General features: G+C 51.3%; 1 long non-coding RNA gene across 1 annotated transcript; it reads right to left on the bottom strand.

Moving 5' to 3' along the window:
• Positions 1-32,366: 32,366 nt before the first annotated feature.
• On the bottom strand, positions 32,367-33,574 carry LOC141047940 (uncharacterized). Its single transcript, XR_012219928.1, has 3 exons — positions 33,462-33,574; positions 33,268-33,368; positions 32,367-32,766 (listed from the first exon to the last, which is right to left on the bottom strand). It is a non-coding gene; the product is annotated as an uncharacterized lncRNA (long non-coding RNA).
• Positions 33,575-72,089: the final 38,515 nt, after the last annotated feature.

Here is a 72,089-nt window from a genome sequence, read left to right as displayed (position 1 = left end):
GAAAGAGCGGTACACTGGGTGGCAGAGGATCTTGGAGAGGGAAAGAGCGGGACACTGGGTGGCAGAGGATCTTGGAGAGGGAAAGAGCGGGACACTGGGTGGCAGAGGATCTTGGAGAGGGAAAGAGCGGGACACTGGGTGGCAGAGGATCTTGGAGAGGGAAAGAGCGGGACACTGGGTGGCAGAGGATCTTGGAGAGGGAAAGAGCGGGACACTGGGTGGCAGTGAATCTTAGAGGGAAGAAGAGCTGGATACTGGGTGGCAGTGGCTCTTGGAGGTCAAAAGAGCGAGACACTGGGTAGCAGTGGATCTTAGAAGTCAGAAGAGCGGGACACTGGGTGGCAGAGAATCTTGGAGGGGAGAAGAGCGGGACACTGGGTGGCAGTGGATCGTGGAGGGATGAATAGCGGGACACTGAGTGGCAGTGGCTCTTGGAGGGATGAAGAGCAGGACACTGGGCGGCAGTGGATCTTTGAGGGGAAAAAAGCGGGACACTGGGTGCCAGTGGATCTTGGAGGGAAGAAGAGCGGGACACTGGGTGGCAGTGGATCTTGGAGGGAAGAAGAGCGGGACACTGGGTGGCAGTGGATCTTGGAGGGATGAAGAGCGGGACACTGAGTCACAGTGGATCTTGGAGGGAAGAAGAGCGGGACGCAGGGTGGCAGTGGAACTTGGAGAGGAGAAGAGCAGGACACTGGGTGGCAGTGGATCTGGGAGGGATGAAGAGCGGGACACTGGGCGGCAGTGGATCTTTGAGCAGAGAATAGCGGGACACTGAGTGGCAGTGGCTCTTGGAGGGATGAAGAGCAGGACACTGGGCGGCAGTGGATCTTGGAGGGAAGAAGAGCGGGACACTGGGTGCCAGTGGATCATGGAGGGAAGAAGAGCGGGACACTGGGTGACAGTGGATCTTGGAGGGAAGAAGAGCGGGACACTGGGTGACAGTGGATCTTGGAGGAGAAAAAAGCAGGACACTGGGTGGCAGTGAATCTTGGAGGGAAGAAGAGCGGGACACTGGGTGGCAGTGGATCTTGGAGGGAAGAAGAGCGGGACACTGGGTGGCAGAGGATCTTTGAGGGGAAATAAGCGGGACACTGAGTGGCAGTGGATCTTGGAGGGAAGAAGAGCGGGACACTGGGTGACAGGATCTTTGAGGGGAAATAAGCCGGACACTGGGTGGCAGTGGATCTGGGAGGGATGAAGAGCGGGACACTGGGCGGCAGTGGATCTTTGAGTGGAGAGGATCTTGGAGAGGGAAAGCGGTACACTGGGTGGCAGAGGATCTTGGAGAGGGAAAGAGTGGTACACTGGGTGGCAGAGGATCTTGGAGAGGGAAAGAGCGGGACACTGGGTGGCAGAGGATCTTGGAGAGGGAAAGAGCGGTACACTGGGTGGCAGAGGATCTTGGAGAGGGAAAGAGCGGTACACTGGGTGGCAGAGGATCTTGGAGAGGGAAAGAGCGGTACACTGGGTGGCAGAGGATCTTGGAGAGGGAAAGAGCGGGACACTGGGTGGCAGAGGATCTTGGAGAGGGAAAGAGCGGGACACTGGGTGGCAGAGGATCTTGGAGAGGGAAAGAGCGGGACACTGGGTGGCAGAGGATCTTGGAGAGGGAAAGAGCGGGACACTGGGTGGCAGAGGATCTTGGAGAGGGAAAGAGCGGGACACTGGGTGGTAGAGGATCTTGGAAGGGAGAAGAGCGGGACACTAGGTGGCAGTGGATCTTGGAGGTCAAAAGAGCAGGACACTGGGTAGCAGTGGATCTTGGAGGGAAGAAGAGCGGGACACTGGGTGGCAGAGGATCTTGGAGAGGGAAAGAGCGGGACACTGGGTGGCAGAGGATCTTGGAGAAGGAAAGAGTGGGACACTGGGTGGTAGAGGATCTGGGAGGGGAGAAGAGCAGGACACTAGGTGGCAGTGGATCTTGGAGGTCAAAAGAGCGGGACGCTGTGTGGCAGTGGATCTTGGAGGGATGAAGAGCAGGACACTGGGCAGCAGTGGATCTTGGAGAGGAAAATAGCGGGACACTGGGTGGCAGTGGATCTTGGAGGGAAGAAGAGTTGGACACTGGGTGGCAGTGGATCTTAAAGGGAAGAAGAGCGGTACATTGGGTGGCAGTGGATCTTGGAGCGGAAAAAAGCGGTACACTGGGTGGCAGTGGATCTTGGAGGGGAGAACGACGGGACACTGGGTGGCAGTGGATCTTTGAGGGGAGAATAGCAGGACACTGGGAGGCAGTGGATGATGGAGGGGAAAAAAGCGGGACATTGGGTGGCAGTGGATCTTGGAGGGAGGAAGAGCGGGACACTGGGTGGCAGTGGATCTTGGAGGGGAAAAAGCGCGACACTGGGTGGCAGTGGATCTTGAAGGGGAAAAAAGCAGAACACGGTGGCAGTGGATCTTGAAGGGAAGAAGAGCGGGACACTGGGTGGCAGTGGATCTTAGAGGGAAGAAGAGCGGGACACTGGGTGGCAGTGGATCTTGGAGGGAAGAAGAGCAGGACACTGGGTGGCAGTAGATCTTGGAGGGATGAAGAGTGGGACACTGGGAGGCAGTGGATGATGGAGGGGAAAAAAGCAGCACATTGGGTGGCAGTGGATCTTGGAGGGAGGAAGAGCGCGACACTGGGTGGCAGTGGATCTTGGAGGGGAAAAAAGCAGAACACTGGGTGGCAGTGTATCTTGAAGGGAACAAGAGCGGGACACTGAGTGGCAGTGGATCTTAGAGGGAAGAAGAGCGGGACACTGGGTGGCAGAGGATCTTGGAGGGAAGAAGAGCAGGACACTGGGTGGCAGAGGATCTTTGAGGGGAGAATAACAGGACACTGGGCGGCGGTGGATCTTGGAGGGACGAAGAGCGGGAGACTGGGCGGCGGTGGATCTTGGAGGGACGAAGAGCGGGAGACTGGGTGGCAGTGAATCTTAGAGGGAAGAAGAGCGGGACACTGGCTGGCAGTGGATCTTAGAGGGAAGAAGAGCGGGACACTGGGTGGCAGTGGATCTTGGAGGGGGAAAAACGAGACACTGGGTGGCAGTGGATCTTGGAGGGAAGAAGAGCTGGACACTGGGTGGCTGTGGATCTTAAAGGGAAGAAGAGAGGGACACTGAGTGGCAGAGGATCTTGGAGGGAAGAAGAGCAAGACACTGGGTGGCAGAGGATCTTGGAGGGGAGAAGAGCGGGACACTGGGTGGCAGTGGATCTTTGAGGGGAGAATAGCAGGACACTGGGTGGCAGTAGATCTTGGAGGGATGAAGAGTGGGACACTGGGAGGCAGTGGATGATGGAGGGGAAAAAAGCGGGACATTGGGTGGCAGTGGATCTTGGAGGAGAAAAAAGCAGGACACTGGGTGGCAGTGAATCTTGGAGGGAAGAAGAGCGGGACACTGGGTGGCAGTGGATCTTGGAGGGTAGAAGAGCGGGACACTGGGTGGCAGAGGATCTTTGAGGGGAAATAAGCGGGACACTGAGTGGCAGTGGATCTTGGAGGGAAGAAGAGCGGGACACTGGGTGACAGTGGATCTTGGAGGAGAAAAAAGCAGGACACTGGGTGGCAGTGAATCTTGGAGGGAAGAAGAGCGGGACACTGGGTGGCAGTGGATCTTGGAGGGAAGAAGAGCGGGACACTGGGTGGCAGAGGATCTTTGAGGGGAAATAAGCGGGACACTGGGTGGCAGTGGATCTGGGAGGGATGAAGAGCGGGACACTGGGCGGCAGTGGATCTTGGAGGGAAGAAGAGCGGGACACTGGGCGGCAGTGGATCTTTGAGTGGAGAATAGCGGAACACTGAGTGGCAGTGGATCTTGGAGGGATGAAGAGCAGGACACTGGGCGGCAGTGGATCTTGGAGGGAAGAAGAGCGGGACACTGGGTGGCAGTGGATCTTGGAGGGAAGAAGAGCGGGACACTGGGTGGCAGAGGATCTTTGAGGGGAAATAAGCGGAACACTGAGTGGCAGTGGATCTTGGAGGGAAGAAGAGCGGGACACTGGGTGACAGGATCTTTGAGGGGAAATAAGCCGGACACTGGGTGGCAGTGGATCTGGGAGGGATGAAGAGCGGGACACTGGGCGGCAGTGGATCTTTGAGTGGAGAGGATCTTGGAGAGGGAAAGCGGTACACTGGGTGGCAGAGGATCTTGGAGAGGGAAAGAGCGGTACACTGGGTGGCAGAGGATCTTGGAGAGGGAAAGAGCGGGACACTGGGTGGCAGAGGAAAACAGCGGGACACTGGGTGGCAGAGGATCTTGGAGAGGGAAAGAGCGGGACACTGGGTGGCAGAGGATCTTGGAGAGGGAAAGAGCGGGACACTGGGTGGCAGAGGATCTTGGAGAGGGAAAGAGCGGTACACTGGGTGGCAGAGGATCTTGGAGAGGGAAAGAGCGGGACACTGGGTGGCAGAGGAAAAGAGCGGGACACTGGGTGGCAGAGGATCTTGGAGAGGGAAAGAGCGGGACACTGGGTGGCAGAGGATCTTGGAGAGGGAAAGAGCGGTACACTGGGTGGCAGAGGATCTTGGAGAGGGAAAGAGCGGTACACTGGGTGGCAGAGGATCTTGGAGAGGGAAAGAGCGGTACACTGGGTGGCAGAGGATCTTGGAGAGGGAAAGAGCGATACACTGGGTGGCAGAGGATCTTGGAGAGGGAAAGAGCGGGACACTGGGTGGCAGAGGATCTTGGAGAGGGAAAGAGCGGGACACTGGGTGGCAGAGGATCTTGGAGAGGGAAAGAGCGGGACACTGGGTGGTAGAGGATCTTGGAAGGGAGAAAAGCGGGACACTAGGTGGCAGTGGATCTTGGAGGTCAAAAGAGCAGGACACTGGGTAGCAGTGGATCTTGGAGGGAAGAAGAGCGGGACACTAGGTAGCAGTGGGTCTTGGAGGGAAGAAGAGCGGGACACTGGGTGGCAGAGGATCTTGGAGAGGGAAAGAGCGGGACACTGGGTGGCAGAGGATCTTGGAGAAGGAAAGAGTGGGACACTGGGTGGTAGAGGATCTTGGAGGGGAGAAGAGCAGGACACTAGGTGGCAGTGGATCTTGGAGGTCAAAAGAGCGGGACGCTGTGTGGCAGTGGATCTTGGAGGGATGAAGAGCAGGACACTCGTCGGCAGTGGATCTTGGAGGGGAAAAAAGCGGGACACTGGGTGGCAGTGGATCTTGGAGGGAAGAAGAGTTGGACACTGGATGGCAGTGGATCTTAAAGGGAAGAAGAGCGGTACATTGGGTGGCAGTGGATCTTGGAGCGGAAAAAAGCGGTACACTGGGTGGCAGTGGATCTTGGAGGGGAGAACGACGGGACACTGGGTGGCAGTGGATCTTTGAGGGGAGAATAGCAGGACACTGGGTGGCAGTAGATCTTAGAGGGATGAAGAGTGGGACACTGGGAGGCAGTGGATGATGGAGGGGAAAAAAGCGGGACATTGGGTGGCAGTGGATCTTGGAGGGAGGAAGAGCGGGACACTGGGTGGCAGTGGATCTTGGAGGGGAAAAAGCGCGACACTGGGTGGCAGTGGATCTTGAAGGGGAAAAAAGCAGAACACTGGGTGGCAGTGGATCTTGAAGGGAAGAAGAGCGGGACACTGGGTGGCAGTGGATCTTGGAGCGGAAAAAAGCGGAACACTGGGTGGCAGTGGATCTTGGAGGGGAGAAGAACGGGACACTGGGTGGCAGTGGATCTTTGAGGGGAGAATAGCAGGACACTGGGTGGCAGTAGATCTTGGAGGGATGAAGAGTGGGACACTGGGAGGCAGTGGATGATGGAGGGGAAAAAAGCAGGACATTGGGTGGCAGTGGATCTTGGAGGGAGGAAGAGCGCGACACTGGGTGGCAGTGGATCTTGGAGGGGAAAAAAGCAGAACACTGGGTGGCAGTGGATCTTGAAGGGAACAAGAGCGGGACACTGAGTGGCAGTGGATCTTAGAGGGAAGAAGAGCGGGACACTGGGTGGCAGAGGATCTTGGAGGGAAGAAGAGCAGGACACTGGGTGGCAGAGGATCTTTGAGGGGAGAATAACAGGACACTGGGCGGCGGTGGATCTTGGAGGGACGAAGAGCGGGAGACTGGGTGGCAGTGAATCTTAGAGGGAAGAAGAGCGGGACACAGGGTGGCAGTGGATCTTGGAGGGAAGAAGAGCTGGACACTGGGTGGCTGTGGATCTTAAAGGGAAGAAGAGAGGGACACTGAGTGGCAGAGGATCTTGGAGGGAAGAAGAGCAAGACACTGGGTGGCAGTGGATCTTGGAGGGGAAAAAGCGCGACACTGGGTGGCAGTGGATCTTGGAGGGGAAAAAAGCAGAACGCTGGGTGGCAGTGGATCTTGAAGGGAAGAAGAGCGGGACACTGAGTGGCAGTGGATCTTAGAGGGAAGAAGAGCGGGACACTGGCTGGCAGTGGATCTTAGAGGGAAGAAGAGCGGGACACTGGGTGGCAGAGGATCTTGGAGGGAAGAAGAGCGGGACACTGGGTGGCAGAGGATCTTTGAGGGTAGAATAGCGGGACACTGGGCGGCGGTGGATCTTGGAGGGAAGAAGAGCGGGACACTGGGTGGCAGTGAATCTTAGAGGGAAGAAGAGCTGGATACTGGGTGGCAGTGGCTCTTGGAGGTCAAAAGAGCGAGACACTGGGTAGCAGTGGATCTTAGAAGTCAGAAGAGCGGGACACTGGGTGGCAGAGAATCTTGGAGGGGAGAAGAGCGGGACACTGGGTGGCAGTGGATCGTGGAGGGATGAATAGCGGGACACTGAGTGGCAGTGGCTCTTGGAGGGATGAAGAGCAGGACACTGGGCGGCAGTGGATCTTTGAGGGGAAAAAAGCGGGACACTGGGTGCCAGTGGATCTTGGAGGGAAGAAGAGCGGGACACTGGGTGGCAGTGGATCTTGGAGGGAAGAAGAGCGGGACACTGGGTGGCAGTGGATCTTGGAGGGATGAAGAGCGGGACACTGGGTGGCAGAGGATCTTTGAGGGGAAAAAAGCGGAACACTGAGTGGCAGTGGATCTTGGAGGGAAGAAGAGCGGGACACTGGGTGACAGGATCTTTGAGGGGAAATAAGCCGGACACTGGGTGGCAGTGGATCTGGGAGGGATGAAGAGCGGGACACTGGGCGGCAGTGGATCTTTGAGTGGAGAGGATCTTGGAGAGGGAAAGCGGTACACTGGGTGGCAGAGGATCTTGGAGAGGGAAAGAGCGGTACACTGGGTGGCAGAGGATCTTGGAGAGGGAAAGAGCGGTACACTGGGTGGCAGAGGATCTTGGAGAGGGAAAGAGCGGTACACTGGGTGGCAGAGGATCTTGGAGAGGGAAAGAGCGGGACACTGGGTGGCAGAGGATCTTGGAGAGGGAAAGAGCGGGACACTGGGTGGCAGAGGATCTTGGAGAGGGAAAGAGCGGGACACTGGGTGGCAGAGGATCTTGGAGAGGGAAAGAGCGGGACACTGGGTGGCAGAGGATCTTGGAGAGGGAAAGAGCGGGACACTGGGTGGTAGAGGATCTTGGAAGGGAGAAGAGCGGGACACTAGGTGGCAGTGGATCTTGGAGGTCAAAAGAGCAGGACACTGGGTAGCAGTGGATCTTGGAGGGAAGAAGAGCGGGACACTGGGTGGCAGAGGATCTTGGAGAGGGAAAGAGCGGGACACTGGGTGGCAGAGGATCTTGGAGAAGGAAAGAGTGGGACACTGGGTGGTAGAGGATCTGGGAGGGGAGAAGAGCAGGACACTAGGTGGCAGTGGATCTTGGAGGTCAAAAGAGCGGGACGCTGTGTGGCAGTGGATCTTGGAGGGATGAAGAGCAGGACACTGGGCAGCAGTGGATCTTGGAGAGGAAAAAAGCGGGACACTGGGTGGCAGTTTATCTTGGAGGGAAGAAGAGTTGGACACTGGGTGGCAGTGGATCTTAAAGGGAAGAAGAGCGGTACATTGGGTGGCAGTGGATCTTGGAGCGGAAAAAAGCGGTACACTGGGTGGCAGTGGATCTTGGAGGGGAGAACGACGGGACACTGGGTGGCAGTGGATCTTTGAGGGGAGAATAGCAGGACACTGGGAGGCAGTGGATGATGGAGGGGAAAAAAGCGGGACATTGGGTGGCAGTGGATCTTGGAGGGAGGAAGAGCGGGACACTGGGTGGCAGTGGATCTTGGAGGGGAAAAAGCGCGACACTGGGTGGCAGTGGATCTTGAAGGGGAAAAAAGCAGAACACGGTGGCAGTGGATCTTGAAGGGAAGAAGAGCGGGACACTGGGTGGCAGTGGATCTTAGAGGGAAGAAGAGCGGGACACTGGGTGGCAGTGGATCTTGGAGGGAAGAAGAGCAGGACACTGGGTGGCAGTAGATCTTGGAGGGATGAAGAGTGGGACACTGGGAGGCAGTGGATGATGGAGGGGAAAAAAGCAGCACATTGGGTGGCAGTGGATCTTGGAGGGAGGAAGAGCGCGACACTGGGTGGCAGTGGATCTTGGAGGGGAAAAAAGCAGAACACTGGGTGGCAGTGTATCTTGAAGGGAACAAGAGCGGGACACTGAGTGGCAGTGGATCTTAGAGGGAAGAAGAGCGGGACACTGGGTGGCAGAGGATCTTGGAGGGAAGAAGAGCAGGACACTGGGTGGCAGAGGATCTTTGAGGGGAGAATAACAGGACACTGGGCGGCGGTGGATCTTGGAGGGACGAAGAGCGGGAGACTGGGTGGCAGTGAATCTTAGAGGGAAGAAGAGCGGGACACTGGGTGGCAGTGGATCTTGGAGGGGGAAAAACGAGACACTGGGTGGCAGTGGATCTTGGAGGGAAGAAGAGCTGGACACTGGGTGGCTGTGGATCTTAAAGGGAAGAAGAGAGGGACACTGAGTGGCAGAGGATCTTGGAGGGAAGAAGAGCAAGACACTGGGTGGCAGAGGATCTTGGAGGGGAGAAGAGCGGGACACTGGGTGGCAGTGGATCTTTGAGGGGAGAATAGCAGGACACTGGGTGGCAGTAGATCTTGGAGGGATGAAGAGTGGGACACTGGGAGGCAGTGGATGATGGAGGGGAAAAAAGCGGGACATTGGGTGGCAGTGGATCTTGGAGGAGAAAAAAGCAGGACACTGGGTGGCAGTGAATCTTGGAGGGAAGAAGAGCGGGACACTGGGTGGCAGTGGATCTTGGAGGGAAGAAGAGCGGGACACTGGGTGGCAGAGGATCTTTGAGGGGAAATAAGCGGGACACTGAGTGGCAGTGGATCTTGGAGGGAAGAAGAGCGGGACACTGGGTGACAGTGGATCTTGGAGGAGAAAAAAGCAGGACACTGGGTGGCAGTGAATCTTGGAGGGAAGAAGAGCGGGACACTGGGTGGCAGTGGATCTTGGAGGGAAGAAGAGCGGGACACTGGGTGGCAGAGGATCTTTGAGGGGAAATAAGCGGGACACTGGGTGGCAGTGGATCTGGGAGGGATGAAGAGCGGGACACTGGGCGGCAGTGGATCTTGGAGGGAAGAAGAGCGGGACACTGGGCGGCAGTGGATCTTTGAGTGGAGAATAGCGGGACACTGAGTGGCAGTGGATCTTGGAGGGATGAAGAGCAGGACACTGGGCGGCAGTGGATCTTGGAGGGAAGAAGAGCGGGACACTGGGTGGCAGTGGATCTTGGAGGGAAGAAGAGCGGGACACTGGGTGGCAGAGGATCTTTGAGGGGAAATAAGCGGAACACTGAGTGGCAGTGGATCTTGGAGGGAAGAAGAGCGGGACACTGGGTGACAGGATCTTTGAGGGGAAATAAGCCGGACACTGGGTGGCAGTGGATCTGGGAGGGATGAAGAGCGGGACACTGGGCGGCAGTGGATCTTTGAGTGGAGAGGATCTTGGAGAGGGAAAGCGGTACACTGGGTGGCAGAGGATCTTGGAGAGGGAAAGAGCGGTACACTGGATGGCAGAGGATCTTGGAGAGGGAAAGAGCGGGACACTGGGTGGCAGAGGAAAAGAGCGGGACACTGGGTGGCAGAGGATCTTGGAGAGGGAAAGAGCGGGACACTGGGTGGCAGAGGATCTTGGAGAGGGAAAGAGTGGTACACTGGGTGGCAGAGGATCTTGGAGAGGGAAAGAGTGGTACACTGGGTGGCAGAGGATCTTGGAGAGGGAAAGAGCGGTACACTGGGTGGCAGAGGATCTTGGAGAGGGAAAGAGCGGTACACTGGCTGGCAGAGGATCTTGGAGAGGGAAAGAGCGGGACACTGGGTGGCAGAGGATCTTGGAGAGGGAAAGAGCGGGACACTGGGTGGTAGAGGATCTTGGAAGGGAGAAGAGCGGGACACTAGGTGGCAGTGGATCTTGGAGGTCAAAAGAGCAGGACACTGGGTAGCAGTGGATCTTGGAGGGAAGAAGAGCGGGACACTAGGTAGCAGTGGATCTTGGAGGGAAGAAGAGCGGGACACTGGGTGGCAGAGGATCTTGGAGAGGGAAAGAGCGGGACACTGGGTGGCAGAGGATCTTGGAGAAGGAAAGAGTGGGACACTGGGTGGTAGAGGATCTTGGAGGGGAGAAGAGCAGGACACTAGGTGGCAGTGGATCTTGGAGGTCAAAAGAGCGGGACACTGTGTGGCAGTGGATCTTGGAGGGATGAAGAGCAGGACACTGGGCGGCAGTGGATCTTGGAGGGGAAAAAAGCGGGACACTGGGTGGCAGTGGATCTTGGAGGGAAGAAGAGCGGTACATTGGGTGGAAGTGGATCTTGGAGCGGAAAAAAAGCGGTACACTGGGTGGCAGTGGATCTTGGAGGGAGAACGACGGGACACTGGGTGGCAGTGGATCTTTGAGGGGAGAATAGCAGGACACTGGGTGGCAGTAAATCTTAGAGGGATGAAGAGTGGGACACTGGGAGGCAGTGGATGATGGAGGGGAAAAAAGCGGGACATTGGGTGGCAGTGGATCTTGGAGGGAGGAAGAGCGGGACACTGGGTGGCAGTGGATCTTGGAGGGGAAAAAGCGCGACACTGGGTGGCAGTGGATCTTGAAGGGGAAAAAAGCAGAACACTGGGTGGCAGTGGATCTTGAAGGGAAGAAGAGCGGGACACTGGGTGGCAGTGGATCTTAGAGGGAAGAAGAGCGGGACACTGGGTGGCAGTGGATCTTGGAGCGGAAAAAAGCGGAACACTGGGTGGCAGTGGATCTTGGAGGGGAGAAGAACGGTACACTGGGTGGCAGTGGATCTTTGAGGGGAGAATAGCAGGACACTGGGTGGCAGTAGATCTTGGAGGGATGAAGAGTGGGACACTGGGAGGCAGTGGATGATGGAGGGGAAAAAAGCAGGACATTGGGTGGCAGTGGATCTTGGAGGGAGGAAGAGCGCGACACTGGGTGGCAGTGGATCTTGGAGGGGAAAAAAGCAGAACACTGGGTGGCAGTGGATCTTGAAGGGAACAAGAGCGGGACACTGAGTGGCAGTGGATCTTGGAGGGAAGAAGAGCAGGACACTGGGTGGCAGAGGATCTTTGAGGGGAGAATAACGGGACACTGGGCGGCGGTGGATCTTGGAGGGAAGAAGATCGGGAGACTGGGTGGCAGTGAATATTAGAGGGAAGAAGAGCGGGACACTGGGTGGCAGTGGATCTTGGAGGGGGAAAAACGAGACACTGGGTGGCAGTGGATCTTGGAGGGAAGAAGAGCTGGACACTGGGTGGCTGTGGATCTTAAAGGGAAGAAGAGAGGGACACTGAGTGGCAGAGGATCTTGGAGGGGAGAATAGCAGGACACTGGGTGGCCGTAGATCTTGGAGGGATGAAGAGTGGGACACTGGGAGGCAGTGGATGATGGAGGGGAAAAAGCGGGACATTGGGTGGCAGTGGATCTTGGAGGGAGGAAGAGCGGGACACTGGGTGGCAGTGGATCTTAAAGGGAAGAAGAGCGGGACACTGGGTGGCAGAGGATCTTGGAGGGAAGAAGAGCGGGACACTGGGCAGCAGTGGATCTTGGAGGGGAAAAAAGCGGGACACTGGGTGGCATTGGATCTTGGAGGGAAGAAGAGCTGGATACTGGGTGGCAGTGGCTCTTGGAGGTCAAAAGAGCGAGACACTGGGTAGCAGTGGATCTTGGAAGTCAGAAGAGCGGGACACTGGGTGGCAGAGAATCTTGGAGGGGAGAAGAGCGGGACACTGGGTGGCAGTGGATCGTGGAGGGACGAATAGCGGAACATGGCAGTGGATCTTGGAGGGAAGAAGAGCGGGACACTGGGTGGCAGTGGATCTTGGAGGGGAATAAAGCGGGACACTGGGTGGCAGAGGATCTTGGAGGGAAGAAGAGCGGGACACTGGGTGGCAGTGGATCTTGGAGGGAAGAAGAGCGGGACACTGGGTGGCAGTGGATCTTGGAGGGATGAAGGACGGGACACTGGGTGGCAGTGGATCTTGGAGGGATGAAGGACGGGACACTGGGTCACAGTGGATCTTGGAGGGATGAAGAGCAGGACACTGGGCAGCAGTGGATCTTGGAGGGGAAAAAAGCGGGACACTGGGTGGCAGTGGATCTTGGAGGGAAGAAGAGCGGGACACTGGGTGGCAGTGGATCTTGGAGGGAAGAAGAGCGGGACACTGGGTGGCAGTGGATCTTGGAGGGATGAAGAGCGGGACACTGGGTCACAGTGGATCTTGGAGGGAAGAAGAGCGGGACGCAGGGTGGCAGTGGAACTTGGAGGGGAGAAGAGCAGGACACTGGGTGGCAGTGGATCTGGGAGGGATGAAGAGCGGGACACTGGGCGGCAGTGGATCTTTGAGCAGAGAATAGCGGGACACTGAGTGGCAGTGGCTCTTGGAGGGATGAAGAGCAGGACACTGGACGGCAGTGGATCTTTGAGGGAAAAAAGCAGGACACTGGGTGCCAGTGGATCTTGGAGGGAAGAAGAGCGGGACACTGGGTAGCAGTGGATCTTGGAGGGAAGAAGAGCGGGACACTAGGTAGCAGTGGATCTTGGAGGGAAGAAGAGCGGGACACTGGGTGGCAGAGGATCTTGGAGAAGGAAAGAGTGGGACACTGGGTGGTAGAGGATCTTGGAGGGGAGAAGAGCAGGACACTAGGTGGCAGTGGATCTTGGAGGTCAAAAGAGCGGGACACTGTGTGGCAGTGGATCTTGGAGGGATGAAGAGCAGGACACTGGGCGGCAGTGGATCTTGGAGGGGAAAAAAGCGGGACACTGGGTGGCAGTGGATCTTGGAGGGAAGAAGAGCGGTACATTGGGTGGAAGTGGATCTTGGAGCGGAAAAAAAGCGGTACACTGGGTGGCAGTGGATCTTGGAGGGAGAACGGCGGGACACTGGGTGGCAGTGGATCTTTGAGGGGAGAATAGCAGGACACTGGGTGGCAGTAGATCTTAGAGGGATGAAGAGTGGGACACTGGGAGGCAGTGGATGATGGAGGGGAAAAAAGCGGGACATTGGGTGGCAGTGGATCTTGGAGGGAGGAAGAGCGGGACACTGGGTGGCAGTGGATCTTGGAGGGGAAAAAGCGCGACACTGGGTGGCAGTGGATCTTGAAGGGGAAAAAAGCAGAACACTGGGTGGCAGTGGATCTTGAAGGGAAGAAGAGCGGGACACTGGGTGGCAGTGGATCTTAGAGGGAAGAAGAGCGGGACACTGGGTGGCAGTGGATCTTGGAGCGGAAAAAAGCGGAACACTGGGTGGCAGTGGATCTTGGAGAGGAGAAGAACGGTACACTGGGTGGCAGTGGATCTTTGAGGGGAGAATAGCAGGACACTGGGTGGCAGTAGATCTTGGAGGGATGAAGAGTGGGACACTGGGAGGCAGTGGATGATGGAGGGGAAAAAAGCAGGACATTGGGTGGCAGTGGATCTTGGAGGGAGGAAGAGCGCGACACTGGGTGGCAGTGGATCTTGGAGGGGAAAAAAGCAGAACACTGGGTGGCAGTGGATCTTGAAGGGAACAAGAGCGGGACACTGAGTGGCAGTGGATCTTGGAGGGAAGAAGAGCAGGACACTGGGTGGCAGAGGATCTTTGAGGGGAGAATAACGGGACACTGGGCGGCGGTGGATCTTGGAGGGAAGAAGATCGGGAGACTGGGTGGCAGTGAATATTAGAGGGAAGAAGAGCGGGACACTGGGTGGCAGTGGATCTTGGAGGGGGAAAAACGAGACACTGGGTGGCAGTGGATCTTGGAGGGAAGAAGAGCTGGACACTGGGTGGCTGTGGATCTTAAAGGGAAGAAGAGAGGGACACTGAGTGGCAGAGGATCTTGGAGGGGAGAATAGCAGGACACTGGGTGGCCGTAGATCTTGGAGGGATGAAGAGTGGGACACTGGGAGGCAGTGGATGATGGAGGGGAAAAAGCGGGACATTGGGTGGCAGAGAATCTTGGAGGGGAGAAGAGCGGGACACTGGGTGGCAGTGGATCGTGGAGGGACGAATAGCGGAACATGGCAGTGGATCTTGGAGGGAAGAAGAGCGGGACACTGGGTGGCAGTGGATCTTGGAGGGGAATAAAGCGGGACACTGGGTGGCAGAGGATCTTGGAGGGAAGAAGAGCGGGACACTGGGTGGCAGTGGATCTTGGAGGGATGAAGGACGGGACACTGGGTGGCAGTGGATCTTGGAGGGATGAAGGACGGGACACTGGGTCACAGTGGATCTTGGAGGGATGAAGAGCAGGACACTGGGCAGCAGTGGATCTTGGAGGGGAAAAAAGCGGGACACTGGGTGGCAGTGGATCTTGGAGGGAAGAAGAGCGGGACACTGGGTGGCAGTGGATCTTGGAGGGAAGAAGAGCGGGACACTGGGTGGCAGTGGATCTTGGAGGGATGAAGAGCGGGACACTGGGTCACAGTGGATCTTGGAGGGAAGAAGAGCGGGACGCAGGGTGGCAGTGGAACTTGGAGGGGAGAAGAGCAGGACACTGGGTGGCAGTGGATCTGGGAGGGATGAAGAGCGGGACACTGGGCGGCAGTGGATCTTTGAGCAGAGAATAGCGGGACACTGAGTGGCAGTGGCTCTTGGAGGGATGAAGAGCAGGACACTGGACGGCAGTGGATCTTTGAGGGAAAAAAGCAGGACACTGGGTGCCAGTGGATCTTGGAGGGAAGAAGAGCGGGACACTGGGTGACAGTGGATCTTGGAGGAGAAAAAAGCAGGACACTGGGTGGCAGTGAATCTTGGAGGGAAGAAGAGCGGGACACTGGGTGGCAGTGGATCTTGGAGGGAAGAAGAGCCGGACACTGGGTGGCAGAGGATCTTTGAGGGGAAATAAGCGGGACACTGAGTGGCAGTGGATCTTGGAGGGAAGAAGAGTGGGACACTGGGTGACAGGATCTTTGAGGGGAAATAAGCCGGACACTGGGTGGCAGTGGATCTGGGAGGGATGAAGAGCGGGACACTGGGCGGCAGTGGATCTTGGAGGGAAGAAGAGCGGGACACTGGGAGGCAGTGAATCTTTGAGTGGAGAATAGCGGGACACTGAGTGGCAGTGGATCTTGGAAGGATGAAGAGCAGGACACTGGGCGGCAGTGGATCTTGGAGGGAAGAAGAGCGGGACACTGGGTGGCAGTGGATCTTGGAGGGAAGAAGAGCGGGACACTGGGTGGCAGAGGATCTTTGAGGGGAAATAAGCGGGACACTGAGTGGCAGTGGATCTTGGAGGGAAGAAGAGCGGGACACTGGGTGACAGGATCTTTGAGGGGAATTAAACCGGACACTGGGTGGCAGTGGATCTGGGAGGGATGAAGAGCGGGACACTGGGCGGCAGTGGATCTTTGAGTGGAGAGGATCTTTGAGAGGGAAAGCGGTACACTGGGTGGCAGAGGATCTTGGAGAGGGAAAGAGCGGTACACTGGGTTGCAGAGGATCTTGGAGAGGGAAAGAGCGGGACACTGGGTGGCAGAGGGAAAGAGCGGGACACTGGGTGGCAGAGGATCTTGGAGAGGGAAAGAGCGGGACACTGGGTGGCAGAGGATCTTGGAGAGGGAAAGAGCGGTACACTGGGTGGCAGAGGATCTTGGAGAGGGAAAGAGCGGTACACTGGGTGGCAGAGGATCTTGGAGAGGGAAAGAGCGGTACACTGGGTGGCAGAGGATCTTGAAGAGGGAAAGAGCGGGACACTGGGTGGCAGAGGATCTTGGAGAGGGAAAGAGCGGGACACTGGGTGGCAGAGGATTTTGGAGAGGGAAAGAGCGGGACACTGGGTGGTAGAGGATCTTGGAAGGGAGAAGAGCGGGATACTAGGTGGCAGTGGATCTTGGAGGTCAAAAGAGCAGGACACTGGGTAGCAGTGGATCTTGGAGGGAAGAAGAGCGGGACACTAGGTAGCAGTGGATCTTGGAGGGAAGAAGAGCGGGACACTGGGTGGCAGAGGATCTTGGAGAGGGAAAGAGCGGGACACTGGGTGGCAGAGGATTTTGGAGAAGGAAAGAGTGGGACACTGGGTGGTAGAGGATCTTGGAGGGGAGAAGAGCAGGACACTAGGTGGCAGTGGATCTTGGAGGTCAAAAGAGCGGGACGCTGTGTGGCAGTGGATCTTGGAGGGATGAAGAGCAGGACACTGGGCGGCAGTGGATCTTGGAGGGGAAAAAAGCAGGACACTGGGTGGCAGTGGATCTTGGAGGGAAGAAGAGCGGTACATTGGGTGGCAGTGGATCTTGGAGCGGAAAAAAGCGGTACACTGGGTGGCAGTGGATCTTGGAGGGGAGAACGACGGGACACTGGGTGGCAGTGGATCTTTGAGGGGAGAATAGCAGGACACTGGGTGGCAGTAGATCTTAGAGGGATGAAGAGTGGGACACTGGGAGGCAGTGGATGATGGAGGGGAAAAAAGCGGGACATTGGGTGGCAGTGGATCTTGGAGGGAGGAAGAGCGGAACACTGGGTGGCACTGGATCTTGGAGGGGAAAAAGCGCGACACTGGGTGGCAGTGGATCTTGAAGGGGAAAAAAGCAGAACACTGGGTGGCAGTGGATCTTGAAGGGAAGAAGAGCGGGACACTGGGTGGCAGTGGATCTTAGAGGGAAGAAGAGCGGGACACTGGGTGGCAGTGGATCTTGGAGCGGAAAAAAGCGGAACACTGGGTGGCAGTGAATCTTGGAGGGGAGAAGAACGGGACACTGGGTGGCAGTGGATCTTTGAGGGGAGAATAGCAGGACACTGGGTGGCAGTAGATCTTGGAGGGATGAAGAGTGGGACACTGGGAGGCAGTGGATGATGGAGGGGAAAAAAGCAGGACATTGGGTGGCAGTGGATCTTGGAGGGAGGAAGAGCGCGACACTGGGTGGCAGTGGATCTTGGAGGGGAAAAAAGCAGAACACTGGGTGGCAGTGGATCTTGAAGGGAACAAGAGCGGGACACTGAGTGGCAGTGGATCTTAGAGGGAAGAAGAGCGGGACACTGGGTGGCAGAGGATCTTGGAGGGAAGAAGAGCAGGACACTGGGTGGCAGAGGATCTTTGAGGGGAGAATAACGGGACACTGGGCGGCGGTGGATCTTGGAGGGAAGAAGATCAGGAGACTGGGTGGCAGTGAATCTTAGAGGGAAGAAGAGCGGGACACTGGGTGGCAGTGGATCTTGGAGGGGGAAAAACGAGACACTGGGTGGCAGTGGATCTTGGAGGGAAGAAGAGCTGGACACTGGGTGGCTGTGGATCTTAAAGGGAAGAAGAGAGGGACACTGAGTGGCAGAGGATCTTGGAGGGAAGAAGAGCAAGACACTGGGTGGCAGAGGATCTTGGAGGGGAGAAGAGCGGGACACTGGGTGGCAGTGGATCTTTGAGGGGAGAATAGCAGGACACTGGGTGGCAGTAGATCTTGGAGAGATGAAGAGTGGGACACTGGGAGGCAGTGGATGATGGAGGGGAAAAAAGCGGGACATTGGGTGGCAGTGGATCTTGGAGGGAGGAAGAGCGGGACACTGGGTGGCAGTGGATCTTGGAGGGGAAAAAGCGGGACACTGGGTGGCATTGGATCTTGGAGGGAAGAAGAGCTGGATACTGGGTGGCAGTGGCTCTTGGAGGTCAAAAGAGCGAGACACTGGGTAGCAGTGGATCTTGGAAGTCAGAAGAGCGGGACACTGGGTGGCAGAGAATCTTGGAGGGGAGAAGAGCGGGACACTGGGTGGCAGTGGATCGTGGAGGGACGAATAGCGGAACATGGCAGTGGATCTTGGAGGGAAGAAGAGCGGGACACTGGATGGCAGTGGATCTTAGAGGGGAAAAAAGCGGGACACTGGGTGGCAGTGGATCTTGGAGGGGAGAATAGCAGGACACTGGGTGGCAGTAGATCTTGGAGAGATGAAGAGTGGGACACTGGGAGGCAGTGGATGATGGAGGGGAAAAAAGCGGGACATTGGGTGGCAGTGGATCTTGGAGGGAGGAAGAGCGGGACACTGGGTGGCAGTGGATCTTGGAGGGGAAAAAGCGGGACACTGGGTGGCATTGGATCTTGGAGGGAAGAAGAGCTGGATACTGGGTGGCAGTGGCTCTTGGAGGTGAAAAGAGCGAGACACTGGGTAGCAGTGGATCTTGGAAGTCAGAAGAGCGGGACACTGGGTGGCAGAGAATCTTGGAGGGGAGAAGAGCGGGACACTGGGTGGCAGTGGATCGTGGAGGGACGAATAGCGGAACATGGCAGTGGATCTTGGAGGGAAGAAGAGCGGGACACTGGATGGCAGTGGATCTTAGAGGGGAAAAAAGCGGGACACTGGGTGGCAGAGGATCTTGGAGGGAAGAAGAGCGGGACACTGGGTGGCAGTGGATCTTGGAGTGAAGAAGAGCGGGACACTGGGTGGCAGTGGATCTTGGAGGGATGAAGAGCGGGACACTGGGTTACAGTGGAACTTGGAGGGAAGAAGAGCGGGACGCAGGGTGGCAGTGGAACTTGGAGGGGAGAAGAGCAGGACACTGGGTGGCAGTGGATCTGGGAGGGATGAAGAGCGGGACACTGGGCGGCAGTGGATCTTTGAGCAGAGAATAGCGGGACACTGAGTGGCAGTGGCTCTTGGAGGGATGAAGAGCAGGACACTGGGCGGCAGTGGATCTTTGAGGGGAAAAAAGCGGGACACTGGGTGCCAGTGGATCTTGGAGGGAAGAAGAGCGGGACACTGGGTGGCAGTGGATCTTGGAGGGATGAAGAGCGGGACACTGGGTCACAGTGGATCTTGGAGGGAAGAAGAGCGGGACGCAGGGTGACAGTGGAACTTGGAGGGGAGAAGAGCAGGACACTGGGTGGCAGTGGATCTGGGAGGGATGAAGAGCGGGACACTGGGCGGCAGTGGATCTTTGAGCAGAGAATAGCGGGACACTGAGTGGCAGTGGCTCTTGGAGGGATGAAGAGCAGGACACTGGGCGGCAGTGGATCTTTGAGGGAAAAAAGCGGGACACTGGGTGCCAGTGGATCTTGGAGGGAAGAAGAGCGGGACACTGGGTGACAGTGGATCTTGGAGGAGAAAAAAGCAGGACACTGGGTGGCAGTGAATCTTGGAGGGAAGAAGAGCGGGACACTGGGTGGCAGTGGATCTTGGAGGGAAGAAGAGCGGGACACTGGGTGGCAGAGGATCTTTGAGGGGAAATAAGCCGGACACTGGGTGGCAGTGGATCTGGGAGGGATGAAGAGCGGGACGCTGGCTGGCCGTGGATCTTTGAGGGAAGAATAGCGGGACAGTGGGTGGCAGAGGATCTTGGTGGAATTAGAGTGCGAGTCAATTTATATTGGCAGCTCGGTTGTATGGTTTGATGGTAGACTTGTTTTTCACATTTTCCTCTGACTAATCTCATAACTGTCCAGCACCAGGGTTTTATCATCAGAAAAAGGCAGCATAGTGATGCTACCAAGTAACAGAATAATTATCTCTCCTGCAAAACAGAAGGGAGGCAATGCTTGATGCTGCTGAAGCTGCCTGTGCCCCGTCGCTTCTTCTCGCAATGATGCCATAATCCTGCTGAAGTCGGAACATCCCCGCGACCTCCTGGGGCAGCTCTCCAATGATGGGCTGTCCTGACTGATCGAGGACGGTTTGGAAGTATTAAATCTATACAATGGAGATGGCCCAGGCCCAGGCCCAGAAGACGTTCTTCTACGAGCCATAATAATGGCCAATAAATGGTGCTAGATGAGCACAGTGCACGGGGAATGCACGGCCTGCTGCACCTGATGGCATGTCGCATTCTACCCCACTTTTTACAGGAATATTCTGTTTGTACCGTATTATCCAGTAGATACAAAAATACTAAAACTTGTGAGTCCTCGGTTGTTTTTGCCTTTTAACTGTTGTAAAGATGGTGACAAACAGCAGCTCTGGAGACCGCACCTGACAAGTGAAAGCGCGACAAACCATGCGGGGGCGCTACACTGCAAATTTGGCCACACAGCCACACCCCAAGTCACATCCCCTTACCATTATTTTCTACCTTCAGAGGAGTAGATGTCTGAGGGACTGTTTTTACACCACAGGGGCGCACTTTTCATGAAATCACATCCACTTTGCTTGGACAGTTGAACACTGCAGAATTTCTGTGCAAAAAAATAAAGCAGCAGAAAAAAGTGGAATTTTCTGATATCTGTGTGTACGAATATATGGACACAAGTACAGTATGTCTGTTATTTGCTGATTTTTCATATCTAATATATTTTAAGTGCATTAAAAATGACATTATTTGAATTGTTTTTCATTATTTTTTTTGTAATTTTATGGGACGAAAAAAACCTGACTTTTACTTTCCATCTAGAATACAGGGACATAGAAATACACTGCTATGTCCAGATGTATCTCTATGTACCAGTATCATCTGCCTGTGGGCTCACAGCCTGTACAGACAGCATCTTTCTAGGGAATCTGTCAGCACGTGTTTGCTACCTCATCTTAGAGCAGGATGACGTGGGCAAAGAGAAGCTGAACCCAACAATGGATCACTTAGATTACTGGGTGCTGTCATTCTGACACAATGGAAGCTTTTAGCTTTAGGATGCAGCAGAGCTGAGAAAGCTGACCCCGCCCACATTAGAGACAACCACACCCCCACCACAGCAGCCTCCACCCATGCTCTCCTGTACCAAGTGTTAGGAACAGAGCAACACACTAAATAAAAAAAACTAATAAAGTGCATTCGCCGCTCGGGGTCCACTGTGCAGTAGGTGATATAACCGCTGCTAAGTGGTGGCAGGAGCAATATGGGGGAGGTGCACACGGGGTTAAACTTCACCCAGGTGCACAGAGCAATCTGTTGAGTCACAGAGATGCCAAACACAAGACATACAATAGAGCTGAGCCTGTTAAAGTCACAGTGCTCAGAATAGTTGCAAACATGGTATCAGGTCACAAGAGCCGAGCCAAGGACAGCGGGACTGCGTCCTACTAGACCTACCGTGTGTGTGACATCGCAACTGCGGACGCCAAGGAGTGCTGCTACTGCAGCGCGGCGTGGGACACTGCCGCTACACGACAATGCTAGTACGCAAGCACAATGTCGGACACTAGCAGCTGTTGATGAAGAAGCAGAGGCGCGCTGGCACTGGTACTAAACTCAATCCCTAACCACAAACATAATATCAGAGGGTAAGGGTTTCAAATGAGTCATTCACCAGAATCATGCATCCATCCTCATACACACAGCAGCAAGTATGACTATACTAGCGCATGGTGGAACAGCCATGCGCGCCTTTTATAGCAGCCGAGACCTTCCGGAAGCCTCCAGATCTCCGAGCTGGACCAATGAGATCTGAAGCAGGACCTGAGCACATGACTCCCGATCTCCAATGGGAGATCGTCCCATGAGCATGCTCAGCAGGAGGACAGAAGGACTTAGCCTCTGGAGAGATTTGCTGCAAGACAATCTCCTCTGCAGCAGATAAACAGCAGGAGACTGCAGAATGTGAGGGTCTGGATTCCTGCAGAGCCAATGCAGGAATCTGACGCCTAACACCATGCAATAGACAGTGAGGTGCTGATTACAGGAGGGGGCGTTCCTGGAATATCGTAGTGATGAATCCTTCACAGTAAACAGCAGCAGCACTGAGACAAGTGACAGATCTCAGAATTCTGTGCTTCAGTCTCGATCACCTTCAGATTACAGAGCAAAAACCTGCTGACAGAGTCCTTTTAAGTATAGAAATCCTCCAATGCTGTCAGTGCAGGCGGTGGCTCATATTAAAGTGAACCTGTCAGCAGGATTGTACTCAGTGACTACACACAGTGTCAGGTCGGCGCCATTCTACTGATTACACTGACACCTGTGATCAGGATTGTGCTCAGTGACTACAGACAGAGTCAGGTCAGTGCCATTATACTGATTACACTGACACCTGTGATCAGTATTGTGCTCAGTGACTACAGACAGAGTCAGGTCAGTGCCATTATACTGATTACACTGATACCTGTGATCAGGATTGTGCTCAGTGACTACAGACAGTGTCAGGTCGGGGCCATTATACTGATTACACTGACACCTGTGATCAGGATTGTGCTCAGTTACTACAGACAGTGTCAGGTCGAGGCCGTTATACTGATTAGGCCGGGATCACAAATGCGAAAAACACGGCCGAGTCTCGCATATTAATACCCGGCACTGCTGCCGACAGTCGAATCGGAGCTTGCGGCCGCATAGCAATACATGGAGCCGCACGCTCCGCTTCCGACTGCTGGCGGCAGTGCCGGGTACTAATATGCGAGACACGGCTGTGTTTCTCGCATGTGTGATCCTGGCCTTACACTCATGATCTTGTATCTCCTGATGGACAGACCGGAGAAGTCTCCACCAGAGCATTTTCTTCTCACCGTGTTTTCAGCCATTAAAGGGCACCTACCGCCCAGGACTTATGTCACGCCACCTCTGGGTACTGTCACGCCGCCTCTGCATACTCACCCGGCTGTCAGGCGGCGTGGGAGCAGAGGCCGGGTGAGTGACAGGCTCCTGACAGGCTCGTGGCCGACGGGGTCTCTGCATGCAATGCGCATGTGCCATAGGCCGCGCCTCCCTCCTGTTACTTGTGCTCCGGCAATGCCCTGACCCGGAAGCACCTACTGACCAATGGCAGACCAGACAGGGCCATATCAGGCAGCTCCCCCCCCGAGGGAGGCGCCTGATCGCTGTGTTTGCTAGCACACTGGCCCTGCTTCCTCATGTGCTCTCTGCAGTCTCGTAGTCCTGTCTTCAGTGATTCCTGCAGTAGCCCTGCAGTCCTGCCATCCGTGGTCCCTGCAGTATCCCCGCAGTCCGGTGCTCCGTGGGCCCAGCTATCTATACTCCAGTCCTCCCTCCTGTGTTCCTGCTCCCGTCCTTCAGTCCTGCTCCTGTCCTGCCTCCGGTGTTCCTGCTCCATCCTGCTATCCACACTCCAGTCCTTTAGTCCTACTACAGTCCTGCCTCCGGTGTTCCTGCTCCATCCTGCTATCCACACTCCAGTCATTCATTCCTACTCCAGTCCTGCCTCCGGTGTTCCTGCTCCATCCTGCTATCCACACTCCAGTCATTCATTCCTACTCCAGTCCTGCCTCCGGTGTTCCTGCTCCATCCTGCTATCCACACTCCAGTCCTACAGTTCTACTCCAGTCCTGCCTCCTGTGTTCCTGCTCCATCCAGCTATCCACGCTCCAGTCCTACAGTCCTACCCCAGTCCTGCCTCCCATGTTCCTGCTCCGTCCTGTTGTCTATGCTTCAGTTCTGCACTCCTACTCCTGTCCTTCCTGAGCCATCCCTCTCGGTACCGGCTATCGTGGTACCCGAACCCCTAGGCCTGGTCCTAATGATCCCTGTATAGGGGTCGGTTCCTCCTGGCAGCTCGCCCGGGGCCCCTCGGTGCCACGGTCCAGAGAATCCACTCCTGGAGATCCCACTTCTGACCAGCCGTGGTAACAGTGCGATCAGGCCATGGACTCCACCGGTACTACTGCTGCTACCCAAAAGGAATTGCTCTTTTTGCGGGAGAATCAGGGACGCATCATGTCTGTCATGAAGTCTATGGACACCCGCTTGTCGGCCCTGCAGGTGGCTGATCCTGGAAATGCCACTCACCTGGCCAGTCTTCAACAGGAGCTGGGTCAGCAACGAGATACTCAAGTCCATATTTTGAATGATATGGCCTCCTTTGATAGCTGCTTGTCGGTCCTCCAGTTTGCCGCTGCGATCCCGACTCCTCCCCCCGTGTCTACAGCTCTCCCGGCGCCCCGCCTCGCCAAGCCGTCTCGGTTTACTGGTGATCCCAAACTCTGCAGGGGGCTCCTAAATCATTGTAGCCTCCTTTTTGAATGGTTGCCTCAGCAGTATCCCTCTGACCGGGCCAAAGTGGCCTTCATTATGTCTCATCTGGAGGGAGAGGCCCTGTCTTGGCTGAATCCTCTCTGGGAACGTGACGATCCCGTTGTCTCGAGTCTTCCGGTCTTCTTGGATACTTTTCGCAGGGTTTTCGACGTGCCGGGTCGGTTAGCCTCTCTCACCGAGTCTCTTTGTAAGCTACATCAGGGTTCTCTCACGGTCGGACAGTACGCGATCCGCTTTCGCACTCTCTCCTCTGAGCTCGGCTGGAACAACGCGGCTTTTGTAGGGACATTCTGGCGCTGTCTTTCGAGCAGAATAAAGGATGAACTCACTGGTCGGGATACCCGACCACATTGGAGCACCTTGTCTCGCTGGCCACCAGCATCGACCTACCCTCTTCCTGAAGAAGAGGTTGCAAAAAACCTTGAAATGCGTAGAATAAACCACTGTCAAACCTTATTAACCTTCTGGAATTTCATCATTTGGGCAGCGCGGACGAAATCCACGTATTCCTTTGCAGAGTTCAAGTCTTTGGTGAGAGCAGGGCATTTACAGCCTCCTACTCCTCTGGTATCTGTCAGGACCATCAGTATCCGTACCACCGTGGAGACCAGGCTCCAGTTCTGTGCGCTCTCAAGCTGAGGGAGCTCGCCTTCTGCAGCTCAACCTCTCAGCTTCGCACCTCCCGTCTGCACACTTCACCCTCCGCAGACTCTCACCCTTCTTCCTCCTGGCCCTCAGAGGACACTCTTCTCCAGAATCCTGGTTCAGAGTTCCCCCTGCTGGCCCGGAGTGGAACTGTGTTGCATGCATTAGGTTAACTGCTGGAGAGACCCATCACTGCTTCCAAGCCTGGCATTTACTCTCCCCTGGAGGAAGGCAAAGCCAGTGTGGCGACCATACCCCTGGGGGCACCACATTCCCCCTAGTGAAAGTCAGCACTCTTGGGCTGACCAAGAAAAATGAAAAACAACATATATAACTTAAACAACAATAATTGTACAAGATTTGAAAAAGGTAAAAATGTACAAAAACCAAGTGTTCAAAAATGGTCCTATGATAACAAGTCCAACATCAATGTCCATGGTCCATTCCTGGCAAATGGTAACAATTTATAAATAAAGTTTTTAACCACACACAAGTCCTATGGTTCAGTATCCATGAAACAAAACTGGTAACTTTCAAAGGGAACATATTTATATTCAATTTCAATATTCACATGTTACTTTAGATGTGGAACCTAACTGGCAGTACACCCTGTGTGGTACGAGTGGATCTGCGTTACACTGGTACTGTAGTGGGCCTTACTGTTTGTCTGGTTCTAAGTACCGATGTAGTGTGTAATTCTCTAGATACGTTCCTAGTAATTCTACATGGCACAGGGACACGTGACTGTCTAGGAACTCTTGTGTTAGTGCGGGTGGTCTGGAGCGGGAAACTCCGAGAGTGGACCCTCTGGACCGTGGCACCGAGGGGCCCCGGGCGAGCTGCCAGGTGGAACCGACCCCTATACAGGGACCGTTAGGAGCAGGCCCAGGGGTTCGAGTACCACGGTAGCCGGTACCGAGAGGGGCGGCTCAGGATGGACCGGAGTAAGACTGAGACTGGAATAGGACGGCAGGAACACTGAAGGCAGGACTGGAGTAGGACGGCAGGAACACTGAAGGCAGGACTGGAGTAGGACGGCAGGAACACAAGGCAGGACTGGAGTAGGACGGCAGGAACACTAGGCAGGACTGGAGTAGGACGGCAGGAACACAAGGCAGGACTGGAGTAGGACGGCTGGAACACAAGGCAGGACTGGAGTAGGACGGCAGGAACACTAGGCAGGACTGGAGTAGGACGGCAGGAACACAAGGCAGGACTGGAGTAGGACGGCAGGAACACAAGGCAGGACTGGAGTTGGACGACAGGAACGCTGATAGCAGGACTGAGAAGCTGCTGTGAGGAGCAGCCGAGACTGGAACTGCAGGAGCAGAGTGTGCACGATGGAGCGAGGCCAGAGTGTCAGGAAACACAACGATCAGGCGCCTCCCTCAGGGGGAAGCGGCCTGATATGGCCCCGTCTGGTCAGCCATTGGTCCAAAGGTGCTTCCGGATCAGGGCACAGCCGGAGCATAAGAAGCAGGAAGGAGGCGCGGCCGCGGCCTATGGTGCATGCGCATAGCATGCAGGGAAGGCATCGGTCACGGACCTGTCTCAGGTGACCGCCGCGGCCGTCGGGTGGGGAGAGGCTGCGGCGTGGGAGCGGAGGGCGACTGCGGTGTGGGAGCGGAGGCCGGGTGAGTATGGCGGAGCGATGTAACAGTACCCCCTCCCCTAAGCCGCCCCCCCGGAGGTTAACAAGAAACCTCTTGAGGATACGGGGAGCATAAATATTCTCCCGAGGCTCCCAGGATCTCTCCTCAGGACCAAAACCCCTCCAATCAACGAGAAAGAAAGTCCTACCTCTAACCCTTTTCACAGCGAGGATGTCCTGCACTTCAAAAACGTCGTCGGCACCCACCGGCTGAGGACCAAGATCAAGCGAGGAATGGAAACGATTCAGCACCACAGGCTTCAGGAGAGAGACATGAAAGGTGTTCAGGATCCGGAGCGAAGCAGGCAACCTCAATTTGTAGGCGACTTCGTTAATACGTCCCAGAATTTCAAACGGACCGATGTAGCGTGGGCCCAACTTGTAGGAGGGCAGTTTTAATCGGACGAATTTGGAGAAGAGCCAGACCTTGTCGCCAACACGATACAGAGGAGAATCCAACCTCTTTTTGTCTGCATAGTTCTTCATCTGATCCGCGGATCTCTTGAGTGATGTGTTGGTCTCAGCCCAAATCTTAGAAAACTCCAAGGACAAGGCATTGGCCGCGGGTACCTCAGAGGCAGGAGTTATCGGAAGAGGAACACCAGGATGTCTGCCAAAAACAATGAAAAACGGAGACTTGGCCGAAGACTCACCAGCATGGTTGTTATAAGCGAACTCTGCCCAGGGGAGTAAGTTGACCCAATCGTTCTGGTGGGCGTTAGAGAAGTGACGTAAGTATCCCGTAAGCGTCTGGTTGGTACGCTCTACTTGTCCGTTGGACTGTGGATGGTAGGCCGAGGAGAAGTCGAGGGAAACGTTCATGAGCTTACAAAGCGAACGCCAGAACTTGGAGGTAAACTGAACCCCTCGGTCAGACACAATGCGTCGAGGTAGTCCATGAAGCCTGAAGACTTGATGAATGAAGATTTCGGCCAGCTCTGGCGCTGAGGGAAGACCGGGCAGAGGGATGAAGTGAGCCATCTTGGAAAAACGATCCACCACCACCAGAATGACTGAGCAGCCCGCAGAGCAGGGTAGGTCTGTGATGAAATCCATGGCGATGTTCTCCCAAGGAACCGTAGGGACAGGCAACGGAAGCAACAAGCCAGACGGAGATCTCCGTGGCACTTTGTTTTTTGCACAGGATGGACAAGAAGCCACAAAGTCGAGTACATCATGGCGAAGTGAGGGCCACCAGTAGTGGCGCTTGATAAGGTCAAGGGTCTTCTTAGTTCCGGCATGGCCGGCCAGTTTGGAGGAGTTCCCCCATAGAAGAACCTTTCGCTTGAGATTCTCTGGCACAAGCGTCTTGCCAGGTGGAGGAGTAAGCCAGTTCACCGGAGCCACGGTGATGATCCTAGTGGGATCAATGATATGCGACGGTTCCTCCGTGGATTCGTGTGGCAGGAAGACCCTGGACAGGGCGTCGGCTTTGGAATTCTTGTTGCCAGGACGGAATCGGAGCTCGAAATCAAATCGGGTAAAAAATAAAGACCATCTGGCCTGGCGAGGGTTTAGTCTCTGGGCGGACTGGAGATAGGCCAGATTCTTGTGGTCCGAGAAGATGACAAAAGGATGGACAGCTCCTTCCAGAAGGTGGCGCTATTCCTCCAAGGCCAACTTGATGGCCAAAAGTTCCCGGTCACCGATCGAGTAGTTACACTCGGATGGAGAAAAGGCCTTCGAGAAGAAGCCACAAGGGTGCAGGCGACCGGAAGCGGTTCTCTGGGACAGCACCCCCCGGCACCAGTCGAGGAAGCTTCCACCTCGAGTACAAAAGGTCGATCGCTCTCAGGGCGATGCAGGACCAGAGCTGTGGAGAAAACCCGTTTTAGGGTCAGGAAAGCCTCCTCTGCCTCAGGAGACCAATCCTTGGAAGTAGACCCTTTACGGGTGAGTACAGAAATGGGTCTTGTGATCGCGGAGAAGTGGGAGACAAATTGCCGGTAATAGTTGGCGAAACCGAGGAATCGTTGTATCGCCTTTAATCCGACGGGGCGAGGCCATTTGAGGATGGCAGACAGCTTCTCGGGATCCATCCTTAGACCAGCGTCAGAGATAATGTATCCCAGGAATGGCAGAGAGGTCTGTTCGAAGAGACATTTCTCGATCTTCGCATAGAGACGGTTCTCCCGAAGACGCTGAAGCACCAGGCGGACACTCTTTCTGTGGGACGAGAGGTCCAGCGAGAAGACGAGGATGTCATCAAAGTACACGACCACACAGGAGTACAAGAGATCCCGGAAGATCTCATTGACAAACTCTTGAAAGACTGCAGGAGCATTGCAAAGACCGAAGGGCATGACCAGGTACTCGTAATGGCCATCTCGAGTGTTGAAGGCGGTCTTCCACTCGTCACCTGCACGGATACGGACCAGATTGTAGGCTCCTCTGAGGTCCAGCTTGGTAAAGACCCGAGCCCCTCTGAGACGGTCAAACAGTTCCGGAATGAGTGGAAGAGGGTACCTGTTCTTGATGGTAATCTCAATCGAGCCCCTATAGTCAATGCATGGCCGTAGAGTTCCGTCCTTCTTCTTGACGAAGAAGAACCCGGCTCCCGCAGGCGAAGAGGATTTCCGTATAAAGCCTTTGGCGAGGTTCTCTCGGACGTACTCGGACATGGCGGTGGTCTCTGCGGGAGACAGAGGATAGATTCTGCCCCTTGGAGAGGTTGTACCAGAAACAAGTTCAATTGGGCAGTCAAACGGCCGGTGTGGAGGGAGGACCTCCGCTTCCTTCTTATCAAAAACATCGGCGTAGGAGCTGTAAGCTGGAGGAAGGCCCGGGAGGTCTGGAGGTGACCGTGGAGCGGCCGCCAGGCAGACAGGAGTCAGACAGCGAGCTTGGCACGGGTGCCCCCAGCGGAGTATCTCCCCAGAAGACCAGTCGAGAACAGGCTGATGAGTCCTTAACCATGGAAGACCGAGTAGAATGGCGTGAGAGAGCTTAGGTAAAACGTAAAAGGCTATCTTCTCTCGATGTAAGGCTCCGATTTGCAACTCCACCTCTTCAGTGACCAAGGTGACGGTCACCTGTAGCGGTTTGCCATCCACGGTGGCAATCTGAATTGGGTTAGATAGAGTGACTACAGGAATTTGGTATTTATCTACCTCTTCCGGCCGAATGAAGTAACCCGCTGAGCCCGAATCCACGTAGGCCACCTTGGAACCACGCCTCCCTCCTGAAACCAAAAGCACAGAAATCGTAAGGGGTTGAGAGGAATCATCATCACCTAGGAAGGCCTCTCTTACCTGACCTAGGTGGAGTCGTTTCCCTGTCTCTTAGGACAGGTGCGGATATAGTGTTACGAATGACCGCAATAGAGGCACAGACCTTGTGCCCGTCTCTCTCTCTGACGTAACTCGGCCAACCTAAGATGATCTAACTGCATGGGCTCACCCGAAGAGAGGGAAGAGAATCCGACTGAACGGGAGCTGGCAGACTGGGTGAAAGGAGAAACTGACCTGGAGGAGCGCCTGTCTCTCGCTGACTCCCGAGCGCGCTCCAGGAAGCGCAGGTCAATGCGGGTAGCCAGCGAGATAAGATCCTCTAAGGTGGACGGGGTATCTCGACCTGCGAGTTCATCCTTTATTTTACCAGAAAGACCGCGCCAGAATGCCCCCACCAAAGCTGCGTTATTCCAGCCGAGCTCGGAGGAAATAGTGCGAAAGCGAATAGCGTACTGTCCGACCGTGAGAGAGCCCTGGTGTAAGTTAAAGAGTGACTCAGTGAGAGAGGCTAACCGACCCGGCTCATCGAAAACCTTACGAAACGTATCCAGGAAAACCGGGAGACACGAAACGACCGGGTCGTCACGTTCCCAGAGCGGGTTTACCCAAGACAGGGCCTCTCCCTCCAGATGGGACATGATGAAGGCCACTTTGGCCCGGTCCGAGGGATATTGCTGCGGCAGCCATTCAAAGTGGAGACTACACTGATTTAAGAACCCCCTACAGAGCTTGGGATCCCCGGTGAAACGAGGCGGCTTGGCGAGGCGGGGCGTCGGAGGAACAGAAGACGCAGGGGGAGGAGTCGGCACTGCAGTGGCAGCCTGGAGGGCCGACAAGCGACTATCAAAGGAGGCCATGTAGGACAGAATGTGGGTTTGAGTATCTTGCTGCTGACCCAGCTCCTGTTGGAGACTGGCCAGCTGAGTGGCATTTCCAGGATCGGCCACCTGTAAGGCCAACAAACGGGTGTCCATAGACCTCATGACTGACATAATGCGCCCCTGATTCTCCCGTAGGAATAGCAACTCTTTCTGGGTAGCAGCCGTAGTACCGGCGGAGTCCATGGCCTGATCGTACTGTTAGCGCGGGTGGTCTGGAGCAGGAAACTCCGAGAGTGGACCCTCTGGACCGTGGCACCGAGGGGCCCCGGGCGAGCTGCCAGGTGGAACCGACCCCTATACAGGGACCGTTAGGAGCAGGCCCAGGGGTTCGAGTACCACGGTAGCCGGTACCGAGAGGGGCGGCTCAGGATGGACCGGAGTAAGACTGAGACTGGAGTAGGACGGCAGGAACACTGAAGGCAGGACTGGAGTAGGACGGCAGGAACACTGAAGGCAGGACTGGAGTAGGACGGCAGGAACACAAGGCAGGACTGGAGTAGGACGGCAGGAACACTAGGCAGGACTGGAGTAGGACGGCAGGAACACAAGGCAGGACTGGAGTAGGACGGCTGGAACACAAGGCAGGACTGGAGTAGGACGGCAGGAACACTAGGCAGGACTGGAGTAGGACGGCAGGAACACAAGGCAGGACTGGAGTAGGACGGCAGGAACACAAGGCAGGACTGGAGTTGGACGACAGGAACGCTAATAGCAGGACTGAGAAGCTGCTGTGAGGAGCAGCCGAGACTGGAACTGCAGGAGCAGAGTGTGCACGATGGAGCGAGGCCAGAGTGTCAGGAAACACAACGATCAGGCGGCTCCCTCAGGGGGAAGTGGCCTGATATGGCCCCCGTCTGGTCAGCCATTGGTCCAAAGGTGCTTCCGGATCAGGGCACAGCCGGAGTATAAGAAGCAGGAAGGAGGCGCGGCCGCGGCCTATGGCGCATGCGCATAGCATGCAGGGAAGGCATCGGTCGCGGACCTGTGTCAGGTGACCGCCGCGGCCGTCGGGTGGAGAGAGGCTGCGGCGTGGGAGCGGAGGGCGACTGCGGTGTGGGAGCGGAGGCCGGGTGAGTATGGCGGAGCGGTGTAACATCTTGGACTCACCATAGGCACAACAGGTTCACCACTGTCAGGGCGAGGGTTCTCTGGCTCCACTGCTGGTGTGGCTTCTGCAACCAGATTTTCCTGATCCTCTCGAGTCACGTCCTCCTGTGCTTCCACTTGGGGGAATAATAACACCGGCACCACTATTGCATCATTAATTCTAGTCCAGTTCGCAGGGAACTCCCCAAGCACTGTGCTGACCTTCTCTTCTTTCTCTACAGGTTGGATGTCATCTGGCTCTTCTGCTGTTGCTTTCAACTGGTCAGGGCATAACTTCAAGTGGTCCCTGGATACCGCTGCTAAGGTCTCTCCTCCATCTTTACTAACAAGGCAGACTTTGGTATTATCAAAGTTTGAGGGCAGAATGGTATAAGGTTCAGCCTCCCATTGATCAACCAGCTTGTGCAACCTCCTCTTCCTTTTGAGGACTTGTTCTCCCGGCGAAAAGGGGACAGCAGGTGCATTCTGATTGTAAAGCTTCTCCTGCTTTTGTCTTGCCTGGACCAGACTCTTCTCCACACACTCCTGTACTCTTCTGACTGCTGCTGCCTCTCTTTGTCCCAGTCAGCATCTGGCGACGTTACTTCAGGCGTCAGGACTCCCATGTCCAAATCCACAGGCAGCCTACCTGGTCTCGCTCTCATCAGGTATGCTGGAGTACAGTTGGTAGAGTTCACTGGAATATGGTTGTAGACATCTACCCAGGGCCGGATTAAGGTTGGTGGGGGCCCCTGGGCAGAAAATCTGGTGGGGGCCCCCATATCATTAACATTTTAGCCATAACAGTAGAGCGCGAACTGTAGCACTTAGATGTACAATCTAATCTTATCCTCTTGTTCTGCCACATTCAGATTTACAGTACTACAATAGAGATACAGTCCAGGATAACTCAAAGCAGTCCAATTATAGACAGAAAGAGTTACTCACATTTTTTTTACTGAACCCAATGTTAAGACAGCCAAGGAATAATAAAAATGCAGAAAGGGAAAGTTTTCACCGGCAGCAATTGTTGCTAACTACTGTATAACAATATGCTCTCTATTGTATTATCTCCGGAGTAGTGGCTTGCTCTCCTATAGTAAGAGAAGAAAAAGAAGCTTTCTTTGAATACAGGTCTGTTGGCTGAAGGAGGATATATCACCTGTCTTAATGTGCCTGTGAGCATCTCCAAGTACAAGGGGGAGGTGTTAGCGATCGAAAACATGCTTTATATAAAAGTGTGTACAGATAAAAGCATAAATAAATGTATACATTACAAGCTTTACTGTATTTTTTCCCACAATGATGTATGATTTTGTCTGGCTCTCTTGCTTTCCACATAATATAACAATTTCAAAGCATCTTTTCCCATAACTCTGAATTGTACTTTTTCTGTAATACCTCTTAGAAAGTCGTGAATAAATTGACAACTAAGTTTTACCACCCCCCCTGTCAAATCTCTGTATCCAACACATGTCTGTCATCAGATTGCAGAGCTCCAGGGGAAAATTAACACAAAGAATAAGTAAAATGTCAACATTAGTACCAGCATTAAACGCAAAAATTTTTATATGTGCCTTAAAAATTTCACTTACCCATCATATAATGAAATAGAGTACGTTGAGAAGGATCATATGAACTCTATCCATCAAACATCCAATGATTCTTGTAGTAACCTCAAAACACAACTTGTATGCTATAAGGAAATGAAAATTATAAAAAGTTAAAATAATCATCATTAGAATGGAATGGATATATGAGCAGACTAGAACTTTGCAGCTTTGCTTACCTAACAGTTATTCTCCATGTATAATTTAAGATGTATATATCCAGGTAATCCAAGATGTATGATAACAGATTTGATGCCACGAACAGAACACCCATAATGTATTAAACTTAAACGGAACTGAAAAAAAAAGAAGGGGTTAAACGCATGTTTTTACTTATGTTAAAGTGATTAAAGGGGTTGTGCTGTCTCCCCTGCTTCTGACTGCTCTACAGCAGTCTAGAAGCAAGGGGTTGGCTCATAACTCCATGGCTCAGCCAGCCCCCAGTATTGCATGAGGAGACTAACAGCAGTGCTCAGTTCTCTCAGACAAGTATATGGAGAGCCGCGCGCATGCGCGGCAGGCTGCTCAAGAACTTTAACGGTTGACCTAGCTGTCTGTCAAAGACTGTGGCCACTGCTGGGGAGGGATTCCTATTGGCGGGCATTTTTCATGTTCGGAGCACATAAGGTTTTACCATGATCACAAAAATAGATTCTTTAGGGTACACTGGGAAATTATAGTTAAGAAAATTGCTAGAGAGCATCCCTGAAAACACCCGTTAGCAATTATTTGCCTCAGATTACGGATTGCTCCTCCCCATGCTGTGCAGGGGGTTGTTACAGTAAAGGTCACTCGCTTCCAAACAATTATGAGCTAAATTTCTCTGTGTAAAGCCACCATTATTGCAAGAACAGTGAGGCTATTAAGTCTCTGACACAGGCAATGGAAAAGGTTGATTTATTAAACAAGTTAAAGAAGGTCATGGGTGGGTGTCTTTCAACATAAAATTAGTGTTTGTTACGGGTGTTTTTCTGTATTGAAAAACTGAGTAATATAACAGACCAAGTCTCAACAGCAACCAGTTGCACATTTGCATTACGCATACCATATCTGAGCTTTTAAGGATGTACATATCATATTTGATCACAATGTGAGCATAGTTTTACAAACCTTTTGGAACATTTAGGAAGGCCAAAGTACTGGAAACTTAGAGGTGAACTTTTCTTGATTTTTTCATAGCAAATTCTTGAATCAGATCTGAAAAGTCTAGCTCTTCAAGAATGTCATGTTCAATGCTTAACAAGCAAAGGTGGGATAGACGTTCCTGGCCCATTGTACTGCGAAGTCTGTTTTTAATTAGCTTCATTTTGGAGAATGATCTCTCTCCACTGCAATTGGTTACCATCAAGACCAAAAGAATTTCAATATTTGGGAATGTACTCTTGAAAGGGTCCTTTAGCACCATTTTATACATGCAGAGCTCTCTAGGGAAATCTTCATGTTCAGCTAGTGTAGCATTTTTAACAAGAGATGCAAACTGTTGTAATTCATTTTCAAGTGAAGCTGCATCTAGATCTTCAACATATATATTCGCTAAGTTACGGGCTGCAGAAGAGATTTGTTGTGGAGTGGCTACTGCAAGATTGCCAAGAATGCCAAACCTTTCAGCAATTACTTCATAGGAAGATATTCTATCCGAAAGAGATGTAGAAATACGATCTATAACAGGTTAAAAGCTTTCAACCTTAAACTTCTCACTAGGAGAAAACTGGCTTCCAGGTTCCTTTGCATAGTCCAGGGGATTTAATCGGACATTTCTCTTATGACGTCTTGAGTGCTCCTCACAGTACTCTTCTGTGTCACTCAAATGTTTTGCTTCTTGCTCATATAGTAAAAAATGGTCTCTTTTCGACTCCACAAAATTCTTCAAAGACTTCAGCATATCCACTGCGGACTGAAGTAATAATTTTGGATGTTGTAGGGCCTTATTTGTGGCATCAAATCTGTTTAAAATGTCCTTCCAAAAAACAGCTAATAATGATATTTCCAGTGATGACATCTGTCTTGAAAGACCATTCGCTTCATTTTTTACAATATCGTTTTCATCCTGGTCAGATCCAATTTTCACAAGAGCTTCTTTAATTTTTGCATAGCCTTGAACTAAAGCTTTTGTGGCATCTGCCCGGCATGCCCATCGAGTGTCACTTACATTTTTGGGAACAAGATACTTTGATCCAGATTGACTTAGATAATTAGCCAAAATTTTATAGCGATGAGTGGATGCAGTGAAGAAAACATAAATTTGATGTACAAATTGGAAGAAATTTACAGCCTTAGGACATGCATTAGCAGCTGCTTTACCAACCAAGTTTAAGGAGTGCCCACAGCATGGTATCAGCTCTGCAAATTTGTTCTTCTCTTTAACATATGTCTGCATCCCTTTATATTTTCCACACGTTTGCGGCATTGTCATAAGCTTGTCCCCGACAGTCACATATTTCAATTTTATGTTGCTGTAAAAACTGCAGCAATGCATTAGCTATAGCATATCCTGTGTGACCACAATTTGGAAGAAATGTTAGGAATCTTTCCTTTGGTGAAGATCCTTCAAGATATCTTATAACAATTGTTAGCTGGTCTATGTGTGCTTCATCTGGGGTAGAATCAACTGACACCGAGTAATATTTTGATAATTTTATTCTAGCAATGATTTCTTGCTGAGCACGCTGTCCCATTAGTTGAATTAGCTCTTCAACAATTGTTGAAGACAGATAATTTGTTTTCCCTCTTCCTGTTCCACCATGTTCTTTAATGTGAGAGGCAAGAAACAGATCAAACTTTGCAATGAGCTCCATTATACCTAAAAAGTTACCATTTCTTGTTGATTTCAGAAGCTCATTTTCACCTCTAAAAGCAAGTCCTCGTTCAGCCAGGAATTTTATAGTACTTACTACACGCATAAGGACTTGCTTCCAGTATCCATGTATTTCATCTGACATTTGAAGCAAATGAGCACTAATGGATCTTTTCCTTTCTCCCCGGTTTGCCAGTGTTGTGACAGCGGTAAGATGGGACTTTGATACCTCATGTTCAGCAATACGTGCATGCACATGCTTCCAGTCTCCAAAACCTTCCCCAGAAAGGTTCTCCTTTTGTGGTGTAATAAGTTTACAGACATAACAATAGACTTTGCCTGTGCTTGGTGAGAAGCAGAGCCAAGATCGATTGACTGATTCACCATTCTTATTTCTTCGACTGAAAATATTTTTGCTACATTTTCTCTCAAATATTTCTTTTCCTGTTTTACACAGTTGCGAGACTGACTTTTCTAATAGCGTTGATGTGCAGTTCTGAAGCTTTTTTGATCCTTCAGTGGCCCAAAAATCTATAAATTCTGAGCTAAAAGTTTGAGGCCAAAGACCGATGTCATTACATACTCCAGCATTTATAGAATCACAGGCACAATCTACTGCTTCAGATGATAGATGAGCTTCTTCATCACCATAAGCAGGACTTGAATGACCTACAATTAGAGTTGAGCGATACCGTCCGATACTTCAAAATATCGGATCGGAATGGATCGGCCGATCTTTAAAAAAAGTATCGGTATCGCCGATTCCGATACCGGAAGTCCCATTCAAGTCTATGAGACTTCCGGTATCGGAATTGGAAAAACCCTTTCCTGCCCTTGTACAGCCTCTCGGGAGTCTGTACGGGCCTTCCGGGGGTCTCTGCCGGCCTGCCAGGGGGTCTGTGCGGACTGCCCGGGGTCTGTACCGGCCTGCCGGGGGGCTGTGCAGGCTCCGGTGGTCTGTGCCGGCCTGCCGGGGGGCTGTGCCGGCCTGCCGGGGGGTTTGTGCAGGCTCCGGTGGTCTGTGCCGGCCTGCCGGTGGTCTGTGCAGGCTCCGGGGGGCTGTGCAGGCATCATCCGATGGGACTACAAGTCCCATCGGGCGATGCCTGCTACCATGACAGTGATTGACACATTAGCCAATGATGGGACAGTAGTAGTCCCATCATCCGGCTAATGTGTTAAATGTAAAAAAAAAAAAAAAAAAATACTACATACATACATACTACATGCTACATACATACTACATGCATGCTACATACATACTACATGCATGCTACATACATACTACATGCTACATATATACTACATGCATGCTACATACATGCTACATACATACCACATACATACTACATGCATGCTACATACATACTACATGCTACATACATACTACATACATACTACATATATGCATCATACATACTACATATATATTACATGCATGTTACATACATACTACATACATACTACATGCATGCTACATACATACTACATATATACTACACACATACTACATATATACTACATGCATGCTACATACATACTACATACATACTACATGCATGCTACATACATACTACATATATACTACATACATACTACATATATACTACATGCATGCTACATACATACTACATACATACTACATGCATGCTACATACATACTACATACATACTACATGCATGCTACATACATACTACATATATACTACATGCTACACACATACTACATATATACTACATATATACTACATGCATGCTACATACATACTACATACATACTACATGTATACTACATGCATGCTACATACATACTACATACATACTACATGCATGCTACATACATACTACATGCTACATATATACTACATACATACTACATACATACTACATATATACTACATGCATGCTACATACTACATACATACTACTTATATACTACATGCATGCTACATACATACTACATATATACTACATGCATGCTACATACATACTACATATATACTACATGCATGCTACATACTACATACATACTACTTATATACTACATGCATGCTACATACATACTACATACATACTACATATATGCATCATACATACTACATATATACTACATGCATGCTACATACATACTACATACATACTACATATATACTACATGCATGCTACATACATACTACATACATACTACATGCATGCTACATACATACTACATGCTACATATATACTACATACATACTACTTATATACTACATGCATGCTACATACATACTACATATATACTACATACATACTACATACAGTACATACTACTTATATACTACATGCATGCTACATACATACTACATACATACTACATATATACTACATGCATGCTACATACTACATACATACTACTTATATACTACATGCATGCTACATACATACTACATACATACTACATATATGCATCATACATACTACATACATACTACATGCATGCTACATACATACTACATATATACTACATACATACTACATATATACTACATATATACTACATGCATGCTACATACATACTACATACATACTACATATATACTACATGCATGCTACATATATACTACATGCTACATACATACTACATACATACTACATATATACTACATGCATGCTACATACATACTACATACATACTACATGCATGCTACATACATACTACATGCTACATATATACTACATATATACTACATGCATGCTACATACATACTACATATATACTACATACATACTACATACATACTACTTATATACTACATGCATGCTACATACATACTACATATACTACATACATACTACATACATACTACTTATATACTACATGCATGCTACATACATACTACATATACTACATACATACTACATACATACTACATATATACTACATGCATGCTACATACTACATACATACTACTTATATACTACATGCATGCTACATACATACTACATACATACTACATATATGCATCATACATACTACATACATACTACATGCATGCTACATACATACTACATATATACTACATACATACTACATATATACTACATATATACTACATGCATGCTACATACATACTACATACATACTACATATATACTACATGCATGCTACATACTTACTACATGCTACATACATACCACATACATACTACATATATACTACATGCATGCTACATACTACATACATACTACATATATACTACATGCAAAAAAAGTCCCTAGTCTCACTTTATGGTAAAAGCTGTGTGGTCCCACACAGCTTTTACCATAAAGTGAGACTAGGGACTTTTTTTTTTTAAGTGGCGGAGGAATACAGTGCGGAAGGATACCTACCTTCCGTCATTGGATTCCTGCAGCCCGTAGAGAGCGGCAGCATCAGCTGATGCTGCAGTTCTCTACCCAAGATCGTCGTGGGACACACTCGTGGACTGCTTCGGATCATGGGTGAGTATTTTTGTGGTTTGTTATGTTAATATTTATTCCGTAAAAGACAATGGCTTCGGGGAACAATGTGACAAGTATTGGTAAGTATGTTACTCTATGTTATATGTACTGTATGTCTATGTATGTATTGTATGAATGTATTGTATGTAGCATGTATGTAGTATGTATGTAGCATGTACAGTGGGGCAAAAAAGTATTTAGTCAGTCAGCAATAGTGCAAGTTCCACCACTTAAAAAGATGAGAGGCGTCTGTAATTTACATCATAGGTAGACCTCAACTATGGGAGACAAACTGAGAAAAAAAAATCCAGAAAATCACATTGTCTGTTTTTTTTTCATTTTATTTGCATATTATGGTGGAAAATAAGTATTTGGTCAGAAACAAAATTTCATCTCAATACTTTGTGATATATCCTTTGTTGGCAATGACAGAGGTCAAACGTTTTCTGTAAGTCTTCACAAGGTTGCCACACACTGTTGTTGGTATGTTGGCCCATTCCTCCATGCAGATCTCCTCTAGAGCAGTGATGTTTTTGGCTTTTCGCTTGGCAACACGGACTTTCAACTCCCTCCAAAGGTTTTCTATAGGGTTGAGATCTGGAGACTGGCTAGGCCACTCCAGGACCTTGAAATGCTTCTTACGAAGCCACTCCTTCGTTGCCCTGGCGGTGTGCTTTGGATCATTGTCATGTTGAAAGACCCAGCCACGTTTCATCATCAATGCCCTTGCTGATGGAAGGAGGTTTGCACTCAAAATCTCACGATACATGGCTCCATTCATTCTTTCATGTACCCGGATCAGTCGTCCTGGCCCCTTTGCAGAGAAACAGCCCCAAAGCATGATGTTTCCACCACCATGCTTTACAGTAGGTATGGTGTTTGATGGATGCAACTCAGTATTCTTTTTCCTCCAAACACGACAAGTTGTGTTTCTACCAAACAGTTCCAGTTTGGTTTCATCAGACCATAGGACATTCTCCCAAAACTCCTCTGGATCATCCAAATGCTCTCTAGCAAACTTCAGACGGGCCCGGACATGTACAGGCTTAAGCAGTGGGACACGTCTGGCACTGCAGGATCTGAGTCCATGGTGGCGTAGTGTGTTACTTATGGTAGGCCTTGTTACATTGGTCCCAGCTCTCTGCAGTTCATTCACTAGGTCCCCCCGCGTGGTTCTGGAATTTTTGCTCACCGTTCTTGTGATCATTCTGACCCCACGGGGTGGGATTTTGCGTGGAGCACCAGATCGAGGGAGATTATCAGTGGTCTTGTATGTCTTCCATTTTCTAATTATTGCTCCCACAGTTGATTTCTTCACTCCAAGCTGGTTGGCTATTGCAGATTCAGTCTTCCCAGCCTGGTGCAGGGCTACAATTTTGTTTCTGGTGTCCTTTGACAGCTCTTTGGTCTTCACCATAGTGGAGTTTGGAGTCAGACTGTTTGAGGGTGTGCACAGGTGTCTTTTTATACTGATAACAAGTTTAAACAGGTGCCATTACTACAGGTAATGAGTGGAGGAAAGAGGAGACTCTTAAAGAAGAAGTTACAGGTCTGTGAGAGCCAGAAATCTTGATTGCTTGTTTCTGACCAAATACTTATTTTCCACCATAATATGCAAATAAAAGGGAGAAAAAAAAAAAAAAAATGTGATTTTCTGGATTTTTTTTTTCTCAGTTTGTCTCCCATAGTTGAGGTCTACCTATGATGTAAATTACAGACGCCTCTCATCTTTTTAAGTGGTGGAACTTGCACTATTGCTGACTGACTAAATACTTTTTTGCCCCACTGTATGTAGTATGTATGTAGCATGTAGTATGTAGCATGCATGTAGTATGTATGTAGTATATATGTAGCATGTAGTATGTATGTAGCATGCATGTAGTATATATGTAGTATGTATGTAGTATGTATGTAGTATATATGTAGCATGCATGTAGTATGTATGTAGCATGTAGTTTGTATGTAGCATGCATGTAGTATATATGTAGTATGTATGTAGTATGTATGTAGTATGTATGTAGTATATATGTAGCATGCATGTAGTATGTATGTAGCATGTAGTTTGTATGTAGCATGCATGTAGTATATATGTAGTATGTATGTAGTATGTATGTAGTATGTATGTAGCATGCATGTAGTATATATGTAGTATGTATGTAGTATGTATGTAGTATATATGTAGCATGCATGTAGTATGTATGTAGCATGTAGTTTGTATGTAGCATGCATGTAGTATATATGTAGTATATATGTAGTATGTATGTAGTATGTATGTAGCATGTAGTATGTATGTAGTATGTATGTAGTATATATGTAGCATGCATGTAGTATGTATGTAGCATGTAGTATGTATGTAGCATGCATGTAGTATATATGTAGTATGTATGTAGTATGTATGTAGTATGTATGTAGCATGTAGCATGCATGTAGTATATATGTAGTATATATGTAGTATGTATGTAGTATGTAGCATGCATGTAGTATATATGTAGTGTGTATGTAGTATGTATGTAGTATGTATGTAGCATGTAGTATGTATGTAGCATGCATGTAGTATATATGTGGTATGTATGTAGCATGTAGTATGTAGTATGTATGTAGTATTTTTTTTTTTTTTTTTAACATTTAACACATTAGCCGGATGATGGGACTACTACTGTCCCATCATTGGCTAATGTGTCAATCACTGTCATGGTAGCAGGCATCGCCCGATGGGACTTGTAGTCCCATCGGACGATGCCTGCACAGACCCCCGGACATCAGCATAGCCCCCCGGCAGGCCGGTACAGACCCCCACAGGGTGCACAGACCCCCGGACATCAGCACAGCCCCCCGGCAGGCCGGTACAGACCCCCACAGGGTGCACAGCCCCCCGGCAGGCCGGCACAGCCCCCCGGCAGGCCGGTACAGACCCCCACAGGGTGCACAGACCACCGGCAGGCCGGCACAGCCCCCCGGCAGGCCGGTACAGACCCCGGGCAGTCCACACAGCCCCCCGGCAGGCCGGCACAGCCCCCCGGCAGGCCGGCAGAGACCCCCGGAAGGCCCGAAATGACGGCGCATCATGATGCGCACACACCGCGCATCATGATGACGTCATTTCGGCTGTCAATCAACTTTGAATTTCCGATTCCGATGCCCGATATTGAAAAAATATCGGATGTCGGTATCGGAATTCCGATACAGCAAGTATCGGCCGATACCCGATACTTGCGGTATCGGAATGCTCAACTCTACCTACAATACTTGAATGGTAGATTTGCTGTCCTCTAACAGCCGTGTACACTAGGTCTTCTTGCTTTTTATCATCTGCTTGGTCATCTGCTTCACCTATATCCATTACATCATGTTCTTCCCTTTCATCTGCTGTAAGATGGTAGTCCTCTTCCGCTACATTAGCTGTGAAGTCCTCTTCTCCAGATTTTCTTGGATGCACATTACCAACAACACGTTCATCATATTTTTCTTTATTGTCTTCTTTACTAGCAGCTTGGGTTAATTCATTTTCCTCATCAGCTATGTAACAAATATTGTGAACCTCTGCTGCAAGACAAAATAAATGTTTTTTGTTTTTGTTTTTTTTTAAATTAAAAAAAATAAATGTTCATAGGTATGCATTTGCTTTCACCTACCTCTACTGGATTGTCCCTGTAGCTCACGCAAATCATCTGGCAAAATTTGGCAAAAATAGTTGCTCAGCTTCTGAGTCTTTTCAAGAAAACCATCTCTTCTTCTTTTCTTTTCTATAGCTTTGTTCCTCTTCTGAGCACCACTACTATATGATCTTGGTGTTTTATGCCTATCAATTCTTCGCTCAGCCATGCTGTACCTTTACAGAAAAAAAATATGACATACAAACCATAGATCTCACGAGTGAATTCCAGCAGTTGTGTCTGAGCATACTCATATGTGCTCCCATCCTGCTATATACCCCTTCCTGGCATATGGCCGCATCCTGCTATTTAACACATCCTGCTATATATGCCCTCAGGCCCCTCATCCTGCTCATAATATACCCCATCCTGGTGTATGGCCGCATCCTGCTATATACCCCCATCCTGCTATATACCCCCTCCCCAGTCTTATATACCCCATGCATCCTGCTATATACACCTATATTGCTATATACCCCCATCCTGCTATATGGCCTGTATCCTGTGGCACACAAAAATAAACGTTTATACTCACCTTTCCTCACTCCAGCAGCATCGCTCCTCCTCCCGTCTATGCCGGCAGCAGCGCCGCTGACCTGTGTGGAGCCGGCCACGATCCCTGCAGCATCGCTCGTCCTCCTGTCTGTGCCGGCCGCGGCTGTGTCTGGACACGTGAGCACAGCGATAACGTCATCTCTGTGCGCACCACTAGTCTCCACACACAGCCGCGGCCGGCACAGACAGGAGCTATATATAAATATATAGCTAGCTGGAGCCTGGAGGCAAGGGGGTTAATCACCGTGGCGCTGCAGAGTAGATTGGCGGGACCGTACACAGCAGGCGGCGGGCGCACGATGCTCGTGAACGCGGCGAGCAGGCAGAGCAGATCCACAGGACAGGAGGCGTGACAGGAGAGGAGGCGTGACAGGAGAGGATGAGGCGGTACCGGTATGCCTAGTTCATCTCAGCGTGACGGCGTCTAATATTTATCCTCACGCTGCGTTAATAAAATGGCGGTCTCTGCCCAGTGGTGGGGGCCCGGGCCCCCTTAGAAGCTCTTGTGGTGGGGGCCCCGGGGCTGAAGCCCCGCCTGCCCCTCCTATAATCCGGCCCTGGATCTACCAGATCGGGTAACTTTTCTGGCCACAGATTTCTCTCCTCCAAGGGCAATGTCTTCAGTAAATCAATCACTACCTGGTTCATCTTCTCGCACATGCCGTTGGTCTGTGGGTGATAAGGTGTTGTCCGGATCTTCTTACCATACAAGTTGCAGAACTCATGGAACATTTCTGCCTCGAAAGCTGGACCTTGATCTGTGAGTACTCTTTCAGGATACCCATGTGGCCTACAGAAGTGCTGTTGGAAGGCTCTGGCTGCTGTCCTGGCTGTTAGATCTTTGACGGGCACAACCACCAGGAATCTTGTAAGGGAGCTCTCAGGCTGTCTCGATCCTTTCTGCGCAGGTTACACTGTCCACACTCCCAGCACCACCTCTCAATGGCCTTCCTCATGCCAGTCCAGTAGAACCTCTCTCGGAGCAATGTTTCCAACTTCTTCCACCCGAAGTGTCCAGCTCCATTGTGGTATGCTTCCAGGACCATTGATGCCTCTCTCTTTGGGACTATCACTTGCCAAACCAGCTCATGAGTGCGGGCATTGATACTCCTCCGACACAGCTTCCCTTCATAAATGAACAGCCGACCCTTCTCCTTCCACAGCTGCTGGGTCTTTTCAGGAGCATCCGACTCTGGACGTGAGTCAGCTCGTGTCAACAGCTCCTTCACCAGGCGGACTGCAGGGTCACTATCTTGCGTTTCCGCCCAGTCATGATGGGGCAAAGGATTCAGGGTGACCTCCTTCAAGCCAGACCGTCTGTCTCTCACTCCTTGAGCACGTTGGGCCGCAAATGGCCGGTGGAAGTGAGGTAGCTCTATCTCTTCAAGAGCCTCAGGGTCTTCTGCTGCATCTGGTAGGTTCGGCATTCTGGACAGTGCATCAGCATTGGCATTCTTGTGCCCTGCTCGGTACTTAATAGTAAACTCATAGTTAGACAGCCGAGCCATCCACCGCTGCTCCAGGGCACCCAGTTTTGCAGTGTCCAAGTGGGTCAACAGATTGTTGTCCGTGAAGATTGTAAACTTGGCTGAAGCTAGGTAATGCTTGAACCTTTCGGTGACCGCCCAGACTATGGCAAGGAACTCCAGCTTGAAAGAACTGTAATTATCCGGGTTCCTCTGAGTGGGACGCAGCTTCCTGCTGTCGTAGGAGATCACTTGCTCTTTTCCGTTCTGTACCTGCAACAGTACTGCTCCTAATCCCACGTTGCTGGCATCCGTGTACAGCACAAAGGGTTTCTCATAATCTGGGTAAGCCAGAACTTCGTCACCGGTGAGGGCCATCTTCAATCTGGTGAAGGACTTCTCCAATTCTTCAGTCCATTCAAACGTGGAATTCTTCTGCTTGCGTTTCTTGCATTGCCCCACTAGAAGGTTTTGCATCGGGGTAGCTATCTCAGTAAAGCCTTTGATGAATCTTCGGGAGTAGCCTACCAGTCCAAGGAATTGGCGTACCTCGTGGAGGTTGCTGGGCTTCTTCCAGTCCCGGATGACCGTGACCTTGTCAGGATCTGGAGCCACACCTTCTGCACTGACCACATGACCGAGGTACTGTACCTTGGGCTTCAGGAGGTGGAATTTGGAGGGCTTCACCTTCAGGCCAAAATTGGACAACGCTTCAAACACTTCAGCCAGGTATTCCAGGTGATCTTCATAGGTTTTGGAGAAAACAATGACATCATCCAGGTACAACAGGACTGTTTCAAAGTTCATGTGTCCCAGGCAGCACTCCATCAGCCGTTGAAATGTTCCTGGGGCAGTGCAGAGCCCAAATGGCATATAATTGAACTCACAGAGACCCATTGGAGTTGTAAATGCAGTTTTCTCCTTATCTGCCTCTGCCATGGGAACCTGCCAATACCCACTGGTGAGATCCAAGGTGGAAAAGTAATTAGCAGTTTTAAGTGCAGCTAAGGATTCCTCAATCCTAAGTAATGGGTAGGCATCTTTATGTGTAATGCTGTTAATTTTCCTGTAATCAATGCACATTCTTATGGTACCATCCCTTTTCTTTACAAATACTATGGGAGCTGCCCATGGGCTACAACTGTCTCGGATAACGCCTGCTTCCTTCATCTCCCTCAACATACTCTTAGCACACTGGTACTGTGTTGGGGGTATAGGTTTGTACCTCTCCTTTATGGGTGGATGGTCTCCAGTGGGGATATGATGTTGCACCCCTTTTGCCTGCCCAAAATCTAGTGGGTGTTTGCTGAATACCCGCTCATACTCTTGTGTCACTCTGTAAACCCCATTTCTCTGGTATGAAGGTGTAGAGTAAGTTCCCACCTGCAGTTGCTGGCACCATTCTTCTAGCTGCTTCACAGGGCCATTGTCCTCCACCTGGTCGGATGAGACCAAAGGCTCTGCTGCCTGCAATGAGTTGTTATTAACAGTGAGCAGTTTAGCAACTGTGGCGTACCGAGGTATTGTGACTAGTGTTGAGCGACTTTTGGATTTTTAGTGTCCATTTGAATGCCAAAAGCATAAATTCTTGTTACTTAAGCTTGTCAACCTTAATTTACTTCATAATACTAGTTATGCACTGAAAAATGGGGGTTATTTGGCTACAGTTGTGGGGGGGAGGGCTGACTCCAGGTTTTCGTGGGCCCAGGGCCAAAGAGCGCCCCTTTAACACATACCACAACTCATGATGCTCCGATACGGCAGAGAAATAGCGGTATAGTACAATGAAAAATACTTCACTTCTTACATCTCATGACTGATATCCATTTTAAATTCTCCAATACCTCCAAAAACGGACAGTATATTACTCCATACAGTATTATGGCCAGCGCTTAGTGCGCTATACAGAGTAATGAGGCCCATCTATTTCACCATACAGAATCATTATTCCCATATAATGTTTCAAACCGTATATGATGAGCTCCACATAATGCTACAGTATATGTTGGTCCCAATGGATGAAGCTCCACTGTCTTATGGGCCCAAATTATGCTCCATATATAATGGGCCCCATTTCTACTGCTCTAGTGTATAATGGGCCCTGTAAATGCTGCTCCAGTGTCTGATGTCCACCTTTGGAATGCTCCAGTGTATGGTGGGCCCCATATATCATTCACCAGAGTATAGTGCTCCCCAAAAATTGCTGTCCCAACATTGAAAACAATTACATAAGTCTCCTTGCTAGGGAATCCCTGCACTACTCTGAACTCCTTGTCGTCCCCATCTTCCATCTCACTGCACTTGGCTGTTTAGGCCCTCCCACCGGCAAAGACACTTTTGCGTACTATGCGGTGCCCTGTGCCAGTGCCATCGCCCACGAGTATGCCCCCCCACCTGCTCAAGGAACCTGCACTTTCATCTGCACCTTCCTCTTTGTCACCGTGTAAGGTGGTATAGTATGCGGGAAGGGGAACCTGAGTTTCCTCTGGGTCAGATTCTGGCTGTGTAGAGTGCGAGGGGAATGTAGTGGTCTGGGTGAATGTACCAGCAGCATCATCCAGCAGTGGCTGGGCCTCAGTGCACTTGTGGCATCCCCAAGAGTACGGTCGCCACTGTGGCATTGCCTTCCTCCTAGGGAGTGTGTTGTCAACCTTGGGAGCAACGAAGGATCTCTCTAGCAGTGAAACCAACACACAACACATTTCGCACTCAAGGCCAGCAGGGAGACCTCTGAACCTGACTGCTGAGGAGCTGCTCTCTGTGGTCGGGAGGAGATAAGTTAGGGCACTCTGTGCAGGGAAGGGGAAGTGTGTGGATGTGAGAAGGGGAGCTGGAGGATGAGCAGAGTTAAGGCTCACTCCTAGCTGGAGCGCATGGTCCGGATTCCGGTCTCCGAGTTTGTAGGGACACTGACGTTCCTGCAGCAGAAACCGGGGGAAGTAGCAGCTATAAATGCTTTGTACCCAACTAAGGCTCGGAGGCCCCAGCATCGATGTGTGCGAGGCAGAAGGAAAAGGCTACAGCTGTCTGCCATACAAGTAAAGTCTGAGGAACATCTGTTAGACAGGAGGCGTTTCAGTGAACCACGGACCTTTGAGTGCTTCCCCCACAAGCGCTAGACGTTCAGGAAGGTACATGTTGGCGGAGTGTTGGAAGGGAGCTTTCCATTCTGGTCCCGGAGGTTGGCAGAGGTCCTGACCCGGAGGACACAGCACGGAGGCAGGCATCTGTGTAACCTGCAGACTGTGAGTAAAGCTTTGGAACTGCACGCTCTGGTGTCCTACAGTTATGCCAGCACCGCTACATCTGGGTACCAGCACCTACACCGCCTGTGCCTTTCCCCCATCACTACATCTACACTTCCCTGGGACTCCAGCTCCACCTGTGGGGAGCTTCACCATCTTTGCTGCACAACACCATCAGTCCCAGAGGATCTGCATGCAGCGTCGGCCTAACATCTATGTTGCCTAACACCACAGGTGACGTCAAACTATCTATATAAACTCTTTACCATTATACCACGCCATTTACATGGGCGCCCAGGGCCACCGTCCGGGTCACTGCTGCTGTGACACATCCCACTGACACCGGCCCGGTACCGAGTACCCCACAGCCCTGGGAGGGCAACCCATATGCCGACTGCTGATCGGGCGGCGTTATTCCCACGAACCTCCAAACAGCGTCCCTGATGGCAAAGTTTTTGGTTTCCGGGGGCAGTATGATTGCAAAGCTGAACCTTAAAGGAATGTCCAAAAGGGCACCACCAGGAGTGGAGCCTGTGGCTTAATTGGACTGCACCCGGGAAACCACTACCATACAAGCTACAGAAAAGATGGACAGATTGCAAGCTTTGTCGATTCTGTGTGTGGTGTGGTATGTCCATTTGTAGTTGTGCTAGCGATTTCTCAGCTTTATTCCGTTAACGACCGAGACTCCGGCATGGCCCCGCGGTACGCGTCAAGCTTACTAGAGGGATACGCGAGGCTGTGGCACGTGAGATCGAGCAATAACAGGTCTAGCATTCCAGTACATGTCCGGGGCTGCATGCACGCTACACTGAAAGGACCAGCTTTTGTCGCTTACAGGTGCAGATGACCTGCTGAACTCCGTTAGTGATGGGGATCTGGGATTCAGATTATTCCCCGCGAACGATGATTTCCCAGTAAGTTCAGGTCAACCGCAATTCCGGAGTCAGGCCTAAACATCATTCCTGAAAAAATTACGTGTCCAAACCACAGGTGCTGTAGCTTGCTTAACAGCTCAGCAGCCGTTCTCAGGCCCAGTATGGATTCAACAACATTGTAGAAAGTTGATAAAGGGTACAGTTTCACCGGATAACACGTATATACAGTATGTAGCCTAGTTTACACATTAAAAATATATGTCTATAGATCAGGAAGCAGACTCAGATGTTCTCAGGCCCAGTATGGATTTGACCAGATTGTACAAAGTTGAGAAAGGGTACTTTATCACTGGATAGCAGGTATATATAGCATAGTTTAAACATGTAAAATCTCCGTGTTCTCAGTATGGATTACACAGCAATCTAAAACGTGGAAAAAAGGAAATGCATTTGAGGCGTACACAACTATATACTTTTGGTGTTATTTTTAAATCTTCATATATATTTCTGTCTCAGTAATACAGTCCAGCCTCTCCGCAATAGGAAATGAGATGCATACAGACATAAAGGCTATTGATTGCAGAAATCTAGGAATTATTATTCACGGGAAAAACTTCCATCACAATTCTCATAGGCGATGCTGACCCTCAATTAATTTGTGTGTTGAGACAGTGAAAACATTTTTTTGTGAATAAAGTCTTGCTGTATCGCACTTCCGTTGATTCCATCACTGTTACTCATCTCAATCCAATTTTTATCACAGGGAGCGATGTAAACATGGTGCTCACTGGCTATCATGATCTGTCACGTAACTTTGGAGTGCAAAAGACAGAAGCCACAGGCCGTAGGCGATTCTATTTGATTGGTATGAGAGGGCACATTTTGAAATGTGCGCCGGAATGTCACACGTTTGTGAGTAGGAAAACTGTGAAAGCTGATGATAAACCACCACTGCATCTCATTGTGAGTCGACGTCCATAAGAAATGGAAGCCACTGATCATCTGGAGCTAGAGCCCGGCCAGCAGGACAGGGCATAGCTACATCTTAACCATCATCTTTCAGTTCAATCAATTTGTAGTGGCAGTCCCAGTGAAGGATTTGACAGCCCAGACTACACAGCGGAGGAGCAGGGAGAGGTAAACATTGCAAATGCTGGGGCCCTGCCCAAGCAAGGGGGGCACACTCGTGGGCGTCGGTACTGGCACTGGGCCCCTCATAGTACGGCGGTGTGTCTGACGGCGGGTGTGCACCACCACTGTCAGAGACACTTGATTGCACTATGAGGGACCCTATGCCAGTGCCCGCGCCCAAGAGTCGGCCTACCCACCTGTCCAGGGCAACGGCACTCGCACGGTTTTGTGCGCTAGGTGGTGACCCCGGCAATGGGGGGGGCGCCCACTTAGAGAGGTTTACAAAGTGGCATATGTAGATGTGGGTCATTCAGCTGCTGCAAAAGGCGAAATAGGTCAAGTTCCCGGAATAGGAGGAGGACCAAAGCAAGCCATTTTTCTGGCAACCTATGTGTCATCAAGGGAAGATGGGACAAATTCCTTGGAAACCCATGTATGGTTCAGTTTAATGAAGGTTAGATCATCCACATTTTGGGTTAACAGACGGGTCCTTTTTTCTGTCAGGATTGATCCAGCTGCACTGAAGACTCTCTCCGATAGCACACTTGCAGCTGGGCAAGCGAGCTCCTGTAAGGCATATTGTGACAATTCCGGCCAGGTGTCCAGTTTAGCGGCCCAATAGTCAAAGGGGAATGACCTTTGCGGGAGAACATCAATATGGGAGGAAAAGTAGTTATTAACCATAGTTGACAACTGCTGTCTCCTGTCACTTTCCATCGATGCAGTATTACCAGTTGTGTGAGCGGTATTTGAAAAATCAGTCCACAACATTGTCATGAAACCCCTGTCTCCAACGCCACTTCTGCTGTGTGCACCACGAACACCTCTGCCAAGCTGCCCCCGGCCCGTACGGCTCGTGTGAGAACCATCACCGCTGCTGTGTGCTGGGAATGCCTCAAGCAACCGATTTACCAGAGTTGCTTGTTTATTAGCCAATATTAGGTCAAGGTTCTCCTGTGGCATGATGTTTTGTAATTTGCCTTTATAGCGTGGATCCAGGATGCTGGCCAACCAGTAGTCGTCATCGTTCATCATTTTGGCAATGCGGGGGTCCCTTTTTAGGATCTGCAAGGCATAATCTGACATGTGGGCCAATGTTCCCGGTGTCAATAATGTACTGCGAGTGCTGGAGGAGCACTTTCTGGCAAATCCACATCCCTCCAGTCACTCACAAACCCTGTACCAGACCTTGCCACGCCAACATTTTCACTTGCTCCACGAGATGCATCCTCCTCCCCTAACTAATCATTCCCATCATCATCCTCTTCCTCCTCTTCTTCCTCCACCTCGTCCAGGAGAGGTCCCTGAGCAGACAATGGCTGAATGTCATCAAGGATTCCCTCCACCTCTTCCTCCTCGTCAACATTGGCTGCAGACGCCTGCTCCTTAAGGTGCGTCAAAGTTTGCATGAGCAGACGCATAAGTGGGATGCTCATGCTTAGGATGGTGTCGTCTGCACTTACCAGCCGTGTGCATTCCTCAAAACACTGAAGGACTTTACAGAGGTCTTTCAGCTTCGACCACTGCACACCTGTCAACTCCATGTCTGCTCTCAAAGTGCCTGGCCGTGTATCCTCCCACAAATGCATTATGGCCTGCCTCTGCTCGCACAGCCGCTCCACCATGTGCAGGGTGGAGTTCCACCTTGTTGCAATGTCGATAATGAGGCGGTGGTTGGGAAGGTGGAGCAATCGCTGCAGCTTCTGCATACGAATGGAGTGTACAGGCGACCGGCGGATGTGCGCGCACAGTCTTCGCACCTTCTGGAGCAGGGCTGTTAACTCCGGATAATTTTTGAGGAAGCACTGCACCACCAGGTTCAAGGTGTGAGCCAAGCAAGGTATGTGGCTGAGTTTTGAAAGGGCTATGGCTGCCACAAAATTACGGCCGTTATCACTAACTACCTTGCCTGCCTCAAGATGTACACTGCCCAGCCATGACTCAGTTTGTCGCTGAAAGTACTCGGCCAGCACCTCGGCGGTGTGTCTGTCGCCCAAACACATCATCTGCAACACAGCCTGCTGACGCTTTCCACTAGCTGCTTGATAGGGGGACATCTCGTGTGCAACAGTGGCAGCTGCAGATGGAGTGCTCGTACGACTGCGCTCTGTGGAAGAGCTTTCGCTTCTGGAGGAGGAGGAGGGTCGAACGCCTACAGCCAACTGTTTCCTATACCGTGGGCTAGGCAGCACTGTCCCACCACCGCTGTCCCCTGTGGACCCTGCATCCACCAAATTAACCCAGTGCGCAGTGATGGACACGTAACGGCCCTGGCCATGCCGACTGGACCATGCATCAGTTGTGAGGTGCACCTTTCCACTCACTGACTGCTTGAGTGCATGGACAATGCAGTCTTTCACATGATGGTGGAGGGCTGGGATGGCTTTGCGAGAGAAGAAGTGGCGACTGGGTAGGTCATAGCATGGTACTGCATAGGCCATGAGTTCACGGAAAGCTGCGCTTTCCACCAACCGATAGGGCATCATCTCTAACGAGATTAGTTTGGCAATGTGGGCGTTCAAACCCAGTGTACGCGGATGAGAGACTGAGTACTTTCTTGACCTACTCATAGTGTCTGGGAGGGTGAGCTGGATTTGAGAGCTGCATATGGTGGAAGTAGCGGTGGACAGGGCGGACTGATAGAGGGTTGATGATGGTAATGGAGTTGGTGTTCTTTATGATGGCCTAGATTCAGTCTTTCCTTGATATAACAGTGGGATTCCATGACTGCTGTGGCCTTGCAACGACACCTCAACATTTGCTGTTGTGCTAACCGGTGGGCTTACAGTGGGGGAAACAATGTAACGTTGCTGACTACCTTCTTTGTGATCAGTTGCACATGTGGTACTTGAGGTTTGGTGCTGTGTCCACGCTTGCAAGTGCATGCTGGTTAAATGTCTTAGCATGCAACTGGTATTCAAATTTTTCAGATTTTTCCCTCGGCTAAAGGTCTTTGCGCACTTCTTACAGATAACCTTTGCCTGATCATGACATTTTGCGGCCTAGCACGCTGTGATATTTTGACCCTCTGGACAAGCTGTCCAGAAACTCTTTTGATTTTTGGAACCTGTCTTTGGAGTGATCCGGGCCTGCCAGATAACAGCTGTTGCGATGTCGATGTCTGCTGAGGATGCTCCTCCTCCTCATCTGAGCTATTGGAAGCAGCACCCTCTTCCCCCAATGGATGCCAATCTGGGTCAACAACTGGGTCATCCATCACCTCCTCTTCAATGTCATGTGCACCTTCCTCTGTGTCACCGTGTATGGTGGTATAGTGTGCGGGAAGGGGCACCTGAGTCTCATCAGGGTCAGAATCTGGCTCTGTACACTGCGAGGACAATGTAGTGCTCTGAGTGAATGTACCAGCAGAATCATCTATCAGTGGCTGTGCATCAGTGCACTCCATGTCAGATTCATCTTGGCCTGGGTAATTCACCATTTCACTTGATAATCCAGGCATGGTATGTGAAAACAGCTTCATGGAGTAATCAGTAGTATGGCCTGCGTCATCCTTCAATCTTGGTTGGGGTGAAGGACACAAGGAAAGGTGTGGTTCATAAACATGAGCCTCCAATGACGACTCAGTGCTTTTATTTTTTACAACTTCAGAAGAGGAGGCGATAGAGCTGGAGGCTGAGTCAGCAATGTAAGCCAAAACTTTTTCCTGAAGCTCTGGCTTTAAAAGCGGTTTCCCAACTCCCAGAAAACTAAGCCTTCGAGGCCTTGTGGAGCCAGACGATGACGCAGGCTCAACACCTCCTGCATTCGGTCCTATTTTGCTTTTGCCACTACCATCAGATCCACCACCAACACCATCATTACCAGCTGCCAACCCCCGCCCAATTCCACGGCCTCTTCCACCAGCCTTCCTCATTTTTGGTAGAAATGTAGACAAAATCCAAAAAACTATATAGTAATGTAAAACAAGGTACAAGGTCTCTATAGGACAGGGGAGATTTTGAATTTCTGCACACACTTGTGGACACTGGACACTTTTGGATTGTGTGAGGCCCACTGAATATCACAGCGCTATGTCACAGGCTCGATGTCGCAGGTGTGAAAAATGTCACTAGAGGATAACGGAGATTTTGAATTTCTGCACACACTTGTGGACACTGGACACTGGACACTTTTGGATTGTGTGAGTGAGGCCCACGGAATATCACAGCGCTATGTCACAGGCTCGATGTCGCAGGTGTGAAAAATGTCACTAGAGGATAACGGAGATTTTGAATTTCTGCACACACTTGTGGACACTGGACACTTTTGGATTGTGTGAGGCCCACTGAATATCACAGCGCTATGTCACAGGCTTAATGTCGCAGGTGTGAAAAATGTCACTAGAGGATAACGGAGATTTTGAATTTCAGCACACACTTGTGGACACTGGACACTTTTGGATTGTGTGAGGCCCACTGAATATAAAAGCGCTATGTCACAGGCAGAAATTGGCTAGTGTATGACAAACTACAAGGTGTATATAGAATTGGGCAGAATAGGAATCTCCCTAGAGTGTAGGTCTGTAAGAACGGAACAAGTCCTCGACTTATCCTTACAGAGTGACACACAGATAGCTTCTCTGTGGCCGTGATAACAGCCGTTACACCGTACTGAGAGAGGAGTGTGCACGTACACGGCTGTCCGGTGTATGTAAAATTGTCAAGCTCCGTGTTTTTTAAGTATACGGACTGACACACGCTGTCTCTCTATAGTTTTGAATGTGATCAAACAGCAAATATATTTAACTGTTTGAAAACTAGACAAAACTAGAAGGTGCAGGTCTGTAAGAACGGAACATGTCCTCGACTTATCCTTACAGAGCGACACACAGATAGCTTCACTGTGGCCGTGATAACAGCCGTTACACGGTACTGAGAGAGGAGCGTGCACGTACACAGCTGTCCGGTGTACGTAAAATTGTCAAGCTCTGTGTTTTTTAAGTATACGGACTGACACGCTGTCTCTATAGTTTTGAATGTGATCAAACAGCAAATATATTTAACTGTTTGAAAGCTAGACAAAACTAGAAGGTGCTGGTCTGTAAGAATGGAACATGTCCTCGACTTATCCTTACAGAGTGACACACAGATAGCTTCACTGTGGCTGTGATAACAGCCGTTACACGGTACTGTGTGAGGAGTGTGCACCGCTGTATGGTGTGAAAAAATGCACGCTCAGTACCTCACCAGGACAAAAAAAAAAAATTGGGATTGCTTTTAAAAAAGCAGTTTGCAGAGCAGTGGGAAAACAGCAATGCAGCTATCAGGAAGCCTTATTAGGCAGCCTAACAACCAACACCGCTGATCCACCACAATATAGCCTCCCCTTGCACTGCACACACAGTGACTGGTGTGTTGTACAGGCAAAATCGCTAGCAGCAGAAGCAGTTTTTGGTGTCTTCTTTCCTGCCTAACGCTCTCCCTACAAAATCATCAGCAGCAGCAGCTCTCCCTATTCTGAGATCAGCATGAGTAACATGGCGGTCGGCGTCCATGCCCTTTTATACCCCCTGTGACGCCCACCAAAGCAAGCCAATCACTTGCATGCCCTTCTGAAAGATGGTGGTGACCCCTGCCTATGTCATCACGTTGCCCACAGTGTCCGTGGATCCTGATTGGCTGAAAAAGAGCGCAAAACAAACTTTTGAAACGCGACTTTGGCGCTTAAGTCGCCGACCTCGTGGCCGACCTCATCCTAGGGTCGGGTTTCGTTTCATGAAACCCGACTTTGCCAAAAGTCGGCGACTTTTGAAATTTTTCGACCCGTTTCGCTCAACTCTACTGATGACACTGATACCTGTGTTCAGGATTGTGCTCAGTAACTATAGTGTCAGGGTGGCTCCGTTATACTGATTACACTGACATCTGTGATCAGGATTGTGCTCAGTGACTACACACAGTGTCAGGTCTGCCTGTTATACTTATTACACTGACACCTGTGATCAGGATTGTACTCAGTAACTACAGACAGTGTCAGGTCGGTGCCGTTATACTGATTACACTGACACCTGTGATCAGGATTGTGCTCAGTGACTACACACAATGTCAGGTCGGGGCCGTTATACTGATTACACTGACACATGTGATCAGGATTGTACTCAGTGACTACAGACAGTGTCAGGTCGGTGCTGTTATACTGATTACACTGACACCTGTGATCAGGATTGTACTCAGTGACTACAGACAGTGTCAGGTCGGTGCTGTTATACTGATTACACTGACACCTGTGATCAGGATTGTGCTCAGTAACTACAGACAGCGTCAGGTTGGTGCCGTTATACTGATTACACTGATACCTGTGATCAGGATTGTGCTCAGTGACTACACACAATGTCAGGTCGGGGCCGTTATACTGATTACACTGACACATGTGATCAGGATTGTACTCAGTGACTACAGACAGTGTCAGGTCGGTGCTGTTATACTGATTACACTGACACCTGTGATCAGGATTGTACTCAGTGACTACAGACAGTGTCAGGTCGGTGCTGTTATACTGATTACACTGACACCTGTGATCAGGATTGTGCTCAGTAACTACAGACAGCGTCAGGTTGGTGCCGTTATACTGATTACACTGATACCTGTGATCAGGATTGTGCTCAGTGACTACACACAATGTCAGGTCGGGGCCGTTATACTGATTACACTGACACCTGTGATCAGGATTGTACTCAGTGACTACAGACAGTGTCAGGTCGGTGCTGTTATACTGATTACACTGACAACTGTGATCAGGATTGTGCTCAGTAACTACAGACAGCGTCAGGTTGGTGCCGTTATACTGATTACACTGATACCTGTGATCAGGATTGTGCTCACTAACTACACACACACAGTGTCAGGTCGGGGCCGTTATACTGATTTCACTGAGACCCGTGATCAGGATTGTGCTCAGTGACAACAGACAGTGTCAGGTTGGCCCCTTGTAGAGATTACACTGACACCTGTGATCAGGATTGTGCTCAGTGCCTACAGACAGTGTCAGGTTTTCCCGTTATACTGATTACACTGACACCTGTGATCAGGATTGTGCTCAGTGCCTACAGGCAGTGTCAGGTTTTCCCATTATCTTTATTTTTCTTTATTTTTTTTTATATAGCGCTAACATATTCCGCAGCGCTTTACAGTTTGCACACACATTATCATCACTGTCCCCAATGGGGCTCACAATCTAAATTCCCTATTAGTATGTCTTTAGAATGTGGGAGGAAACCGGAGTACCCGGAGGAAACCCACGCAAACACGGGGAGAACATACAAACTCCTTGCAGATGATGTCCTTGGTGGGATTCGAACCCAGGACCTAACCACTGAGCCACCGTGCCGCCCCGTTATACTGATTACACTGACACCTGTGATCAGGATTGTGCTCAGTGACTACAGACAGTGTCAGGTAAGTGCCTTTATACTGATTACACTACCTGTGTTCAGGATTGTGCTCAGTAACTACAGACAGTGTCAGGTTGGCTCCGTTATACTGATTACACTGACATCTGTGATCAGGATTGTACTCAGTGACTACAGACAGTGTCAGGTTGGCTCCGTTATACTGATTACACTGACATCTGTGATCAGGATTGTGCTCAGTGACTACAGACATTGTCAGATTGGCCCGTTATACTGATTACACTGACATCTATGATCAGGATTGTGCTCAGTGACTACACACAGTGTCAGGTCAGCCTGTAATACTGATTACACTGACACCAGTGATCAGGATTGTGCTCAGTGACTACACACAGTGTCAGGTCGGTGCCGTTATACTGATTACACTGACACCTGTGATCAGGATTGTGCTCAGTAACTACAGACAGTGTAAGGACAGCGCCATTATACTGATTACACTGATACCTGTTATCAGGATTGTGCTCAGTAATACAGACAGCGTCAGGTTGATGATATACTGATTACACTGTTACCTGTGATCAGGATTGTGCTCACTAACTACACACAGTGTCAGGTCGGGGCCGTTATACTGATTACACTGACACCTGTGATGAGGATTGTGCTCAGTGACTACAGACAGTGTCAGGTCGATGCCGTTATACTGATTACACTTAAACCTGTGATCAGGATTGTGCTCAGTGACTACAGTGTGAGGTTGGGGCAGTTATACTGATTACACTGACACCTGTGATCTGGATTGTGCTCAGTGACTACAGTGTCAGGTCAGTGCCGTTATACTGTTTAGGCTGGAGTCACATTGCCGAATTTCTCATGCGATAATCGCATTGCATAGCACGGACTGGCCGGCACCTCTCCTGACCTGAGCATGACAGCGTGATGGATTACTATGCAGCTGTCTAGGTCACGTTAGGAGAGGTGCCGGCCAGGGCATGTTTTACAATCCGATTCTCGAACGAAAAATACGCCAGTGTGTCTCTGCCCCTACACTGATACCTGTGATCAGGATTTTGCTCAGTGACTGCAGACATTGTCAGGTCGAGGCCGTTATACTGATTAGGCCGGGATCACAAATGCGAAAAACACGGCGGAGTCTCGCATATTAATACCCGGCACTGCTGCCGACAGTCGGATCGGAGCTTGCGGCCGCATAGCAATACATGGAGCCGCACGCTCCGCTTCTGACTGCCGATGGCAGTGTCGGGTATTAATATGCAAGACTCGGCCGTGTTTCTCACATGTGTGATCCTGGCCTTACACTCATGATCTTGTATCTCCTGATGGACAGACCGGAGAAGTCTCCACCAGAGCATTTTCTTCTCACCATGTTTTCAGCCATTAAAAGGCACCTACCGCCCAGGACTTGTGTCACGCCGCCTCTGGGTACTGTCACGCCGCCTCTGCATACTCACCCGGCTGTCAGGCGGCGTGGGAGCAGAGGCCGGGTGAGTGACAGGCTCCTGACAGGCTCGCGGCCGACGGGGTCTCTGCATGCAATGCGCATGTGCCATAGGCCGCGGCCGCGCCTCCCTCCTGTTACTTGTGCTCCGGCAATGCCCTGACCCTGAAGCACCTACTGACCAATGGCAGACCAGACAGGGCCATATCAGGCAGCTCCCCCCCCGAGGGAGGCGCCTGATCGTTGTGTTTGCTAGCACACTGGCCCTGCTTCCTCATGTGCTCTCTGCAGTCTCGTAGTCCTGTCTTCAGTGATTCCTGCAGTAGCCTCGCAGTCCTGCCATCCGTGGTCCCTGCAGTATCCCTGCAGTCCGGTGCTCCATGGGCCCAGCTATCTATACTCCAGTCCTCCCTCCTGTGTTCCTGCTCCCGTCCTTCAGTCCTGCTCCTGTCCTGCCTCCGGTGTTCCTGCTCCATCCTGCTATCCACACTCCAGTCCTTTAGTCCTACTCCAGTCCTGCCTCCGGTGTTCCTGCTCCATCCTGCTATCCACACTCCAGTCCTACAGTTCTACTCCAGTCCTGCCTCCTGTGTTCCTGCTCCATCCAGCTATCCACGCTCCAGTCCTACAGTCCTACCCCAGTCCTGCCTCCCGTGTTCCTGCTCCGTCCTGTTGTCTATGCTTCAGTTCTGCACTCCTACTCCTGTCCGTCCTGAGCCATCCCTCTCGGTACCGGCTATCGTGGTACCCGAACCCCTAGGCCTGGTCCTAACGATCCCTGTATAGGGGTCGGCTCCTCCTGACAGCTCGCCCGGGGCCCCTCGGTGCCACGGTCCAGAGAGTCCACTCCTGGAGATCCCACTTCTGACCAGCCGTGGTAACAGTGCGATCAGGCCATGGACTCCACCGGTACTACTGCTGCTACCCAAAAGGAATTGCTCTTTTTGCGGGAGAATCAGGGACGCATCATGTCTGTCATGAAGTCTATGGACACCCGCTTGTCGGCCCTGCAGGTGGCTGATCCTGGAAATGCCACTCACCTGGCCAGTCTTCAACAGGAGCTGGGTCAGCAACGAGATACTCAAGTCCATATTTTGAATTATATGGCCTCCTTTGATAGCTGCTTGTCAGTCCTCCAGTCTGCTGCTGCGATCCCGACTCCTCCCCCCGTGTCTACAGCTTTCCCGGCGCCCCGCCTCGCCAAGCCGCCTCGGTTTACTGGTGATCCCAAACTCTGCAGGGGGCTCCTAAATCATTGTAGCCTCCATTTTGAATGGTTGCCTCAGCAGTATCCCTCTGACCGGGCCAAAGTGGCCTTCATTATGTCCCATCTGGAGGGAGAGGCCCTGTTTTGGCTGAATCCTCTCTGGGAACGTGACGATCCCGTTGTCTCGAGTCTTCCGGTCTTTTTGGATACTTTTCGTAGGGTTTACGACGTGCCGGGTTGGTTAGCCTCTGTCACCGAGTCTCTTTTTAACCTACATCAGGGTTCTCTCACGGTCGGACAGTACGCGATCCGCTTTCGCACTCTCTCCTCTGAGCTCGGCTGGAACAACGCGGCTTTTGTAGGGACATTCTGGCGCTGTCTTTCGAGCAGAATAAAGGATGAACTCACTGGTCAGGATACCCGACCACATTGGAGCATCTTGTCTCGCTGGCCACCCGCATCGACCTACCCACTTCCTGAAGAAGAGGTTGCAAAAAACCTTGAAACGCGTAGAATAAACCACTGTCAAACCTTATTAACCTTCTGGAATTTCATCATTTGGGCAGCGCGGACGAAATCCACGTATTCCTTTGCAGAGTTCAAGTCTTTGGTGAGAGCAGGGCATTTACAGCCTCCTACTCCTCTGGTATCTGTGTCAGGACCATCAGTATCCGTACCACCATGGAGACCAGGCTCCAGTTCTGTGCGCTCTCAAGCTGAGGGAGCTCGCCTTCTGCAGCTCAACCTCTCAGCTTCACACCTCCCGTCTGCACACTTCAGCCTCCGCAGACTATCTCACCCTTCTTCCTCCTGGCCCTCAGAGGACATTCTTCTCCAGGATCCTGGTTCAGAGTTCCCCCTGCTGGCCCGGAGTGGAACTGTGTTGCATGCATTAGGTTAACTGCTGGAGAGACCCATCACTGCTTCCAAGCCTGGCATTTACCCTCCCCTGGAGGAAGGCAAAGCCAGTGTGGCGACCATACCCCTGGGAGCACCACATTTCCCCCCCCCTAGTGAAAGTCAGCACTCCTGGGCTGAACAAAAAAATGAAAAACAACATATATAAACATATATAACATATAAACAACAATAATTGTACAAGATTTGAAAAAGATAAAAATGTACAAAAACCAAGTGTTCAAAAATGGTCCTATGATAACAAGTCCAACATCAATGTCCATGGTCCATTCCTGGCAAATGGTAACTATTTATAAATAAAGTTTTTGACCACACACAAGTCCTGTGGTTCAGTGTCCATGAAACAAAACTGGTAACTTCAAAGGGAACTCTTACAGGTTACCTGTAGTCACAAAACTTAGAAAACAGTTGCATATTTACATTCAATTTCAATATTCACATGTTACTTTACATGTGGAACCTAACTGACAGTACACCCTGTGTGGTACGAGTGGATCTGCGTTACACTGGTACTGTAGTGGGCCTTACTGTTTGTCTGGTTCTAACTACCGGTCTAGTGTGTAATTCTCTAGATACGCTCCTAGTAATTCTACATGGCACAGGGATACGTGACTGTCTAGGAACTCTTGGACTCACCATAGGCACAACAGGTTCACCACTGTCAGGGCGAGGGTTCTCTGGCTCCACTGCTGGTGTGGCTTCTGCAACCAGATTTTCCTGATCCTCTCGAGTCACGTCCTCCTGTGCTTCCACTTGGGGGAATAATAACACCGGCACCACTATTGCATCATTAATTCTAGTCCAGTTCGCAGGGAACTCCCCAAGCACTGTGCTGACCTTCTCTTCTTTCTCTACAGGTTGGATGTCATCTGACTCTTCTGCTGTTGCTTTCAACTGGTCAGGGCATAACTTCAAGTGGTCCCTGGATACCGCTGCTGAGGTCTCTCCTCCATCTTTACTAACAAGGCAGACTTTGGTATTATCAAAGTTTGAGGGCAGAATGGTATAAGGTTCAGCCTCCCATTGATCAACCAGCTTGTGCAACCTCCTCTTCCTTTTGAGGACTTGTTCTCCCGGCGAAAAGGGGACAGCAGGTGCATTCTGATTGTAAAGCTTCTCCTGCTTTTGTCTTGCCTGGGCCAGACTCTTCTCCACACACTCCTGTACTCTTCTGTACTGCTGCTGCCTCTCCTTGTCCCAGTCAGCATCTGGCGACGTTACTTCAGGCGTCAGGACTCCCATGTCCAAATCCACAGGCAGCCTACCTGGTCTCGCTCTCATCAGGTATGCTGGAGTACAGTTGGCAGAGTTCACTGGAATATGGTTGTAGAGATCTACCAGATCGGGTAACTTTTCTGGCCACAGATTTCTCTCCTCCAAGGGCAATGTCTTCAGTAAATCAATCACTACCTGGTTCATCTTCTCGCACATGCCGTTGGTCTGTGGGTGATAAGGTGTTGTCCGGATCTTCTTACAACCATACAAGTTGCAGAACTCATGGAACATTTCTGCCTCAAAAGCTGGACCTTGATCTGTGAGTACTCTTTCAGGATACCCATGTGGCTTACAGAAGTGCTGTTGGAAGGCTCTGGCCGCTGTCCTGGCTGTTAGATCTTTGACCACCAGGAATCTTGAGTAGTGGTCCGCAATGGTAAGGGCATAGACCGGCTTGGAACCAGCTTCACATGGTCCAGGGCTACCAACTCAAGGGGCTGTTTGGTGATGATTGGCTGTAAGGGAGCTCTCTGGCTGTCTCGATCCTTTCTGCGCAGGTTACACTGTCCACACTCCCAGCACCACCTCTCAATGGCCTTCCTCATGCCAGTCCAGTAGAACCTCTCTCGGAGCAATGTTTCCAACTTCTTCCACCCGAAGTGTCCAGCTCCATTGTGGTATGCTTCCAGGACCATTGATGACTCTCTCTTTGGGACTGTCACTTGCCAAACCAGCTCATGAGTGCGGGCATTGATACTCCTCCGACACAGCTTCCCTTCATAAATGAACAGCCGACCCTTCTCCTTCCACAGCTGCTGGGTTTCTTCAGGAGCATCCGACTCTGGACGTGAGTCAGCTCGTGTCAACAGCTCCTTCACCAGGCGGACTGCAGGGTCGCTATCTTGCATTTCTGCCCAGTCATGATGGGGCAAAGGATTCAGGGTGACCTCCTTCAAGCCAGACCGTCTGTCTCTCACTCCTTGAGCACGTTGGGCCGCAAATGGCTGGTGGAAGTGAGGTAGCTCTATCTCTTCAAGAGCCTCAGGGTCTTCTGCTGCATCTGGTAGGTTCGGCATTCTGGACAGTGCATCAGCATTGGCATTCTTGTGCCCTGCTCGGTACTTGATAGTAAACTCATAGTTAGACAGCCGAGCCATCCACCGCTGCTCCAGGGCACCCAGTTTTGCAGTGTCCAAGTGGGTCAACGGATTGTTGTCCGTGAAGATTGTAAACTTGGCTGAAGCTAGGTAATGCTTGAACCTTTCGGTGACCGCCCAGACTATGGCAAGGAACTCCAGCTTGAAAGAACTGTAATTATCCGGGTTCCTCTGAGTGGGACGCAGCTTCCTGCTGTCGTAGGAGATCACTTGCTCTTTTCCGTTCTGTACCTGCGACAGTACTGCTCCTAATCCCACGTTGCTGGCATCCGTGTACAGCACAAAGGGTTTCTCATAATCTGGGTAAGCCAGAACTTCGTCACCGGTGAGGGCCATCTTCAATCTGGTGAAGGACTTCTCCAATTCTTCAGTCAATTCAAACGTGGAATTCTTCTGCTTGCGTTTCTTGCATTGCCCCACTAGAAGGTTTTGCATCGGGGTAGCTATCTCAGTAAAGCCTTTGATGAATCTTCGGGAGTAGCCTACCAGTCCAAGGAATTGGCGTACCTCGTGGAGGTTGCTGGGCTTCTTCCAGTCCTGGATGACCGTGACCTTGTCAGGATCTGGAGCCACACCTTCTGCACTGACCACATGACCGAGGTACTGTACCTTGGGCTTCAGGAGGTGGCATTTGGAGGGCTTCACCTTCATGCCAAAATTGGACAACGCTTCAAACACTTCAGCCAGGTGTTCCAGGTGATCTTCATAGGTTTTGGAGAAAACAATGACATCATCCAGGTACAACAGGACTGTTTCAAAGTTCATGTGTCCCAGGCAGCACTCCATCAGCCGTTGAAATGTTCCTGGGGCAGTGCAGAGCCCAAATGGCATATAATTGAACTCACAGAGACCCATTTGAGTGGGTAAATGCTGTTTTCTCCTTATCTGCCTCTGCCACGGGAACATGCCAATACCCACTGGTGAGATCCAAGGTGGAAAAGTAATTAGCAGTTTTAAGTGCAGCTAAGGATTCCTCAATCCTAAGTAATGGGTAGGCATCTTTATGTGTAATGCTGTTAATTTTCCTGTAATCAATGCACATTCTCATGGTACCATCCTTTTTCTTTACAAATACTATGGGAGCTGCCCAGGGGCTACATCTGTCTCGGATAACGCCTGCTTCCTTCATCTCCCTCAACATACTCTTAGCACACTGGTACTGTGTTGGGGGTATAGGTTTGTACCTCTCCTTTATGGGTGGATGGTCTCCTGTGGGGCTATGATGTTGCACCCCTTTTGCCTGCCCAAAATCTAGTGGGTGTTTGCTGAATACCCGCCCCTACTCTTGTGTCACTCTGTAAACCCCATTTCTCTGGTATGAAGGTGTAGAGTCAGTTCCCACCTGCAGTTGCTGGCACCATTCTTCTAGCTGCTTCACAGGGCCATTGTCCTCCACCCGATCGGATGAGACCAAAGGCTCTGCTGCCTGCAATGAGTTGTTATTAACAGTGAGCAGTTTAGCAACTGTGGCGTACCTAGGTTTTGTGACTTCCTCCTCCCCACAATTCAAAAGGCGTACAGGTACTCTCCCTTTTTGTACATCAACCACCCCTCTGGCTGTCAGGATAGTGGGTCTGCTATCAGAGTATACTGGCTCTACCAATGCCTGGTAATCTTTTCCTCTGAGGCCTATAGCTGCCCGACACCAAACCAACATTTCACATCTGGGGGGTATTGTAATGGGGAAAGCATCACTCACTCTGACGCTGCCAATCTCTCCGCCAGAGAGTTCTACCTGTTGTCTTTGCATCAGGGCTCGGATCTCCTTCTGCAGGACTCTTTGTTCACCGGAACCAGCAGTTTCAGCCACCTGTTGCAACAAGACAATAACCTCATCAGTTGGGCCACGGGTGAGTTCAGAATCAGCCCAGTACCTCTTGTACAAAATATAATGCATAGTGGCCACATGGGAGCCAGTGGCCAGCAAAGCGTTCATGGGGATGCCGTCAATCACCACTGGAAGGATCAGTCTCCCTCCCACATACTTGGCTCTCCAGTTCTTTGGGCCTGGTGATCCTACTCCTGGGGGTTGGCCCTCTGCCCCAGGGGTTGCTCGTTTAAAGGACAAAATCTTGCAAGGTGACCTGCCTTGTAACAGCGGCGACAGATGGGACGTCCGTCCTGGTCATAGCGATCGTTGTTCCTTCCTCGAAGTGTTGGGGTTCTCCTCCTCCGGAGCTGCGGGACATCCTCTGGACTGGAAGCAAGTTGGACCTTTTCTTTGGAGGACTCCTGCAGGGACTGCACGGTTCTGGTGAGTGCATCCATTCCTTTGGTCAGCTCCTGGACCTGAAGACGCAGCTCCTCTGTTGGATCTTTATCCAAGGTCTGGGCATCAGCCTCCACAGGGATGGAAGAAAAAGGCGTTGTTTCCTGGTGGTAGGTGATCGCTAGGCGCCTCTGGGGCGCTGGACGGCTGTCAGTGGATTCGTGCAGTACCCGAATAGCCCTGACCTTGAAATTAGCAAAGTCCAGATCAGGGTCTTGCAGGGTTAGAATACGTATCTGCCCTCTGTGTACTGGACAGGAGCCTGAACTGCTCCTTTAACAGTTGATCTTCTTCCTTTACACTGTCAGGGTCAACTTGTTTAACTGCTCGCAGCGTCTCCTGCAGGTTGAGAGCATAGTCTCTGATACTGTTCTGTGCCCTCTGTTTACAGCCAAAGAACCCCATCTTGATTTCAGCTGCAGGGCGGATGTCAAAGGTGCTTCTCAGCTTGGCCAGGACCTTTGCAACAGTCTCTTTGTCAGTGTCCTGCCAGGCTTTCACCTCTCTCTGTGCTGCACCCGTTAGCTGTCCAATCAGGATATTCACTTTCTGGCTTTCAGACAGGGGGTAGACTTTGAACAAGCTGCACAGTCTCTCTTTAAATTCACTCAGGGTATGTGACTCACCCGAGTACTGCGGTAGCCAGGCCGCTCCCGGTATGTAGGGCAGGGATAGCGGCATTATGGGGACCGCTGCGGCGGGCGCTCCTCCTGGCGGTACCGCGGGGTTAGCAACGGCGTCCGCCGCTGCATTGGCTTTCGGCGCGGACATCATCTCCCCCCCTAGTTAACGTTAGACAGGGGCGGGGGTTGTGTGAGCCGCTTCACAGGCCCGACGTTCCGGGCTGTAGGCCTCAGCTCCTCCTCCTCTCGTGCGCTGTCCTCTCTTCCCGCGCGGCACTTCGCTTCTTCGCGCTCTGCAGCAGGCTCCGTCCACGACGGCCGGCCTCTTTTCTTCCAAGCAGCGCAGCAATGGCGGTTTCTGGCGCCAAATTCACACACAGTTCACAAACACAGGCTATGGCACACAGGACCCGGGGATACCGGGCTCCGTAATCCTGTTCGTGACGCCAAATTGGGTCGCCCTCCCAGGGCTGTGGGGTACTCGGTACCGGGCCGGTGTCAGGGGGATGTGTCACAGCAGCAGTGACCCGGTCCGTGGCCCTGGGCGCCCAAGCAATGGGAGATGTAGTTAATGGTAGAATAGTTTGTGACGCCTCCCCTGGAGGAAGGCAAAGCCAGGGTGGCGACCATACCCCTGGGGGCGCCACACCAGGGTCTGGCTAGAGATGGCAGATCAGCAGCAACTGGTGCAGTGTGTGCGACAGCTCGAGGCTCGCTTGGCCACCCTTGAGAAGTCTCTTGCAGCTGCGCAGGCCACTGATGCTGCTGTTCAGGCACTCACAGATGCCGTGGGGCGTATGTCCGTGTCCTCCCTTGTGCCGACAGTTACCTGCCTCCCGTTGCCACAAAAATTCTCTGGGGATGGCGCCTCCTGCAGGGGTTTCATCAGCCAGTGCTCTATACACCTGGAGCTGCTGGCTGCGCAATTCCCTACAGAGCGGGCTAATGTGGCCTTTATTATATCCCTACTGTCGGGCAAGGCTCTGGAATGGGCTACGCCTCTATGGGAACGTGGTGACCTCGAGATTCAGACTGTGGCCAACTTGCTAACAGCCATCAAGCAAGTATTTCTCGGTCCTCGGGTCAAGCACGATACGTCTCTTCAGCTGCTCGCCCTTACTCAGGGTTCGCTCTCAGTTAGCCAGTATGCCGTCCGTTTTCGGACACTGGCGTCCGAGTTGGAATGGTCCGACAGAGCGCTTATTCCCGTTTTTGGCGAGGTCTAGCAGAGCATGTGAAGGATGCTCTCTCCACTAGAGAGATCCCCACCAGTTTGGAAGAGCTAATTTCCGTCTCCTCATGTATCGACCTCCGTTTTTCGGAGCGCGGTATGGAGAGGGCTCACTCCAAGCGAAGAGCTGCCTCAGCTCCTAAATTTTTTGTACATCCTGAGCCGTCTGAGCCAGAGGTTATACCTCCTGAGCCCATGGAGTTGTCTCGTACCGATCTCAACACAGACTCTGATCAGGAATCCATTTGCGGTTGTCCCCATGTATGTGCGGTTTCTCCGGAAGCCAACTCCCCGCAATGGTCAGAATCTGAACCGGTCACCGAGACTTTTGTCCCTCCTCATCTTAGGGCTCAAGTTCTCGCATGGGCGCATGCTTCCTATGCGCCTCAACATCGAGGTTACATGCAAATCTCCAAGCTCTTGGCCGGAGCGTATTGGTGGCCTCATAGAGCTCGGGATATTAAAAAATTTATCCAGGCTTGCACTTCATGTGCCCAGGTTAACCTTCCTAAGCGGAGAGTAGTGATGGTCGCTGATTCGCGGCGGCGTTCAGTTGCATCGCCAGCTCCTGCCATCTCCCAGGTGTGTCTGTTGAAACCTAGTGACTTTTCTTCCACTGATGCCTTCCAGGTATCCCGGTTTACTGTAACACCTACCAGGACATCAAGATCGCCTTTGGGTGAGTTTGAGCCCAGGTTGATGGTTCGGAAGGCTCAGGGAGGAGGGGGCCCTAGGAGGGGGGGTAATGTTAGGAGTCTGATTTCTTCCTTCCCTATGGTGAAATCTAGACCCTTACATGCTGCAGTTTCCTGCGTTTCATCTGCGGTTGAGGAGATTGCAGAGGAGAGTGCCTTGCGGCAACGCTCTCCAGAGGCTAAGTCCTCTGTTCCCTCCACTGAGCATGCTCATGGGACGAGCTCCCATTGGAGTTCGGGAGTCACATGCTCAGGTCCTGTGTCTAATCCTATTGGCTCCTCCTGGTGCCTTGGAGACTTCCGGAAGGTCCCGTTTGGTATAAAAAGCGCGCATGGCTGTTCCGCCATGCGCTAGTATTTCATACTTGCTGCTGTGTGTATGGTGATGGATGCTTGGACTGGTGACTGACTTATTAAGAAACCTCTTCCCTCTGATAATACGATTGTGTGAGTGTTTGGGTACAGCCAGTAGCAGCGCTAGCGCCAGCGCGCATATGCTCCATCTTGCTCAGCAGCTTAGAGTCTGCATTGCGCCAGCGTTATTGCAGCGCATTGCCAGCGGCTCAGTTCTTGCCCTGCTGCAGTTGCAGATTTCTCTGCGTCCGCGGTTGCGACGCTTTGCACCTTATTTGACGGTAGGTCTAGACGGAGTAGTCCTGTAGGGAAGGTGACCTGACGGACGGATGGACTAGTCAGAGTGAAGAAGGAAAGGTTTGCACAGTGTAGGTAGGTGTCAGTTATTACAGTGGGGAAACAGCTAGGAAAGTGTAGTGGACGTGCAGTACCTTGGGTTGACCATTAGATGGCAGGGAGGAGTGTGAGCAAAGGACTTGACATCAGCTTAGGGCTTTAGAAACCGTTGGTCATGGGGGGCGGAGTTACAGTGACAGGGGACCGGGAGAGCTATAAATACTGAGGGAGGGTTCCAGAAAGTTCCAGTCCCCAGGGGGAGCTCCAGTAACAGGAGAACTGCGACAGTCTGTGCGCTGTGAGGAGAATCTAAACCAGGGGGACTGAGGAGAGAGAACGTCAGGGGGGTGGTCCTGATAGGAAGGACCGCAGAAGGGACGAGGCACTGGGTGTGAGACACCGTATTTGTCACGACGACTGATTAGTGGAAGCGCTGTTGGTTTACAGGCCTAAGGCGGCCACAGTGACGGACCTGTCAGGAGCGTCGACGAGGGAAGAGGGGACGGTGTGTGCATACACGTCCCCCAGTGTAATGTGCGGTGTGTAAGAAGCGGCCCTGGAAACGGAGGGCCGTGAGGTAAAGGAAGTGCGGTGTGCTTCTGAGGCCATCAGACGGACGGCGAGTGAAATAAACATGGACTTGTTGCACCCAGAATCTGCCTCCATTGTGTCTCTGTTTTCGTCTCTGTGCGGTAAGTAGAGGGACCACCCCCCCAGCCCGGCCCACCGACCCTACATTTGGCGTAGTCGGCAGGATCGCCGCCGCTAATACATCATCTTCTGCGGCAGGCCTGCCTTAAAGGATGGAGAAGGACTTGGACTGTGCTGCTTCGATAATAAATACCTGTGGATTACAATTGGCTTACCAGTGGATTACAAATTGGGAGCGCCGTGGTGACTCCGTGGTGCTGACAGAAGATCCGGGGCGGTATCAGGTGCTGCGCAAGATGGCGGCATTAATACAGCGCAGGGGAGAGGTCCGGGTGTTTGCAGTCGTGTTGAATGGACTGGGACCCCCTCCAACGTACCCCCGTGGACAGCAGTATGTGCCCGGAGGCCGACGCTCCCTTGTACTGGACCTTGGCAGATGGGTGGAAAGGCCTGCTGACTCCCCACCCAGCAGGAGGAGTGGCACAGAAGAAAAGCTTGGCTGTAGCTGTCTGGCGCCATTCGATTGCTGCCTAACGGACGGTATGAGACGCTGCGGGTGTCGGGGCATCGGCCGCCTGGAGTGGCAATGGAGACGGGAGATGGAGCTGTGCCAGAAGTCGCCCTCAGAGCCACGGGTGAGCAGCGGGATACTGATCTGGGGAGCGGAGTCATCGAGAGCGGCCGCCACCAATACCAGCAGAGGACTTCACAGCGGAGCCCCCGAGTCCGGAGGAACGGCCCGCCGGACAGTGGAGCAAGGAACGGAGGCTGCGGGGGCCACCGCGTGATGATGGGACGGAGGCTGCAGCGCCGGGGAAGGTGAGAGTACACCCGGCCCTATCAGTGACTCCGCAGGCAGCCCTCACCATTCTGCTGCAGCACGCGGCCCCCTGCGCACCGGAAGGCCTAGTTACCACGGGCCCCGTGGTGTATGCGGAACTGAGCGAGACCCCCGCTCAGGTCCCTGAGCTACCCTGCCCGGAGCTACCAGTGCGGCGTTCAGCCGAAGAAGACGCTGCTGCGCTCCCCTTGCCAAGAGCTGCCTTGTTGGAACCGGCCGTTACTCCGGCTCCGTTAGAAGTTTTGGATGCGGCCTACCCTGCGGCCGCGGTATTGCCAGCGTTAGAACCGGCTGCGGCCTGTTTGACAGGCCCTGTTACTCCAGCCCTCAAGAACCCGGCTGTCCTCACCCGCCACCCGGCCCCAGCGGCTGCTGGGCCACAGATTTCATCGGCCGCCTCTGCCCCACGCGCTTTAACAGCGAAGTCCCACCCACCGGACTCTGGGACTGGCACGGCACCCTCCGTTTGGGTCGCGGAGGTGATCAAACAAAAGAAAGTTCGGGAGCAGGAGGTATGGAGCCTGCTCCACTCAAAGGGGGAGGCTGGCATGGCGGTGGAAAGATCCCGGGGACGGCTGGTATACACCAACATCGATAGAGGATACGGTTTTATCTGGGATGAGACTGGACAAAAGGTTTATATTAAAGTGGCATCTATTCGTCACGGCCGGGCTCTACATGAGGGGGACTGGGTGTCGTACTACAAGGAGTACTGCCCCCGTGGCTACTACGCGGTAGCTGTGGTTGCTGAGCCAGAGGACCGTGAACCCCCGTAGTAAGAACTCCTAGGACACTCCCTATACCCCGGGCGCTCCACGGCTGTGGGGCCCCTCGCTGCCAGCGGTCTGGGAGTGGATTGAACTCTCGAAATTTCGTTGCATCGTTGTGACAGTTGATGTTAATTATAAGAAGTTAAAGTTGTTGGTTGTATAAAGCCTGGCACAGCGGGGTGTCAAGAAGCGAGGGAGTGCATATGTCCAAGGAAGGGGGGGAGAAGAAAAAAACGTGATGTTTATTTGTTAAATGCTGGTTTAAAGAAAATGAGCAAAAGAAAATGAAAAAAAAATATATAAAAATGGGTACTTGTGCTCAGGGCCGGCTCCAGGTTTTTGAGGGCCCCGGGCGAAATAGTCTCAGTGGGCCCCCCCTTGAACACATACCACGATTCATGATGCACAGATACAGCAGAGAAATATAGGTATAGTACAATGCCAGATTTCACTTCTTTCATGAGTGATAGCCATTGTAAATTCTACAATACCATACAGCAGAGGGGCTTTATACAAGTCAACCCCTTATATGCC

This window comes from Dendrobates tinctorius, unplaced genomic scaffold, assembly GCF_039654945.1.
Source record: "Dendrobates tinctorius isolate UK_male_01 unplaced genomic scaffold, ASM3965494v1 ptg000130l, whole genome shotgun sequence".
NCBI classification, from domain to species: Eukaryota; Metazoa; Chordata; class Amphibia; order Anura; family Dendrobatidae; genus Dendrobates; species Dendrobates tinctorius.
Note: the sequence above shows the minus strand (reverse complement) of the source record. Positions and strands in the feature narration are given on the sequence as shown.